Below are 72,089 nucleotides of genomic sequence, written 5' to 3'. Positions count from 1 at the left end.
GGCAAAAGTAGCTAACGTGCCGCAATGTATGTCATATATGCTTCCGAGCGTCCGCTGAGCAACAGTGTTTTTTTATATAATGACTGTTCACGTGTATAGTACACTGACGATAGTACACTGACGACATGCCGCTGCAGCATCTATTCCATGTTCTTTCATTTTGGGGCTGCACTCACCATGAAACCCGCGAGCGACAACATGAAACCAGGCAGAAGCCACCCGGCGCCGCTGAAGCAGATACGGAGCGAACAGTGAGCAGGTCGCGTGCCTTGCAGCGGTGGAGAGCGTAACTCGAGGAAAAACGTTCCCATTGCTCCCGCGGCTATTGAGGATGCCGGAAGAAAGAGCGCACTCTCTCCCTCGAGACCGGCCGTGGCTGTACATACCTACCTTGCTATCCACCATGCACACCATAACGACCATTTAGTACACCATAACGACCATGCGCACCATAACGACCATGCGCACCATAATGACCATGCACACTATAATGACCATGCACACCATAACAACCATGCCAACCATAACGACCATGCCCACCATAACAACCATGCCCACCATAACGACCATGCCCACCATAACGACCATATGCCCACTACCATAATCCACCATGATCATGGTTCCATCATAACCACCATGAGAAAAATTTCCGACAGGGTCAGGCTTCTCTTTTTCCTCCCTTCTTTTTCGTCCTCCATTATTATTCTCGTTTTCATTTTTCAGTGTTTCTGAGTTTTTCGTGTTAATTTTGCCGACCTCAGTTATTTATTACTCCAAGAGCATGTTAACTATTGTTTATTGAATATGATATTAACTATGCATTGTAGCTTTTTCTATAAAATTTTTATTGTTTTGTCCGTGTTCCGTTGCTGCTGGTTTTTCTGCACGTGGGGGTGCGCCCCTCTGTCAAGCAAATCATAGGCTTTTTGGGTGCACCCCTAACATCCGTGATGTTGAAATCAAAGTATTTGTATTTGTACATTAGAGAGGGCTTGAGGTATTAGAGTACTTGAAGTACTTGTTACGTGGGTAGGCTCTGTAATAAGTTACGTAAGGCAAATGATTCCAGAAGAAAACTGTAGCTGTTCTGTACGCCATGTGTTAGATATAGATTAAAATCGGCCATTATGACAATGAAAACATTTTGTTAGGATCATTTAAAACTTCTCAAGGAACTGCGTTATTGATGTATTTGGTGGCCGATACACAACACCAACCATCAAACCCTCCTGAAGTTTTATGAATAGGGTTTCAATCCAGTCAAAACTAATAGACGCCACTCCCATTAGCTGCTAGGAGACACAATCCTTGATAAACATCCCTACTCCACCTCCCTTTGCTCGTGTATCCCGTGGCTGAGATAAAAATTTATAACCCTGGAGAGAGACTGCTTTATCACGCTTGAGCCAAGTTTCACTCACGGCTATGAAATCAAAACCGGACTCATACCTTGCCATATGCACAATCCAGTTATTTAGGTTGCTTTGTATGCTGCTCACGTTACAATGCAAAAGTGAAAAGCTTTTATTACACATCAAATTGTCAACTTGTTGAAACTTAAAAACCGTGTAAAAAAAAAGCAAAAAAAAAACCGTCACGCTAACACCTAAATGATAGAAAAAAAAAGAACAGCCTCTCGACGTTGGTCAAGTCATCTTCACTTGTCATGTACAGAAAAGTGGAGCTGTCACCAGTGGAGTTACGCATCAAAATTTTCGCTTTTGACAACCAAACTTCCAGTAGTCGTCTAATTTGTTTGTTGTGCGCTGACAGTGCACAGCACAGAGACCCTGCCATTCTGTCTCCATCAAACTTTTACAGTTGTGACCGGGTTCGTAGCAAGCAGAGAATAATTTCAGGTGCGAGTGTGATTCAAACCAGCACTGGCACCAAAAGAGCCGCTTCGATTTCTCCTGTCGCGGGCAACATGACTGTAGCCGGAGCTTGTCAGATGGTGTGTTTTACTAATACCCTTTTCCACTGTAAGCTGTTGCTGTCCTCATATTTCATCTGTTCTGTGTTTTCAAAGCTTGGAACCAGATGTGTGTGCAGCTGGTGCTGTGCCTGTGCAAGGTTGTGAAATGTGGTATTGGCGACTTGACCAAAAGATAGAAGACCTCGGCTAAGTAGACAATATCAGCTTTGTTAAGGTACACATGAAAGTGAGAAAAAGTGTGAGGAAGAAAAACTTGTTGCTAACACAATGAAGAGCTAGTAACTGGTAATATGTGCCAAACAATAAAACTAATCACGAATTCTCAGCGCACTGATCCATAACTACAGCGCAAAAGAAAGGATAGATATGAAGGAGGGACACCACACACCGCTGTAAGGTGTCCCTCCATCATCTAGCTCTGTCCTGTCTTTTGCGATGTAGTTATGGATCATCGAAAACACAAACTCGCCGACCAACTGCTTTACGCACTGCCTGTCAATAGAAGCAAAACAGCATAACTTATTCGCACATAAATCCCAGGAAGCGGCGAATGAAGGCGACCTCATGATGTCTCGTTAACGCGATGCATTTCATGCTTCGATCTGCTCAGTGTGGAGACACTCTAGAATTTTTTTTTGCATTACCATTAACCTAAAGTTGTGTCTATGAACCGGTATTCTTTTTCTGTTAGGTGAGACATTACTGACGGGCACAATGCTGTTAAGCATTGTGTGCACCTTTTTGTTGCGATGGCACTTCAGAGTTAATTTGCTTTCTTCCTGTACGTGTATTTGAGCTCTTCGTATAATGCACAATTTTATTTAGCAGGGATACGGAAAATGCTTAGAATACTTTCACGAGTTTTTGATCATCTCGAAACGGCCAATAAAAAGCGGGAGAAGAACGGAACCGGCAGATGTTGGTGGGCCTCGGGGTTTTTCCTTTTTTCAGCTTACTTTTCCCCCTACGAAAATGAACCAACTAGCCCAGCAACAAGTTTTACTTCAGAGCCTAGTTTCATACTCTGTAAATAAACGCCCCGCTACGTACTTAGCACATAACAGATATGGTGGAGCTTGCTGGGCAGCCCAACATGGATCCCTCTAGCCTTAGACGGAGCTGCCGACTTGCTGGCTTATGACATTTTCCGATCAATACGGCTCAAGCCGGCAACAGCGAGCGAGCAACGCCAGCAGTAAGTAACAGGCAGCAGAATCGCGTGGCGCGGACTTTTGCAGGGAATCTATTGATGATATCGATGAGTGGCTCTCATGCTACCAGCGTATGTGCCGGCACAATCTATGAGACGCTGGTAAACATTGTATTATTGCTGGAAACAACTGCCTTCATTTCGCGCGACGACCACGAAGAATCACTCACCAGTTTGGACCATTCCAGGGAGCAGATGAAGGCATGCTTTTGGGATGGAGCTACGGGAAACAAATGCGCAGATCAAACTTTGTTTCAGCGGGTCAAGGAACCTGGCAACACATATATCGAAAATCGAAAAGCAGTGAGAGAGCTAGTGAACCAGAAAATAAAGTTGAACATCTGCTGAAAGAGATAGCTGAAGGTGTATACACATCCCTTGTCAGCAAATATCATTTAACTTTCACCGCGTACGTTATCAGGCACTGCCGCCCGTTCGAAGCCTTGAAGCAAGTTATATCACGCGCCTAAATTTGGGCGGCTATCAAACGTCACTTCCGTCACCGGTGTTGAGGTTGGTGCTACTGAGTCTTTAGATCACCTAATACGCTAGATTGAGCGAGAACTGCTCCGTAACCAGTACTCTACGTGGAGAGACGAAGACCGACTAAGAGTAACGAGCTGCAGGCAGAAGCCCCGACCCCATCAACTTCTGGAACTCCAACTCCCAATGCGCGAAGCTTTGACGACCCTAGACCATATGATTTACCCTCTTCTCAGCGGCAGATAAGGCAAACAGCCGCCGCCTATACTGGCCGGGTGGTCCACTAGCAAAACAAACCCGACGTTAATCCTCTTTCCCGGATACGATTGTGCCCATTTATATCACGACGGGGGGCGCCCACAAACTGTATGTTACAGATGTGGTCATATCAGTAATGTCGAAATTAGGGCTAGTTGGTAGCCATCCATCTAAAACAGCGCACACCGTCCTGCTCTTGTCGGTGTTTCTTGTGTTATGTGCGCTGTTTTAGATGGATTTGGTCATATCTGATGCTGTTGCGCCCAAAGGGCCTGCTGCCTTAAGTCCAACGCCCGTTAACAAACGCTTCACATCGGCTCAGCCCTGAAGTTCATCGACCGACACCTCCATCGACTCGGACGACGATTATCGCCCGGCAGAGTTGCGAAGTGCTGCGCCTGTTTCCGAGCGCAGCACGCAGCATGACGCCACCAGCCCAACGACAGCGGCGCTCACTGTGTCTTTGTCACCGTTCTGCCCCTCCGGGAAACTATGAGGCATGGCCGGTGGAGGTAAGGCCGCCGTAGAGACAGCGTGGTTGATACTTCTGCTTGTGTTTACTTTGATAAACCGATACGAAGTACTAATTGATGGTATTCGCACATAACATTAGTAGACACTGGAGCAACAGTCTCTTTTATGCATTTAGCTTTCGAGAATCCTTTGGGGCGCAAATAAATGTTCGGCTTGAGTGAAGCGATGGTTTTTCGTGGTTTTGGCGGTGAATCATTGGTGATATAGGTGTGCGCGGTGCGAAAGTTGTGATCGGTGGTCAAGCATTTCCAACAGAGTTTAGTATTGTCTCATTGTACACATGAGATATTTCTTGGTATAAACTTTTTTGCAACAGCGTGGTGCAACGTTAGACTGCAGAATTGGGGAGGGTTCTCTGAATCCTACGTTAACGTCAGCTCCTGCGGAATCCTTGTCCAATCATTTGGGGGCCTTTCTGTCTGCCTGCGACGTCTCCGGAATTTATCTAGGTTGTTCCTTCTAAACATTCCTGGTAAAATTTAGATGCTGTCCAGTGTAACCTATTACACTTACCGTCGCAAAGAATTGAATTGAATTTAAATAGACAGTGTCTAGTGGCCCGGCTGTATCGTCTCAGTGACCAGGGGCCACACCACTACGGAAATTCAACTACTCAAAAAAGCATGGTTCCTTTGGTCGCATCAAACACCGTCCTCGGCTCACAATAGAGAGTTTTAGCTCACCGTGATCCGCGATCCGCTACTGGGATCCGCCACCGCATGTTCCACTGCGCATGCCCAGACCACCCTTGACGCCGACAGATGGCGCCGCATACTGGATGTCGGCACACAGACCGGCCGCGTCGGGACCAATCAGCTTGACCACCCCGCCCACGCGCGGTAGAGAGCCACGGTGGCGGATCGCGGATCACGGTAAGCTAAATCTCTCTAATCTCGCTGCCAAATCAGCAGAGATCAACAAGAAATTGTCTCACATTTTTGTCATGGATGCAAAAGTGGAGAAACTGATGCATTTGCCGAAAACCGTATTTAGCACCCAAAAATCCAACAATTATCAGAATCACTTTATTCCATTTCTTTACAGAGGTCAGGAGCACAGATGTTCGTTGATGCATCAGACCCTCTTTTCTTGAACTCATAAAAATGGGGTTTCCAGATAAAGCACGACTCTCCGTTTACAAAGTATTCTGTTGAGTGGACTATGCTATTCCCTTAACGTGTTAAAGATCTATGTTGGCCAAACTGGCCGTTGCCTTAATGTCCGCTTACAAGAGCACAGCTTGTCGTTGGGAAAACCGCCTTCTTTGAATCTTGCCAAGCACTGTGTGGAATGCAAGGGCTGTAAGCCTTTACTCGATAAAACAACTGTTTTGTTTAGGCATCCTAATCAATTGACAAGGGAGGTATCAGAAGCCTATCATATCTACAAAAACCAGCAAACATGCGTTAGTGGCCTATCTGTTGTCCTGCATGGAAGGAAATTTTCATATCTGGACGTGCCTGCGTGATTGCACAAGCTTTTGTGTTTGTTTTTTCCTTTGAGCATATATTTTCTGCGTTTGAGAATAAACGCTTAATTGCGAGTCAGCGCTTTTGGTGTACTCTGCTTTATCCCTGTTTTCTGTGCGCTGCAAATTTTCCAACATGCTGCACCAACTCGCTCGAATGTCAGTTTTACCCCGGATGCTGCTGTTGGTTGCTTCTGGTTTCTTCTAGTTGCTTAATTAACACTTCTTGTTTACCCATTTTAGTCTTTGGTACTTTTGAATTACGCGGCAATCTCTTCCTGTTGCCTTTTTAGGGCTCTACCTCCTGTTGCGGGAAGTCATATTCTCTACGTCACATTAATTAACTCCTTGTTCACTCATTATGTCTTTGGTGCTTTCCAATTGCGCGCCAATCCCTTCCTATGCCCTTTTTCTTCCGGTTACGTGACGTCACATTCTTGATGTAACAATAATTCACTTGTTTACCCGAAAGTACCGAAGACTAGAAAGTCTTCGGTACTTTCAAATTGCTGCCTCGCCAGTGTGGTACATCCAGGTTCATTATAAATAAGCGCCTGAGTGACAATCTTCCAGTGTTGTCGCAGGTGAGACAAGGTTGTCCCCTTTCTCCACTTCTTTTCGCATGTACCTGGAGCTATTTAGTCTATGACTGCTCACAAGGCAAAATATTAGAGGTTACACTTTTTTTGATAAAGAAGTTCGTGTGCTGGCACATGCAGACGATATAGCAGTATTCTGTAGTGACCAGGAAAGCGTGCAAGAAGTGGTAAAAGAGGCCGTGAAGTTTTGTGATGCGAGCGGCTGTGCAATAAGCTGGCCAAAGTGTTTTGGAGTTAGGCATGGAAGCTGGCAAGCCACGCCGGAACTGTTTAGCAGAATGAAGTAGGTTGACACACCAGGAAAGTACCTTAGCGTGCCACTAGCCTACTACTGAGAGCAAAAAATATTGGTCCGACAAAGCAGAGCGCATTAAGGCTAAAACAAACAAGTGGGGAGGTCCCGACTTTTCCATGTATGCAAGAGCGACTGTTTGCAATATGTTTTAATAGCGAAGATATTTTATGTTGTTCAAGTGTTTTCTCTAACCTGGATTTCCGTGCAAAAGTTTCATAGAGTGTTCGCAACGTTTATTTGGGCGTCAACATGGGAGCGCTCCAGAATATGTAATCTGTTCCACACAGTGCTGAATGGGGGTCTAGGATTGTCACATTAATTTCTGAGACAGATAGTGACCAGATTCTTGTTGCGGCAACAAAATAATTTTCTACAAACTGTTGTTCAAGTGTGATCGTCGACATCACTGCCTGATTATGTAGTGTCGTCTTTGTCTGCCGGCCGGTGTAGGTGTGTTTTTTTGCAAGAAGTTTGTTCAGCTGTCCGCAACCTCAGGTCGAAATTTTCGGATGAGTATCTGGCGGTTGCCACGAAGAAAAAGTTGTACAAAGATCTGCTGGATGTGTTTTAGCCAGTTCGCGTTTATCGCAGTCGATATATTTTGGGTCCAGAACGCGACGTGCTGAAAAGAATCAAAAGAATGCCTGTGAAGCCCTCAGTGCGTTGGTTCGTTTTTCAATTGCATACTGGCACACTTCCGGTGAAGCCGGGGTTGCAGAGCAAAGATCATTCTGTACCGTGGTCGGTCGATTGTATATGTAAAAACCTGGAAACAATTGAAAATATATTTATAGACTGTCGCGATGCTGTTTTTCTTTGAGATGTCTTGAAACGCACCCTGAACAAAAGAGTTACCTTTGATGCCTTTTATAATATGTTTCCTACCATGCGCAGAACCAGGTGAAGTGCCGTGCAACCCGTGAATGCTGCTCTGCATGCACAGTGTTTGGCACACGCGAATGGATATAGGCCATGAACGTATTATTGTGCATCCTGCTTATCATTTTATTGAAAGCATCATCTACACACCAGGAAGTGTTCGGGCAGCAAGATCCTCAACCTGAGTTGCTGCCAGTCCTCGACAAACTAGAATCATTTAATCCATTCTATCATAGTGGCGCAGCCAGAATGTGATCGTTGCTTTTATTGCCATGTAAATATATTTTCTGTTTGTTTGTGCTGCCAAGACGGTAATAAGCCAGGGTGGTGTAGTTGTAAGACGCCCGGTTACTGTGTGCGGAGTACCCGGGTTCGATCCCGACCGCGGCAACTGCGTTTCGATGGAGGCGAAACGGAGAGGCATCCATGTGCTGTGCGATGTCAGCGCACCTTAAAGAGGCGGATAGGTTGACGCCTATACTGTATCTGTTGTAGATTAAAGTTTTACCACCACCCAAGTGGTCGAAATTATAACGTAGCCCTTCACTACTACTCCTCTTTCTATATTTCAACTTTAACTCCCACCAAGTGTCCAAAGAAACAAGTGTGACAGATACTGCGCCCTTCTCGTCCTGTGAAGCAAATATTTATTATTATTCCTATTTCAAATTGCGCGCCAATTCCTTTCTTACCCTTTCTTGGCTTGACTTCTGGTTGCGTGATGTCACATCCTTGATGCCACCTTAACTGACTGATTTATTTACTGTTTTAGTATTTCATACACTGAAATGTGATGCCAAGCCATTGGCTAATGAGACAATTTTCGCCTTTACCTTTAAAAGCTTTGTCTGTAAATATTTAGCTAATTAACTTAGTGCCGAATTATTTTTGGGCACAGCATTACGCCATCCTCTATCGAGTGACACCACTCAATAACCTCTACAACTTATCAATTACTCACAACTGCTGCGGACACGATTTTGTTGACGCGGTCTGCGGACACGACCTGCGGACGTGATCTGCAGACGCGGCCTTCAGACAGAAATCTGAACACAGCGACATGTCTTCAGTGTGCTCTGACGTTTCTGGCAAAGGAAGTCTAGATAAGGCATCGGAATGACAAATTTCCGTACCGGGCTTGTGCGCTATTTTATAGCTGTTGTTCGAAAGGAACACAAACCAACAGTGCAGCCTAGCAGTTGCCATAGCATTGCTTTTTTCTTTTCGGTTCGAAGAGTAGGGTTAGTGGTTGATGGTTCGTCAACACTTTGAATGTGCTACTATAGAGGTAGTTATGAAACCTTTTTACCTCAATAACAATGCTCAAAGCTTCTTTTTCAATTTAGCTATAATTGCATTCTGCAGGTGACAGTGACCGGGATGCAAATGCGATTGGTTTATCTTTTCCGTTCATGACGTGCGACAGTACAGTACTAACCATATTCGGATGCGTCACATGTTAGCTGTATTTTTTTTTTGACATCGTACAACTCCAGAACATGCTCATTAGTCAGCATCTCTTTAGAAGTCGTAAAGGCTGTATCACATTCACGCGAGCAGTGCCGTGCAGTCGAGAACTGTAGCCAGATTTGGCAAACATTTTCAGTAAAAATTAATCAAGCCCAAGCAGACCTTTAGCTGGGTCACGTTTCCAGGTTTTGGTGCATTCTTTATGGCTGCCACTTTATCATCTGTGCGATGTATTCCATCTATGGTAATTTCATGGCCCAGATATTGTTTTCGTTGCTGGAACAGCTTACATTTCGCAACCACGTCCTCTTAGACTTATGAGTGTCTGCTTCAGTCGGCCATGGCACTGCTTTTGATCTTTGCCCGTAATGACAATGTCATCTAAGTAGCAGGCTGTGCCGCTCAGCCCGTGTAAGATTTTGTCCATTACAGCTTGAAACACTCCTTCAAACGGTTGTCATACGGCTTATCAAGTAGGATACGCCGTATGACAAACGTCGGAACCGGTACAGGCAGACGTGTATATTGACAGTGAGCAGTTCTTGCACTCTTCTCGTCTAATTCCAGCTGCAAGGGCGCCTTAGACAAATCCAAGACTGAAAAAACGGTACCGCCTTGTAGAGTTGCAAAAATGTCCTGTGGTAGAGGGAGCGGGTACTGGTCAACCTCAATTGCAGGATTTACCCTGACTCGGTAATCGCCACACAGCTGAAGCTCCTCATCGTTTTTCATACCAGTCGGGTCAGCCAGGCAGTGTGGCACATCTTATATGCTGCCGTGGAACCTTCAAAACTGTATTATTTTTTAATAGCCGCCGGCATGCGGCCTTATCACTGTCATTCTGGCACGCGTATTAATTCTGTATTCTTTGTTTGTTAATGCTCGATGTCGCGAGACACAGCTTTATCAATTTCTTTGGTGCGCAAAATGCGCCCAGATCTGTCTCGTAGATTCCGACCAGTCGCATATGTTTCTACAATGTTCCAGGTTGTGCTAGTAACAGTTTGCGACGTTATCTAGTTGGTTCGATGTGGTTGATGTTGTGCGGTTCGATGTGCGATGTGGTTCGAGTTGGTTGATGTGTGCGACAGGCATTCTTAGTTCGACGATCGACGAGCACGTTTGTTGCTAGCGCGCCGCCGCCGAATTGTGTAGTTGTTTTGCGGGTGCAAGTCAGCCCAATAAAGAATTCCTTCCCTGCACTCCAAGACTCTACATTTGTGTCATCGACCTTGTCATCACCACGTGACATCTGGTGGAGGTGCTGAATCCCGACACCTTGACGGACCCCGAAGATGGCACTCGTCGAGCAGAAAGCACAGTTGGCTTTCGTCCAACCCCGTGAGCCCTTCTGCAAGGGCGACTGGACGAGAATGCAGAAGACTGGCTCGACCTGTTCGAACGCGTGGCAACGTATAAGGCCTGGAACGACGAAGAGAAGGTAAGTAAAGTCTATTTTGCTGTTGAAAGAGCTGGTCGTATTTGGTTCGTGGCAGCTTTGAAGGATTGCGAGATTTTCAAGAGTTTTTGACAGCCTTTGCAAGTGTCGTTCGGAAGGAAAGAGCCCAGGTCATCCTTCAATCATTTTACCTCCCGAGTGAGCCTGTCCTAGTTTACGTTGAGGAGATGAAGCGCCTATTTTGCCACGCCGACCCTAACATGAGCGAAGGTGAAAGAGTGAAATTTTTTATGCGCGGTGTTGAAGAGTCTCTTTTTGCAGGACTTGTCCAGCACCCGCAGAAAACTGTGGACGAATTTGAAAGTGGAGCATTGACCATCGAGAAGACGTTCCAGGTAGTACATGCGACCGGCCTGATATCGGAAATTGATTGGCGACGTCTCGTCCGCCAGTGTTCCGGCGTTGTCAACGCACTACTAATACAGCCATGCGATAACATTGCCCACTCTTGGACCAAAGATTTACATGTTGCCCCCATGATTGGCATTCATGGGCTATCAACGGGCAATATTCACCTTGCATATAGAATTGCTTGCCAGCATTGTATACACAATGATATCATCATCATCATCATCATCATCAGCCTGGCTATGCCCACTGCAGGGCGAAGGCCTCTCCCATATTTCTCCAATTAGCCCCGTTCTGTGCTAGCAGCATCCACTTCACCCCTGCGAACTTCTTAACCTCATCCGCCCATCTAACTTTCTGCCGCCCCCTGCTACGCTTTCCTTCCCTTGAAATCCAGTTTGTTGCCCTAAGCGACAATCGGTTATCCTCTCTTCGCACTACATGTTCTGCCCATGCCCATTTCTTCTTAATTTCCACTAGAATGTCGGTAACCTGAGTTATTTCTCTGACCCACTCTGCACGCTTCCTATCTCTTAATGTTACCCTTACCATTTTTCGTTCCATAGCCCTCTGGGTTGTCCTCAACTTAAGTAGAACTCTCTTGGTTAGCCTCCACGTTTCAGCCCCATAGGTGAGTACAGGTAAGATGCAACTGTTATATACTTTCCTTTTTAGCGATACCGGTAAGCTGCTAGTCATAATCTGTGAGTGCTTCCCAAATGCGCTCCATCCCAATCTTATTCTTCTTGTTATTTCCTTTTCATGGTCCGGATCTGCGGTTAATACCTGTCCTAAGTAGACATCATCATCATCATCAGCCTGATTATACCCACTGCAGGGCGAAGGCTTCTCCCATATTTCTCCACTTAACCCGGTTCTGTGCTAGCTGCATCCACTTGACCGCTGCGAACTTCTTAATCTCATCCTCCCACCTAACTTTCTGCCGCCCCCTGCTGCGCTTTCCTTCCCTTGGAATCCAGTTTGTTACGCTCAGCGACCATCGGTTATCCTCTCTTCGCACTACATGTCCTGCCCATGTCCATTTCTTCTTCTTAATTTCCACTAGAATGTCGGTAACTTGAGTTATTTCTCTGACCCACTCTGCACGCTTTCTATCTCTTAATGTTACCCCTACCATTTTTCGTTCCATAGCCCTCTGGGTTGTCCTCAACTTAAGTAGAACTCTCTTGGTTAGCCTCCACGTTTCAGCCCCATAGGTGAGTACAGGTAAGATGCAACTATTGTATATTTTCCTCTTGAGCGATACCGGTAGGCCGCTAGTCATAATCTGCGAGTGCTTGACAAATTCGCTCCATCCCAATCTTATTCTTCTTGTTATTTCCTTTTCATGTTCCGGATCTGCGGTTACTACCTGTCCTAAGTAGAAATATTCGCCTACTACTTCCAGTATTTCGCTACCTAATGTAAACTGCTGTTCCTTCCCGAGGCTGTTGAACATTACGTTAGTCTTCTGCATATTGATTTTCAAGCCTACATTTCTACTTTTTCTGTCTAGGTCATCAATCATTATTTGCAGTTCATCTCCCGAGTTGCTTAGCAAGGCAATGTCATCAGCAAATCGCAGATTACTGAGGTATTCTCCATCTACCCTTATCCCTAACTGCTCCCATTCCAAGTCTCTGAATACTTCCTCTAAACAAGCTGTGAATAATACTGGGGAGATTGTGTCTCCTTGCCTAACACCTTTCTTTATGGGAATTTTGTTACTTTCTTTATGCAGAACTATGGTTGCTGTGCAGCCACTATATATATCTTCCAGAACTTTCACGTACGGCTCGCCTACCCCCTGATTTCGCAATGCCTGCATCACCGCCGAGGTTTCAACTGAGTCAAATGCTTTTTCGTAATCAATGAATGCTATGTATAAGGGCTGGTTATATTCCGAGCATTTTTCTATCACCTGATTGATGGTATGGATATGATCGATAATAGAGTACCGTTTCCGAAACCCTGCTTGATCCTTTGCTTGATTGCAGTCTAAGGTTGTCCTGATTCTATTAGCGATTACCTTAGTAAATACCTTATACGTAACAGATAGTAAGCTTATTGGTCTGTAATTTTTAAGGTTCTTAGAGTCCCCTTTCTTGTGAATGAGGATAATGTTTGCATTCTTCCATGGTTCCGGTACCGTCGATGACACCAGGCCCTGCGTATACAGGGTGGCCAGTTTTCTAGCACGATATCCCCCCCGTCCTTCAGCAAATCTGTAGTTATCTGATCCTCTCCAGCTGATTTCCCCCTTTTCATAGTTTCTAGTGCTTTCTTGACCTCGTCCTTCGTCACTGGTGGAACGTCTGACTGTTTTTCCCTACCGTCAATCTCATTACGGTCCTGACTACTTTGGCTACTGTAGAGATCTGTATAGAACTCCTCGGCTACTTTGACTATCTTATCCATATTTGTGATGACGTTGCCCGCCTTGTCCCTTATCACATACATCTGGTTTTTGCCTATGCCCAATTTCTTTTTTACCGCTTTAAGGCTTCCCCCGTTCTTTACAGCATGCTCAATTTTCTCCATGTTATACTTCCTTATATCGGCCACCTTGCGCTTATTGATTAGCTTTGATATCTCGGCCAATTCGATCTGGTCTGTTTGATTGGAAGCTTTCATACTCTGGCGTTTCTTAATCAAATCTTTCGTCTCCTTAGACAGCTTACCGGTACCCTCTCTAACTAGCCTACCGCCTGTTTATACAGCGCACTCAGTAATGATATCTCTGAAATTATTGTTCATTGCTTCTAGGATAATGTCGCCATCCTCAGTTAGAGCTGAATATCTGTTCCGTAGCGAGATCCTGAACTCTTCTGCCTAATTCGCTGCTAATTCGTTGATGGGTTTCTTTCTTACTAATCTGTTGCGTTCCTTCTTCAGATTTAGGCTAGGTCGAGACCTCACCATCCTGTGGTCACTGCATCGCGCTTTTCCCGATTACCTCTACATCTTGTATAATGGCGGGGGTTGAACACAGTATGAAGTCAATTTCATTTTTAGTCTCGCCGTTAGGACTTTTTCATGTCCATTTTCGGTTCTTCCGTTTGCTGAAGAACGTATTCATGATTCTTAAGTTACTGCACTCTGCAAACTCAACTAGTAACTCTCTCCTGCTATTCCTAGAACCAATGCCATAGTCACCTACTACCTGGTCTCCTGCCTGCTTTTTTTCTACCTTGGCATTGAAGTCGCCCATTAGTACAGTATACTGCGTCATTGCTTTTCGCATTGCCGATTCTACATCTTCGTAGAAGCGTTCAACTGCCTGGTCATCATAACTACATGTGGGTGCATAGGCCTGTACAACCTTCATTTTATAGCGCTTATTAAGTCTAATTAAGATGCCTGCCACTCTCTCATTTATACTATGGAATTCATCTATATTGCCCGTTATATACTTATTGACAAGGAAACCTACTCCTAGTTCTCACCTCTCGGGTAAACCTCGATAGCACTGGTACATGCCCATCCTTCAGTACAGTATATGCCTCATTCGGCCTCCTAACCTCACTAAGCCCTATGACATCTCATTTCATGCCCTCTAGTTCCTCTAACAGCACTGCTAAACTAGCTGCACTAGCTAGGGTTCTTGCGGTAAACGTTGCCAGGGTCAGTTTCCAATGGCGGCCTGTCCAGCGGAGCCAGAGATTCTTAGCACCCCCAGCTGCGTTGCAGGTCTGATAGCCGCCGTGGTCAGTTGTTCCGCAGCAGCTTGTGACCAGGGGCCGGGGTTGCATGGAGGTTATCATGAAAGATTGCGGCCAATTACTGCACCAGGGTGGCCAACTCGTGTTCTGGTGAGGGGGTGAGTTGCCTGAGAGGTGTTCACCGCATCAGGTCGCACCCCAAACCTGTTTATGCAACTCCATCAACACGCGGACTTTTTTTATCCGGTGGAGATTTGCGTGGCACCGGGATTTGAACACCGGTCCTCTTGCATGCGAGGCGGATGTTGTACCGGTACGCCACCGCCACACAATGATATATGATAGCCAATATTATGAAGCCATCGGCAATGTCTTGCCCATAATTCGCGAATCATGGCATATATTGGTAAATATATTCCTCCCAGTATATATGGCTTGTCGACATTGAATATAGATTGGCATTCATTGGTCAATATCATCCCGCCAGTCTTATTGGCTTGCCAACATTGCATGCATCTTCAGCTCCAGTGGCCGATATTGCCCAACGAGTGGTGGCCACTGGCCTACATTAAACAAATCCTGGCATTCATTGGTAAATATTGCCCACCCAGTATTGGCGGCTAGTTAACATCGAATATATTGTTACGTGGTGGCATGACAAGCGATGGAACACGGCGACACTACAAAAACTGAATGACGTCATGACATGATGATGAAATATGGTTTAATGGCCAGCGGGCAGCGCTCCGCCCTACGCCACTGCCCGCTTTGTTATCTTCGTAGATTTACCCGGGGCCCCCAAGCGATCGTCCCGATCGATTGCTAGAAATCCAATGCATGAAGTGACGATGAAGAAAGACACATAATTGGGACATGAAACGCTGGACACTACAGTGAATGCGAAGATGAGAAGAAACCTTGCACCGGAGCATCAAGTCCAATCTTCACCGTTTGCCGAAGGCCAAGGCTCATGGACACGCCGAACGGCTGTGGCGGGGGTGCTGTCTTCGCTTGACTGGTCGTGAGGTCGCTTCGTCGTGGGGTCGGTAGGGTCGGTAGGGTCGGCCTTGCGGTCTTCCTGGTCGTCGTGTGTTGTGGTCAGGGCTGGGGACGAGGCTGGGGACAGCGGCTTGTCGGGTCTGGGCAAAAAGGGCTAGGGCAGAGCTGGGCGGCGATCTCCACGGGCTTTCAGCAGATAGACCCGGCGTACGATTGGCTTCGACGGTGCAAGGCGAGGATGGGGATGAACCGCACCTCTAACATTGGTCAATATCCCCCTCTCTCAATCGTGACGGCGTTCCAACATTGTGTATATCTGCAGATAAAATGGTCGATGATGGCATACAATGGTAAATATTGTCCTGCCAGTATAGCTGGCTTGTCGACATTTAATATATATTGGCATATATTGGTTAATGTTATCCCACCGGTCTTAGTGGCTTCCCAACAATGTATACTTGTTGGCTCTAGTGGGCAATATTGCCCAATGAGCTGGCCAGCATTGCACCTATCATGGCATACATTGGTGAATATTGCATGCTAGTATTGATCGCTTGTCAGCATCGAATGTATCTTGGCATACATTGGTCAATATCCTCCCGACAGTCCTCTTGGGTTCCCAGCATTGTATATGCAATTACAGTGGTCGATGTTGCCTGACGAAGTGTAATGGCTTGCCAAAATACCGTACATATTTACATAGGGTAATAAATATTCCCTTGCCATCATTGATGGCCTGTCAACTCCAAATATTTAGTGCCATACGATGGTCAATATGTTACTACTAGTTGAGATGATTTCCCAACATTGTATCCATCATGGGTTTAGCGGTCGATATTTTATGGGCAGCTGCGATGGCTTGCCAACATTGCACACATCATTATAGGCATTGATTGATATGATCCTGTTAGTATAGCTGGCTTATCTACATTGAATACATTTGGCATACAGTGGTCGATTTGGCCTCGCAAGTTTTGCAAACTTTACAACAATGAATATGACTAGGTTATAGTGGTCGATATTATCCACTGAGTTTTGATGGCTGGAAAAACATTACACATAACATAATATGTGTTGGCCGGAATTTGGCTTGCACCCGGTATCTCCTGATATATTATTAACGTACCTAACAATACTTCGTGTCCTTCGCGATGGCCTTCAAGTATGTTTTATACATCGTCAATGATGTAGTAACAGTATCAGAGAACCTTTATTCAAGAAAAATGGCTTAGGCGGTAAAGGCACGGTTGGTATAGGGTCCTCCCCCATTAATCCTGTGGCTTAACCCCTAGCTGCCGGCGTAAGGCTTCATTTTCTTGACAAACCCGAGCCATGAGATAAAGGCAGAAATTCTTTAGCCAAAATATTTAGAAAGCCGCGAAACGAATGATTCGGTGGCACTACGCATGCAAGCAGGGCATGCTTTATGCAATGTTGCCATCGAGTCAGACGCGTACCTTATGCCGTCTACGAAGCGCTTAGAAATGCCCGACTGTTTAGCGGTTCTCAACTGTGGAGAAGTTTAGTACAAAGGTGGAACGCGCAGCAGTTACAGGCCGTACCATTCCTTCTATACGTCTCCAGCGTGATGCCTGAAGCAACTCTTCACGTCAAAATTTTAAGAATACTTCGCCGCTGTCTTCGATAAAATCGCAACAAAACAGACGCATAATTTTTTAAAGCTAAAAACGGTAGCTGCCTATGTATAGAAACACAATACGGCGCTGTATACAAGCATATACACTTCTGCAATCTGCAGTAGACCAGTAGGACGTAGCCCCTTCAAAACCATATATACTCTAGGCTGTCAGCCCGGTAGTTAATTTGTTGCGATGAGGTTTTACATCTGCATCCTTAAAACTTTTTTCCATGACTGGAAATAGACACATAAATGCTTTATTTATGCACTATTTCATTTTCGTGGTGAAAGAAAAGGTCAAATGGTGGGAAACAGGTCAAAGAGATTGTGCTAGTGAAGGCAAATGCTGCACCTTTTCATGATGTACGCTAGCTGACCCTACTGAAAAAATTGTATGTGAGCTGTACAAGAAAGTGTGAGAGGGAATGAGAATGTATAAGAATATGTGAGTTCTTGGTAGATTAAACGTGGATTTATGAGAGCACGTAGAGCCACTGTGCAGGAACGCATGAGATTGTACAAGTTCTTGTGAGTTTGAATGAGCCCATGAGCGAGCTCACAGAAGCACGCACAGCCACTGTGCAAGATTGAATGAGAATGAGCTGGTCACATATTTGTGCGAGCTTGTAGAAGCACATGGAGCCAGTGCGTGAACAGATGCTCTAAGAGAGCATGCAAACTACGTGGCCATGTACATGCTTGCATGTTAAATATTAGTCGTTGAGACTGTGTAGGTCCTTCCAATATGAAAGAGGTCAAAGTTAGAGCTTTCATATAATGATTACTTCATGATTATTTGCTACACTTTTTCATATTTCACAATTTTGGTCTTGGCTTGCAGCACATTTTCAACATTAGTAGAAAAGTGCTTGCTTCCATTCATTATGCAGAAATCTTTATATGACAACATGCACGCTGAGCAACAACTACTCGACATATCAAGCTTACTGTAAAACAATGTCAAAAGCGAGATGCTTCAACTAGATCTAATAGCATCATTTGCTTCTCTTTCAACCATTCGTTTCTGAAAGTTGGACGCAGCCATAGATGCACGACAAAGGCTGTGTGCACAACATTGACGTGTTGCCTGCCAAGCAGATGACGGTCAAACTGGCGATCAAAATCTCCCTTACATTGTGTTTTGCATATGAATGGAGATAACTCACTATAACTGCACACTATTACCACCATTAGGCATCACAAGTTTGTATGAAGAACTGGCCTGTAGTTTCATCTGTAGAAGGAAAAGTAAATGTGATAGCAGAAATGTGAAAGCCAACTCTAGTACTAAACTTCACGAGCTCATATTCACTTGTAAAGACCACAGAAAGACAATTCACAAACGACTGAACAGCACTAACAGATGGGATGGGAGAGAAGATGACAACAATTCTGCTTCTTTATCTCCCTTACTATCTTAGAGCACTGTTCACTCAATCGACTCATTATAACCAACCAGCCTGACTCTCTTTTTCAGCACAAGGATAGGCTGAGCAAAACAGCTCTTACTGCCTTTTGAGTTTTGACTTGCACATCTACACCTATATACACCATTTTTAAGTTTCCTGAGACTATAGCAAAAATTTGCTGAACTGCACTACTCTGAATTGAAGCTTTCTGCTGCGTAATGACACTTGCAAATGTTGTCCGTCTCAATGTCAAATAAAAAGAAAAAAAAGAAAGGATTGAATCGGTGATCTTAGACTAATGAAGAGATACACAAATCCTAGTACTTTATGAGAGGCGATACCAACAGTATGTGTTGCATCTTGAAGCTATGCACACTATACACATATATGCTGAATCATCATATTGCAAGTAAATGTATTTTATTTGGCATATTTTTCAGTGTAACTGTAGGCTGCGTCACGCGAGAGGCATTGAGGAAAGCTGCACGTGCAACTCCACGAATATATGTTGTGCAGTTTCCACCAGCAGTGCATAATCATTATGCTGCATGGAAAGAGCAGCTTGATTGCTTTAGCTTCTTTACTGTATGCTGTAGGCCACAGAGATAAGTTGAAATATTTGTATGGTCAGTTTCTTAATTGAAGTAAAGAGCGTGCAAACACCCCACACTGCCTTCACTTGAAGCTTGACCGGTAAGCTATTTTTGCATATCGCATATCTTTCTTGATTGAGAGTTCAGGCTTTCACCCCACTGTCCTTGCTTTTGCTATAAGCTACAGGCATTCAAAAATTTCGTCACCATTTAAGAGTTAAACACTGAAGTAGTGAGGCACATATCACACAAGAAATTATCGCTCTCAGGTGACCAGTTCGAGATTGGGCTCGCCCACTGTTTTTTATGAGCGAGCACAATTAATTCAGCATCTTCTGTTTCCAAACAAATCACTTGATCTGTAAAACGCCGTATAGTCTTTCAATATTAACAAACAAACAATTGCCACTGTAACTGTTTATGAACAGGAGTTTTCGCAAGGAACTTGGCAATGAATTTGGGGCAAAGCTCCGATTCGCCGAACCACAGACCGCGGTCAACCTAACGTCCATGACAAGCAAAGCACGCAGTTTGTCCAGCATCGCGAGAAAAGAAGCGAAACTCACGGCGGTCTTTCGCTAGCACTGCTAATTTTTGAATGTACAAACTACAGGCGCGTATACACGACAAACATGCAGCGTTAGCGCGTAGACGCCCGACATCGTGCTTGCCACTGTTCGGCGAGCAGCAAAGTCGTTAGGTCAGCGACTTCCGAAACCGAAACAAGTCGAAACCAGACGAGGCAGCCGAAGCGGATCGAAGTGCTAGCCGTAGCCATTATGAGTTGGTGGCGTCGCGCCTTTTTCTCTTGTGTGTTGTTGGGGGCCTTGCTGCTGGCGGCTCTTTATTTCGAGATATACGAGGCACAGAGCGCAACAAAATAGCTCGTGCTATGTGCAGAAGCGTGGTAAGGTTGTGTGCATACCTGTGCAAAAAGTTTGCTCGCGTTCCCGACAGGTAGTGCGTTTCCTTTGTGCGCTCTCACTGCAAACACTACGCTGACGACGGGACTATTGGAGGGCGGCCACCACTCGGCATACATTTGACATCTCGGAGGTAAGTTAATTTCCATCTTCCCTGTACATTCTCCTAAAAACTTTGCGCAGAACTGATGATGCATGCCAACACAACGCTAGTTCGTAAACATCAAGACGCGCATGTCATTATAACATACGGTAGTTTGCTTTTGACGAGGGAAGGGTGAATGCGTTTGCAGTGTCTAGGAAAAGAGACAGTTAGTGCCAGGGGCTGCACGCTCAGAGTAGAATATGCCGTACAAATCATCCCTCGTAAGACCATTGCGGGGTGCACGATGCTGGCGCCTGCTGCAATTCAGCCTTCGGCAAGAATTTAGAATGGGCCAGTTCCAAGTGCCTCGACCCGGGCCTTATGTTGCGCTGCAGTTGAAGATCCGGCGCTTGTGCAGTTGCAACTACACGGATTGAATAAGTGGTAAAACCTACCTGCGTTACAACAGGGCTAGATCATTATTCTTATGTTCCATAAATATTGCGGATAACGAGATATGGAGCCGGCGAACATGCGACGGCAGTATGATTCAGCAGCAACCGTACTTAAACTCCATTGTCGAGCCTTGGGTAGCAGAAGGGGAAAAAAAAAAAAGTTTTGAGCTATTTTGAATTTTTTCGCCTGTATTGGGCTTGATATTTTCTTTTTCATACTTTGGTCGTGACTGAAGTAATCCCCAAAAACTACTAAGCGCATATAAATGACAGACACCAAACTCAGGCTTTCAGTCCAGAAATGTCAGTAAGGTGTAAAGGTAATTATGCATTCAACAGTACCAATAGTATTGATTTTCTTGTTTAATTATTTACAAATGAAGCGAAAAAAAATCTTAGTGCTGAGATGCCCCATTTTCATCTTCTCTAATATGAAATGTGAATCAAAATGTGAAGTTTTTCTGTGCTCAGTATACCACTGATTCATCACAGATGTGAGAATATGAAATTCATGCAAGTTTCAAAATGAAGAGTGCATGCAGAATTCCAAGCAAAGCAAGCCTTTGCTTAAACTATCATTCAGTTGTGGTGTTTTTGTTTAAATTTATGCATGTTTTGTAGAAGCAACGGTAGATGTTGATATGGAATTAGTGTTGTGTCTGGATCTAGATTATGAATGGCTACCACATTTATGAATTGCTTGGTTGCCGCATGCACTTCCAGACATTGTTTGAACAGTCACATCACATTCTGCATTTGGCTTCTTTTTACTTTTTTGCATGGAACTGTTTCCACTTTAGAGTGTGTAGCCTTTCACAATTCATAATTGATCGGGTGAGCATGTTTTGGCATGATAAAAGGTTTGGAAGTTCGAGAGCATTGGCCCTTCATGATGCGCAAGGGGCAGACTGCTTACTGCACTGGTACCACTATCTTCCTAGATTCCTAGATATCACTCATATTTCTATACAGAATACATGTTTTCAGAAATCCATATTTCTTGTCTGACTCTGCACATTCTTCAGTTGACATAATGGGAGCTAGGGACGAACTTTTGCCTTTCTTGGTGCACTGCTCCTATTTCATTTAAAGAGCCGCCACATTTTCTGTAACCCGATTTGGGGTGCAAACACTGCATGTTCATAGGGTGGTCAGGGAGCAAACTTGGTGGCCCTGTGAAGGCCATGAACAATACGCTGATGATAGGCAGCCTTTAGACTGACTGGCTTGCATTTCTCGGTGTGTTTTGTATGTGCGAGGGTTCCATAAGCTGCCACATATATTGCTTTGATTTGATGTTGAGGTGACTGGCATGATTAAAAAGTAAATGTGATGATCGAAGTCTTCAGAACATTCAGAACATGCTGGGATTGTACTCCTGGCTTAAGTTGCAGACATTGTTTGCTGGTTATACCTTTGAGAGGAAATCTAGTAGATAAAGCTATGGGCAGAGTGCTTGCTTGGTATTCCAACCTAACCACCCAAACGTCACTGTTTACTGGAAACAGATTGTTCAAGCTTCCAGCCTTCCACTTGTTTACTCGTACATTGCAGTGAAGTGCATTTACGCCTTGGCACATGGCAGGCTCAGGGGCTCGTTCATCGCCACTGTACTAGGTTAGACCTCCAGTTGACTCGAAATGCCTTTTGCCATTGCCATGAAACAGTGTTTAAAAGAAGGTTCGATGACAGAAATACTGTTTGCTCTCTTAGTAGGTAAAGAAGAGTTAGCATAACATTTCTTTCGAGTTACATTACCTGGCATCTCTAGATGCGCGTTGTGCCTGCTATGGGCACTGAATTCTTGATGTGAGATCAGAGGTTCCTGCAGAATCGCAGACTTTTATAATGCTACTTAAATTATGAGCAGATCGAGGTGATAGATGACAAGACTTTACTAATGGTCAATTCCAATCACAGGGTTTAGTGACTTACAGAACATTATTTTCTGCTCTTTTTGGAGTAACTGTATTCCAAATGCAGATTCGGAACACAGGTCCCATCTTCCCAATGCAGATGGGGAGCGATTGCTGAGCCAAGATCGGTCCCTGGAGCAGTGGATTGCTCTTCCGAAATCAACAGAACCGGCTAGAAGTTTGCTTGAGTATTTGTTCAGCTGCACCTTCTATTTCCTGTAGCATGCTCTGCTGTGCTGACTGTGCCCTCTGTGCTCCATAATAGATAATTATTACTTGCCACTGCTATGAATGCAAATTGCTGTCATGAACTAGTGCTTACTCTTGAGGACAGCAAGTCTAAGAGTAGCAGTATTATGCAATAATCTTTTTTAAAGACCTCAGCTTGGAGTGTGACTAGAAGATTTTGTGCGGAAATCATCTTTATATGCTATTCATAATCTTAAAGCCATTCCTGAACTCTGAAACAGTGAAAATGGTGAACTGCGACTTCCTTTTATTTGAGAATAGTGCCAAAGAAATTTTACCCTGCTTGCCCGCACTCGGCTATACGAAAGAATGGCATAAACTGTTGATGTCAATGCCATCCCAAGAAGCAGCGGGAGAAATGCAGACCTATTACAGGTTTAAAAACAGCTGGCACGTGTAGACGAAGCACGGGCTAGCACACAGAATAACAGGCAATTCTTCTGTCAGTTCATGGGCACCACCTACTTGCGCTGGCATGAGTTCCAAACGCATGGGGACACAATCTGTACTGGATGCAGGTGCTCTTTTGCGGAGCAGGCAGACCACTTCACTTCTGGGATTGTAATTCACTGTATGTGCAGAGGAAAAGCAGGTGAACGTGTCTCTGCTGGCATATGTCGCATTGCCTGCTGTCATCCTTTTTACTTTCAATATGTGCTAATGACAGGAATGCTCATAGCACAAGTAGAGTGAAGACACTGATCTGCGCCATTATCGAAATGCCGAGATGTTAGCATGGGCAAACATCTCTTTGCATCACCGCGAAGCTTGCTAATGCTCAGTTCAATGTACGAGCAAGCTAATACAATGCGGGCATATGTCAGAGAGCTCTTTAGCTATGGGCCTACGCAACTGCTGCCATACCTTTAATGAGAACTCTTGACTAAAAAGGCAACATTTTACAAAGAGCAAAGTAAATGATAATGACTTTTTTTTTTCATTTAACAAAGCTGGTGGTCACAGTGAAGAACTCATGCCACGATTGTTAATATGCCTCTACTGCCCCATTTGTAAAGCAAGCATATTGAAATTCTCGAATGAGCATGGTTACAGTCGTGAGCAGCTCTGTTAGATGTATGTCCATAAGGGTGGCATATTGTTTCATTGTTCAAAAGAATTCTAAACAATAGGTGGTTTGGAACTTAAAGGAGAAAGAACAGAGAAGCTGGCTGTAGAGGCAGAAATACTGCAAATGGTGGGTGGTGGACAGGTGCCAAGCTGTCGGGATCTGCACTTTGCAAGGAGCGTCATGCTACTCATTAGCCGCAGCTTGGCCATACCCAGCTTATATAAGCTTGGCTTGTACAAAACATGCCTACAAATGTAACCCTCTTCAAGGCTGCCTGCACCCTACTGTGGTGGTTTCAGTGTTTAGGGCATTTGACTAGTGAGCTGGGTGACGCGGGCTCGGTCTGAGCCGGGGTGGTTACATTTCGGTGGTAGCAAAATGCTAAGTCCCCATGTGCTGTACAGTGTCAGTGCACATTGAAGAAGTGCAGATAGTCAAAATTATCCAGAGCTACCTACTATTGCTGACCCTCATTGTCTAAGTTTCTTTGGCATGTTGAACCCTGTCATCAAATCAAGGTTGCCTACTGTTAGCGTTAGTAGATGACCTTCGTAATGCCACAAAGTCTGCCCCTCACCACTCTCCAAAATTTTGTTGTTTGCAACTCAACTCAGGTTACTTACAGTTTGATGACCCCTTTTTCTGAAAAACTAGCAGTTGACGAAATCACTCCCATGCAGTGAACTCTGAGAAAAGTGCTGATTTAGTCATAAACATTTTTTTTTCATGAGAATTTGGTCAGTCAAATGACCATTGAAAAGTCATCTGTTGATATGTTCCTGTACCAAGCTAGGTAGCTTTATAGATGGCTTGGATATGATATCAGAAGTGCTATGATGGTGAGCTATGCTTAGTGTCTGCAATACCTTCATGATGAATGTGGTGAATGCAGATGACATTTTGCTCCACTTTTATTTCACCAGTGGGTGCCTGGTGAGTTGTCAGTGCAAGCTATTGAGTTTCACTTTCTTCATGCAGTTTACAGAGCTGTGGAATCCTGATAATAGCAGAAGTATTATATTTATGGTTCACTAACTACTGTTTTTTTTTAATATAAAATAAGTAAATGCGCAGTCAGCAACCCTGGAGTGCAGCGTGCTATTCACCTGGACACCATAGATATTTTAATCATGCCATACCCCTTTGTTACTTTCAGTTTTCAGTTCTACAAGTCTTGATCACGGTAGCACATCACTATACTCGGGGATAACTGTGGCTATGCAGCTGAAGTTAGGCAGAAAGGAAGAGGCAACATACCTCTTTCCCCTTGCCATGTAGAGTGGGTTACTTCAGCCCTAGTGACCTTGCATTAGCTCTCCAACTTCCTCCCTTCACTTCAGCCCAGTACACTCCTAGCCCAAATAGTGAGCAAACCACTCTTCACGGCAAGGGGACAGAAACTTTTCTCCTTTTCTTTCGTACCTAGACTCGGCTGCATAGCCCCAAAACATTGCCTCCATGTACAGCAAGATTCAATGCCACATTTCTTCTCAGTGTCAGAGCACCCTCTGCTTGCTCTGTACCGCCCTTGCAGCAGCCCAGTGTTTTGTTTACCACAGAAAATCATGTCTGTGCAAGCTGTGTTGGCATGGAGAGCTGCATATCTGAGCCAACTTTCATGCTTTATGATGAGGCTCTCATTGATTGGCTTTAAGTTCCATGAAACGTGGTCATGTGTGTTGATTAGTGTCACATGAAGTAAAATTTCACTGACTAAAATACAATCATAAGGATGTAATTTGGGTGAGTTGGTAAGGTGTCATCTTGAAAGTAGCAGCACGAAAAAACAAGGACGTGAAAAGAAGCAAGCAGATGCTAACTCGCAACTAATGTTTATTGATGCAAATAAGAAATATATAATGCCAAGCAACACTGCAAACCGCTCAGTCACCAATAAGCAGACAGCAAAACATGAATCACTAAAACTTCCGAACGGTTCCATTTGAGTAGATATAGGTAGAGGTCAACTTGGCTGTGCATTGTAAGAATGCACTGGTTGCTTTCAGTTTCTTTCTGCTGTGCACATTCTGGCTGTCATCCATTGCAAATCAGCTGAGAAATCATTGAAGCTAGACATATTTTACAACTAGGTAATGAATGTGTTAGTGAGCCATCCATCATGTTACCATGCAGTGAGTTGGGTTATCTAGATAGGGAACTGTTCTTAAATTTTAGTGATTCATGTCTTGCTTTTTGCTTATCAGTGATTGAGTGGTTTGCGTTGTTGCTCGTCTTCTCTATATATCTCATGTGTGCTTCAATAAACATTAGTTGTAAGCTAGTGCCCGTATTGCCTCCTTTCATACCCTTGTTTTTTCTTGCTGCTTCTTTCAAGATAAAATACAATCTTTGCTACTTCGGTCATAAAATGAATTTTAATGAAGTTCCACATCTCTTAGAAAAGTAGTATTGTAGTTGCAGGCATGTATTAGGCCCTGCAGTACCAGTTAAGGTGCTCGCTCGATGTAAAGCATAAAGAAAGGGAGGGCTTGTCTGATCTCGAACCTAGTGGGAACTGGTGGATTATGGATAGGGTGTTAAAATTCACTTGCAGTTAAGGTCAAGTAAATGCTTTTTTATTTGTAACTAGGGGCACTGTGATGCCTGACTTGCTCTTTTGCCAGGCTGGCGACGAGATGGAGTGAAAGGAGTTATTTTATTTCACTGTTGGTATGTCTCGGGTGATGTCAACATTGTTTCTTCTCTGGCATTGTAGGCAATCGCCCTTCAACTAATTGAATCCCAAAGTGAAATTTTGAATTAAAAAAATAATAATTTAAGATTATTTAGCAGGCAGAGGCAAATTTCATGCAGTGACCTGCACCAGCATGTCGTGCATCATTTCAAGAAAAAAAAACAGTATTGTGGTGTTCCTACTCTGTGCCTTTATTTCTTGCTCACAAAGCCTCTGCATGTACGTGTTGCACCATATTACGTTTTCACTAATTTCTTGGGTCATGGTACTTTTTACCTTGCAGCAAGTTCCATGTGGCTTCGTAAGCAATGGCTCCTTCAAGCTCTATACCCTTTGCCGGAATTGTGCTGTGCTGTGGTGGGCAAGAAGCAGGACATTGATGTAAGTACTGAAGACATCTTTCAGTATGTGTAGTTTTTTATTTGCCTAACCCACTACTGCATTTGTGACCCCTCATGTTTATTTTGACATTTAGGTTTCTTCAGTGTTTTCTTTGCTTGCTGCCGTTGCTTATTGGCTATGACATTTGGCTGTTGAGTTTGAGAATGCGGAGTGGAATGGTGCCTGTGGCCTGTTGATATAGGCAAAATGCAAATTTGCCTGCCCACATTTGGTGCCACTGCATAGCTTGAAGAACTTTTGTGGAAGAGGGCTCTGGAAATTAACCCAGAGCCCTCCTTCTTGATGTCTCTCATAGCTCATGTTCAGCTTTAGAGTAATAAAAGGACATTGAGGACAAGCTGAAGCTGTCTTCTATTATAAATTACTGCATTCTATCCACTAAAGTGCTACTTACTGAAAATGCGAGCTTACTTTAAGATAGGAAAAGCCAGAAGTTTTGAAACAGATGTCATTACCAGCTGATTTCATAAGTTCTACATGATGCATCCATACTTTATTGGGCACAGGCCCCAGAGGCTCGGCTGGTAAGCCATTCCCTTCAATATGATGATCATGGAGTGTGGTTTACACAGGTCTTTGATATCATTGAGTACGCTTGGTTTTCAGGAACTATTTCAAGGAGCTTTGGAACTCCTGAAATTATTTGCTGCTTAAAATTCTCAAAAAAATTGCATGGTTTTTCTCTAAAAGCAAGCCTACATGAAAACTAAAAGTGCTTTTCAGAGGGAACAATCGAAGAGAGCATGAGCCTATATAATATAAACCCAAAGTGACAGCCTGGCATGCGTCCAGACCATGGTTACAGGTGGCTCTCTTTTTCGCAGTTGCCACCTCTCTTGTCCCTATTTAATTTTTCTTTTTTTCAGCATGTTTGTCTTTGTTTTCCTAAATTTCACACATTTATGCAAAACTACTGTGAATAAATTTTTCTCAAATTGGAACTCGTTGAAGACCTATCTGGAGGATTATATTTCTGGTCTTCCTGTCTTCAACTAGACCCGTTGATGGCTGCTTTCTTATAAATAAGCTCTGACAAATTTCCTCTCTAAAAGGCCCCCCTGCACTTTTTTGGTAGCTAAACTGAGTGCGAATATAATTTGTATGTAAAGTGAAAAGAGAAAACAGGGGAGTGTTATTGATAATGCTATGCCATATGTAATCATAGACCATGAATGAAGTATGGGGTTTTTCTGGCAGAATATTTCTGCAATGCTTCTCTGCTCAGCGCAAACCCCTTCACTGTGGCGGCCAAACCTGTTTTGGGGGCAGAATTAGGTGGCTGCCAGGAGACATTTCTTGTGACAATGACCACATCCATTACCTGCTCCACTCAGTAACAAAATTCATAACCCCCCCCCCCCCCCCACTTCCGCCCTTCTGGTTTTCAATAGTGAAGGCATGCTTCTCGTCAGATTCGTGCATAACATGAGGTTTGATACAGAAATATTCAGCATTGCACCCAACCTCTGCCCCAAAGGGAATTGGGAGGATATTTTTGCATGTCTTCAGGGCACAATCATGTGATACATCAGTGACATAGCCTATGTGTTACGTACACATATCTTGTGCAGTTTGTATTCATTTTTTCCTTGAGAGAGAAGTGCTGCTTAGTCAAAAAGCATGATGCAAGGGAATTTAGAGTGAGCGCCGATTCTGTGCATTTGCTATCTTTTGCTTAGCTTTCATTCTTTTTCTTCCGGTGGTTTAGTGGCGTTGGTGGTATTCGAGCAATGCAAGGACACGGAGTCAAGAGTGTTCTTCACAGTGCGCTGCAGGGATTGTGCATTTGTTTTCCTCATTGTAATGAAAACATGCATGGCTAGTGCATGAGTTACTTGCACACACGCACGCCACACACATGCTGTTTTGCAGTGACAGAAAAGAAATAACTGTCAAGACTGAGAGCATCTTCTAAGGGCACATAAACGTCGGTGTTTGAAGTTAAGTTGTAAATTCATAACAGATGTGGCTTAGCTTATGAACCAACAATTTTCCGGCACTATCGTTTCACACAACGGGTTTAACTTAAGGTACAAGGGTGGCCGATCGAGCCCTGTGCTCTAACGCGCTGCGCACAGAAGCAATCAAATCTTGAGCGCTCCCTATACTGCTGCTCAGGTCAAAGCAACCCAAACCTCATTGAAACAAAAGTGATGTGGCTATGTCACTCCTGCATGTCCTGCATGGGCTTTTTTTTTCATTCTACTGGGAGAGAGTGAGAAAAGGGTTGCCTGGTCTGTGCGGGAAGGACGCAAGGGTGCTGGGATGTTGGTCCTTTAAAATGAGTGGCTGGTGGTAAGGGGGAGTGGAGGTAATGGGAGGGGAGTCTAGCTGTCCTGTGAGCTAAACGCACAGCAGTATGCATGCTTTCTTTTTTTTATTTAGCAGTGCGGAAAAAATGAATGAATCGAGGGGGGCGGGGGGGGGGGGGGGGGGAGGGCAGGCTGGCCAACGCAGGCAGCACGGTTTCAAGTGAGTGATGGCTTGGAGCTGCCTCGGCAAAGCACAGAGCAGTGTGCATGCTTGCTTTTTTTTTTGTAGCACCGAAGGTTTGACTGCTTCTGTGTCCGCACATGGGCTGGTTTTGTACCTTGAGTTAAGCCCCCCATGTGATACAAGCCTGAGTCGCTTTGGGGCGTTAAACCCTATAAAGCAAACCTTATGTGAAACATCTTGTATAATTCCATTGCTTAATCCAAACGTCAAAGTTTACGTGCCCTTTAGAAGATGCTCTGTCTTGACAGAATTACTTTTTTTTTTGCGCCACTACAAAACTGCATGTGTATGGGCACGTATGGGCATGCATGCGTGTGTGCAAATAACTCTCACTCTGGTACTCAATATATATGCAGCCCCGCACACGGCAAGTACTCTTGCACATTTTTTTTAGACTGCAGAAAGCAAACGCTCCATCCCGGTGACATGCTGCGAAAAAACAGACTCACGACTCCAGAATCCCGCATCGCATTGCATACCAGCCGTTCCACCAAACTATCGGAAGAAACAGAACGAAAACAAAAAATTGCAAACGCACAGAATCAGTGCGCACTACACTCCCGCGCATCGCGTCTTTTGACTAAGCAGCATGCCTCTGTAAAAAAAAAAATCTAGGAGATATGTGTATGTGACATATAGGCTACATCACCCATGTATCATGTGACTGTGCACCCAAGATGTGCAAAAATATTCTCCCACAAGGATTTTGCTATATAATATAGGTGACGCATTGAGTTTTGCAAAGGGTCCAAGTAGGTCATTGTGCTCCTACTTTCTCCCTGGCCAATTCAAGGGGTGAGAGGCACCTAAGAGCACAATTACCTACTATAATCTATATGATCTCGAATGGGCCAGGTGCAGCAGACAGCTTGTGAGATTGATTATAGTGACAGGAAATACTGACTTCATAAGAATACATTGACTTCAACTCCACGTAGCCCTGAATGCCTGCTTTTCATTTATTGGCAGTTATGTGACCTTGAGGGCTCATAGACTGGCACTCAACTTGTAAACACTTGACATCTTATCATTTGTTCTCTCTGTGGGCTTTGTTCTGCGGGTTTACAAGTGAGTATGCACAGATCTGTTCTCTGAAGCATTGGCTGAGTGACAGCCCAGGTCAAACCTGGTTAACTTAGAACTTCTAGCACATTTTTTCTGGGTATGGCTTTGGTATTCCTCCTGACATCCCTGCTTCTGACACCAAGTAGGCATAATCATGGTCTATCACTAACTCCAGTGCTGTAGTTGATCATCACATACTTCTGTGGTGCTGCACATTTTAAGTTGTCGCTGTATATGAGCAGTGTTTCAGAACCTACTTAGTGCAGAGCTACGGTACAAATTTGAGGACTAATAGTAAGTTTGCTCTGCTTGGTGGCTTCCACAGACAAGGACACACTTGTGGGGAAGGCATGTTGCGTACATACCTGCAGCCAACCCTTCCGACTTTTTAGAAGACTTCAGATGTTTGACCAAACTTTGATTGCACGATCACTGCCCTAAATCTTCCGATAAGGGGCTTCTGCCTGCAAAGAATGGCTTTTGCGGAACCAGCACCGAGGAATCAGCAGCCGCATTATAATTTCGAGCATCTCCAGCAGAGGCCACACTAGCACCATCGGCATCATTGGCTAAGCAGGAAATCAATCAAAACAGACTTTAGCCGAGCAAGAGTAGGTGTCGCTGGCTACGAAAACAGTTGGTGTACTGCGCTTCTTGTAGGCAGTGATGCACAGCTAATGCAGCCACAGTAGATACAGATGCTGTGCTGGCTTTGCTTTCGATCTCAGCTAAGGGCAGCCACTCAGTGTACTTGAGGTTAAAGGCTTTGCCCAAATGTCATGTTATCTGATCCTTCTTATTGAGCTCAGCCGCATGCCTTATGTTACTAAGCTGCTCTATGCTCAGCAATGGCGCGATTGCTCTTTTTTCGGAACCAACGCAGCCAACGACGGTCACGGATGAAATTACGTGTAAATAGGCTAGTTATGGTTTTGCATTAAAAAATTTAAACAGCGCTCCGATGGTACTGAGAGAAAACTGGTGGTGGGCATGCAGATCAGTTTTGCGTTGGCTATAGAGACGTAGTGAGAACATTTGGTGGCGGCCTGCAGATATCTCGACGGACGCACACCTTTAGACATGCATTGCATGCTTGCTGCTGCATGTTTTTATGCTTAGGATGTTTAGGACGCATCAGACACTGCCTGAAAGTAGCAGCCGCCTCCCCCTTTTGTACACAAATGCTGCCTCCTCTCCCCCCCCCCCCATTTTTGCAGTCTTCCCATTTTTGGTCTTAGCAAGTACGTGTTGAAAATCAGTATGCAGAAGACTAAGGTAATGTTCAACAGCCTCGGGAAGGAACAGCAGTTCACATTAGGTAGCGAAATACTGGAAGTAGTAGGCGAATAGTAACCGCAGATCCGGACCACGAAAAGGAAATATCATCATCATCATCATCATCATCATCATCATCATCATCATCAGCCTGATTATACCCACTGCAGGGCGAAGGCCTCTCCCATATTTCTCCACTTAACCCGGTTCTGTGCTAGCTGCATCCACTTGACCCCTGCGAACTTCTTAATCTCATCCGCCCACCTAACTTTCTGCTGCCCCCTGCTACGCTTTCCTTCCCTTGGAATCCAGTTTGTTACCCTCAGCGACCATCGGTTATCCTCTCTTCGCACTACATGTCCTGCCCATGTCCATTTCTTCTTCTTAATTTCTACTAGAATGTCGGTAACTTGAGTTATTTCTCTGACCCACTCTGCACGCTTTCTATCTCTTAATGTTACCCCTACCATTTTTCGTTCCATAGCCCTCTGGGTTGTCCTCAACTTAAGTAGAACTCTCTTGGTTAGCCTCCACGTTTCAGCCCCATAGGTGAGCACAGGCAAGATGCAACTGTTGTATACTTTCCTCTTGAGCGATACCGGTAAGCTGCTAGTCATAATCTGCGAGTGCTTGCCAAATGCGCTCCATCCCAATCGTATTCTTCTTGTTATTTCCTTTTCGTGGTCCGGGTCTGCGGTTACTACCTGTCCTAAGTAGACATATTCTCCTACTACTTCCAGTATTTCGCTACCTAATGTAAACTGCTGTTCCTTCCCGAGGCTGTTGAACATTACCTTAGTCTTCTGCATACTGATTTTCAAGCCTACCTTTCTACTTTTCCTGTCTAGGTCATCAATCATTATTTGCAGTTCATCCCCCGAGTTGCTTAGCAAGGCAATGTCATCAGCAAATCGCAGATTACTGAGGTATTCTCCATCTACCCTTATCCCTAACTGCTCCCATTCCAAGTCTCTGAATACTTCCTCTAAACAAGCTGTGAATAGTACTGGGGAGATTGTGTCTCCTTGCCTAACACCTCTCTTTATGGGAATTTTGTTACTTTCTTTATGCAGAACTATGGTTGCTGTGCAGCCGCTATATATATCTTCCAGCACTTTCACGTATGGCTCGTCTACCCCCTGATTTCGCAATGCCTGCATCACCGCCGAGGTTTCAACTGAGTCAAATGCTTTTTCGTAATCAATGAATGCTATGTATAAGGGCTGGTTATATTCCGAGCATTTTTCTATCACCTGATTGATGGTATGGATATGATCGATAGTAGAGTACCATTTCCGAAACCCTGCTTGATCCTTTGCTTGATTGCAGTCTAAGGTTGTCCTGATTCTATTAGCGATTACCTTAGTAAATACCTTATACGTAACAGACAGTAAGCTGATTGGTCTGTAATTTTTAAGGTCCTTAGAGTCCCCTTTCTTGTGAATGAGGATAATGTTTGCATTCTTCCATGGTTCCGGTACCGTCGATGACACCAGGCACTGCGTATACAGGGTGGCCAGGTTTTCTAGCACGATATCCCCCCCGTCCTTCAGCAAATCTGTAGTTATCTGATCCTCTCCAGCTGATTTCCCCCTTTTCATACTTTCTAGTGCTTTCTTGACCTCGTCCTTCGTCACTGGTGGAACGTCTGACTGTTTTTCCCTACCGCCAATCTCATTACGGGAAAAGGAAATAACAAGAAGAATAAGATTGGGATGGAGCGCATTTGGCAAGCACTCGCAGATTATGACTAGCAGCTTACCGGTATCGCCCAAGAGGAAAGTATACAACAGTTGCATCTTGCGTGTACTCACCTATGGGGCTGAAATGTGGAGGCTAACCAAGAGAGTTCTACTTAAGTTGAGGACAACCAAGAGGGCTATGGAACGAAAAATGGTAGGGGTAACATTAAGAGATAGAAAGCGTGCAGAGTGGGTCAGAGAAATAACTCAAGTTACCGACATTCTAGTAGAAATTAAGAAGAAGAAATGGACATGGGCAGGACATGTAGTGCGAAGAGAGGATAACTGATGGTCGCTGAGGGTAACAAACTGGATTCCAAGGGAAGGAAAGCGTAGCAGGGGGCGGCAGAAAGTTAGGTGGGCGGATGAGATTAAGAAGTTCGCAGGGGTCAAGTGGATGCAGCTAGCACATAACCGGGTTAAGTGGAGAAATATGGGAGAGGCCTTCGCCCTGCAGTGGATATAATCAGGCTGATGATGATGATGAAGAAGTACGTGTAAAGGAAGCTGGGGCCACTAGTAGCGCGATTGAGCCTTGTGAACAATGTCAACATCTGTGCTACAGGCATCAATAATTTGCTTGTCACATCAGGGTACTATGTACTCTACGGACACACGGTGCCGTCAAAGCGGTTGGTTCACTTGTTCTGTGGAGACATATTCACGGTAGGCAGAAGGCATGGCTTTTCAAGTGCAGTGACCATTGTGGCTCCAAGCTTTGTTTGGAAACTGAAATCAGCGAGTTGAATTTGTTGGTTTGGGTGTATATGTAGCGAAGAAGCACGCATATTTTCTTCCCTCTCCCCTGAGCCCTGCAAGCTTAAAGATCAAGTGTAGCAGCAACTTCAAATCAAATCTTAATAAACAAATTTGGTCACTAAACTTCACAGCATTTCTTAATGCATATGTCATGTTCTACATGAACAATATCACAGCAGCAGCGACATTTTGCCTAACATTAAGCGTTTTTGAGCTGTTTTTCACAGCTGCCTTTTCATGCAGCCTGGGAAACGTTCTGTTAGCCTGTGAATATCGAGTTTGCTTCTGAATGTTCAGAGGACTTGACATTAGGACATGAGTGTTTTGCGTGTGGAATAGTTAATTCAAATTTTACCCTTGTGGCCAAATTCAAAAACATGTCTCCACTCGACGCTACCTCAGCTCCATAAAGTGCAGAAAACAGTCTTTTCTCTACTTAAGGTTCAGTTCAGATTCTTGAATGCTTTTCAGCATTTCTTCACATGTCTCCACTCGACGCTACCTCAGCTCCATAAAGTGCAGAAAACAGTCTTTTCTCTACTTAAGGTTCAGTTCAGATTCTTGAATGCTTTTCAGCATTTCTTCCGACTTACCCTCCAGAAATATTTCTCCACTCCAGACAGCACAAGTGGCATACGGGGCAAGACTAATGGCGAATTCGAGCGGGAGAGCAGGCGCCCTCGAGAGCACTTCGAAAGTGCTCTCAGACAAGTGGGTGCCCTCCAGTGGTAGAGCAGGAGTAGAATCACTGGCTTCCAATGGTAGAGGAGGAGGTCTTTTCCTTTGCTGAGAGCACCTGAATGCACTCCCGGCTGCTCCCTCATCTAAAGCGAGTGTAGAGGAAGTCACATGACATAAAGCGGTGTATCCGCACCATCTTTTTTCTTTTCTCAAGTCGGTGACGCTCTAAATGGTGGCTGCAAAGCATTGCTCAGGTTTGAGAGTCACTGCTGGCATCGAAAGGGCCAAAGGAGGCAGATCGCCGCGCTGTGACAACAAAGGCATGCAAAGCAGTTCTACATGGAGTGTTTGCTTCTCCTCGGGTTGCAACTGCTGCTACTGCGGGTAGGCGGAGAATGCTGGGGAGGGAAGTGCGGTCACAATGGTCGTGGCGTACTGCTCTCGACACGCAGAGAGCGTTCCCGTGGGAGGAAAATTACACCCTCGCTCGGCGTGCTCCTGTACTTCTCTGTACTGCTCGGCACCTCTGCTCTCGTCCCCCCAACCGAATGGGCCATAAGGCCAAAATTTGGCCCGGAAAGTGCATGCCACTACGTGTAACATGCTCATTTTCTAATGCCAAGTCCTTGTGAATAGCATCCACTAGCTGCCTCAAGAGTCACAGGCTAGTAGGCTGTGGCGGCCGCTTTTCGATGGAGACTAAAAGCAAGGCGCCCATGTGCGGTGCGACATCAGTGCACGTTAAAGAACTCCAGGTGGTTGAAATTTCTGCAGTCCTCCACTACAGCATTTCTCATAGCCTGAGTCGCTTTTGGACGTTAAAAAAAAAGTCACAGCCTAGTAAAATATGTTTTGCAGACTGCATGAACAAGGCAGCTGTGAAAAATGGCTGAAAGCAATTCACATCTATCAACATTCACTGCCAGTGACATAAGGCTGATGTAGAACAGGATTTAGGCATTGAGAACTGCTCGAACTGCTGTGAACTCTAGTGACCTAGTTGCATATTTGCCCTCTGAGTGCTCAGCGGCGAGCGTTGAGCACATGTGAGGTTCAAAGAAGCATGTTATAGCGCATGCACCCAAGCCAACAAATTTGTCTTTCCAGAAGCAAATGCCGCTTCTGTTTCCAAGCAAGCTAGGAGCTTTAATTTTAAGCGCACTTGAAAAGCCATGCCTTCCACCAACTGCAAATATCTCTCCACAGCTAAAAAGACAGAATTGACTCCCCCCCCACCCTTCAGCACTGCATCTAGACATACAAGTATATTTGAGGCAATCAGAAAGCCATTGATGTGTGCAGCACAGGTGTTCCATGGCACAACTGCACCTCCGGTACCTCGCTGTCTTCCTATTTACAATATGACATTCCCCACGATTGCACCACTGTCCACAGTGGTTCACAGAAACCACTGCACATGTTTCATTTGCTGTTAGCCATCAAATGCTTTCTGCAACTTGGCACTCGGCGTGCTCTGAAATGTTGCTGAGGTATCTGGTGATGACTTGAAATGTGCTTACACCACAGTAGCATAATGCGATGATCAACTACAGCATTGAAATCTGCAACTGACGATAGTTATCCATGCTCAACGTCAGCCGCAGAAACTTAGGAGGCTTTTCTTGGTCGTACTTGAAAAGATGTTTCAGTATTTTCGCGTCAGATTGAGGTTCTCGGAGCCAATGCTTCAGAGAGTGGGTCTGTGAATCCTTATTGTATCCACTTTCATGAAAGGCTTGGTATGCAGTAGAACGAAGTCTGCACAGTGTGTGAAAGCTGCGATGCCCCATGTTTGCAAGTGGAAGTCTAGGTGTCCCCGTAGTAGTGTCATTGCCATTTATAGATGCTCTGTTTTCTCATGCACTCGAGGAGCAATTCAAGTGGAGCTTCATTTCAAAAAAAAAAAAGGGCCTTGAGGACCGCTTGGAGTAAAGGTGTTAGTCAAGGCATGTTTGTGAATATCAGTTAACCTGATCCCTATGCACTGTTTCCACTGCCTCGGGTGGTTAGGGTATTTCTCGACCTTATTGGAAGGAAGGCTGAGGGGCCGTCATGAATCCTAACCAAGCTTTTAGTAAACTTGGGGAGAGTTGTGCCACTTCTACATGGCATTCTCGATCACCATTGAAAGATTCCATCATCTCACTAAGCTCTTGTACCCCGCTATTGCCACTGATAATTCGCTGCTGGGCTCAAGTAATACTCGTGTACTTTTGAAGATGTGTTATCAACTGTTTTTGTACAAGTTGCAATGATGATATACTTTCCGTACTGTTCTGTGTGCAATTTTGTTTTTCTTCTATGACCATATATGTAGAATTGCATAATCTTTCATTTCAGGTTTGGTTTTATTCCTAGCTCTGTGTGCTAAGCCATATCTAGAATGCACACTTCTATTTCTCAAAGTCCAGTCTCCAGTTCTGGACTGCTCTGTTCACTCTAGTTATTGTAGCTTTCCATGAAGCAGTGCTCAGATGTCTTTGATTGATAGGATATGGTTCAAAGACCCTTGAAATATCTGTTCGACTAAGGTATTAGATTTTGTGATGGACTGATGCTGAACGCCTGTATTCTTGTGTCAGTTCATCATATTTCTGTAGTTCAGAATTGAAACTTTTTGAATTGCTATCAATTAAAAATAGAGCACCTAATTACTCCTTTCTCAGAATGTTTTGTAAAGACAGCTGAATTTTAGGATTTTGGAATATAGTCCTGCTTTTTTTTTGCATTTTGCAGATGTCGCACAGCGAAAACCTGTATCCAAGCTCGAATCCAACAGGCCAAGAGCAGCTGAAGAAGGAAACCTGCATCCAAGCTCGAACCTGGTGGACCGAAAGCAGATGTTTTGTGACCACAGTGTATCAGCCAATAAAGCCAATCCAGGTGACCACATGTATCTTTTGGTAGCTTGCATTCTTTGCACTTGAGACTCATCTCATGGAGAGCATCATTTCTGCAAAACATTTTGTGTCATAACTGTAGCAGAAACTGATTGAGGCCTTGCACAAGGCCTAAAGCTGGCATATTAGTATTATGCACAACACAAACATGAGGTGTGATGTAGGAGCCTTGCAACCATGCAGAGTATCACCATAGGATGGTAGCATTCCCATGCTGAATGTCTCATTATCTGAGATCTGACTAATGTCTTGTACCTTCAGAGTGCACTCATTCCTTGCACTAAAGGCCCCAATATAGTCCGACGTTTTCGACGCGACTGGCTAAGTCTACGACGTTAGCCACGGCGCGTCGGCTACGACGGGCGCGTCAAAAAACTGCCGCTTCTACAGTCTGGCGCGGCTGGCGCACCCGATGCCGCGGCGCGCATGCGCACAAGACGCCCTCGAGGGCTGGTACGTTTTCGGGGTTCATTTTCGAGCAGACGACAATGCACCTACAGGGACCTGGCTGCAGCCTATCAAGGCACTAATTACTGTTGTGATCAAGGCAATGACGCGATGTGTTTACTGCGAATGTTCAAATGGCACAAGGCATTTACAGCCAGCCGTGGAGACGTCCAGCCCAGCAACGGCCTGAGCCCGCGCCGCCGACGGCTACAGACGGAACGATGATTGTATACGTGTGTGTTTTACTGAAAACTAATCAAAATTTAAGTATATGTACGATTACAGAGGAGTTAGAGATTAAACAGTAATGAGGATCACTTTCTCGGCTGGCCGCAGTTCCTGTAGAATTCCATAAATTTCGCGAATTCGCTGGTTGTTGAACCACTGACGTTCCGTGAGGCCAAATCGAGTACGGCCTTCGATTCCGGCGTGTACCGGTCACAACTCTATGCGAAGCCGCTTCCGCAGTTTTTGGTATTCTTCCTATGAATGTACTGCAGATAAGTGAAACGACACCATCGTTACACCACCTAGAGCAATGCATTAAAACGAGCATGGCACACGCACCGCAGCGAAGAACTCACAGCTGTGCCTAGCCGCACTACTGACAGTTTGCATCGCAGGCATTTTTCTTTCCTCTGAACGTCTCTGTATAGTCAATCCGCTTGGTATCAGATGCAGGGCCGCCCTCGAATTCGTTCTAGCAGCTTTTCCGCAACGGTGTCTGAAATGCGCACGTGGTTATAGCACGGTCTCTGTCTACATGCAAGCCGCCATCTTCACTGCGCGTGAGAAATGCTGGAATGTGTGGCCGACGCGGCTGATGCGGTCGGCGAGAAATAGGCGAGATTCTATTTGCGCGTCGGCGACGTTGGGCCGCGTCTGCTCACGCTCGCTACGTCCATCACGCCGTGCCGTTGGACTATAGACCTCGGTTTTTCGCTGACGTAACGTCGCGGAGGCCGACGTGCGCGCGCGCGTGTTACGTCGGACTATATTGGCGCCTTGAGTGCCCACATCCATGCACTCTGAATGTTGATAGCTATGCACAAATTTTGCCGCACACACACGGGTACAAAAGTCCTCACAGTGTGCACGCCTTCGCGCCGTGAGCACGTTGCACGTTCTCCCACCGTGCACACATTGCGCGTCCTCTCATCGCACATCCTCCCTCGTACATCCTTGTTCGTACATCCTCGTTCGTACGTTTTCGTTTGTACATCTCGTTCGCACATTCTCGCGCTGTGCGGGTCGATAACCACGCACAGATAACCACGCAGAGCCTCGTACAATATTTTCAGTAGGGGACTCCTCGACGAGGCGCCAGCACCGACTGTACTGCGCCGTAAGTGGTCTTGTAAGCACAGAAAAAGGGCTACCTGCCGCATATTTTGTGTTGTAATATACGTCAGCTACAAACTTCCTCTTGATTCCTATATGCCGACGTGCTCTGCTTTGGGTGCTTCAGCAAGGGACGAACGATGAACAACCCTTTAGACTGTTCATGCAGCATAGATCATAGTCAAAAGGTAGATCCCCCACATATAAAAAATAAAAGCATTATTTTCTATACGTTCTCTACCTTCGCCTGGCATAGAAAAAAATCTAGCTTTCTGAGATGTTCTGGAATGAAGTGTATTTAAATTCAATAGCATTGCACACTGCCCAACTTTTTACTACAAGTCGTGTACTTGCTGTGGCGGCTGTTAACTAGTTCGGAGTTAACATTTCCTGGTAAAGACTTAAAAGAGAAAATTTTGAAGACACTTGAAGCATAGCAACCCCACAATTGGAGACTGGAAATAAGTGTTGTAAGGCAGCACTTGCATGAACGTCTGTTCTTTTCTAGAACCAGCTGGCACACAGCGCGCGACGCTCCGAGCAGCAGTTAGCGATGATGATGATGATGGATCTATACAGATGAAAGCGGTGAAAGTTCACGCACTGCGCTCACCCAAATCCCCCCGACTAGAGAGCGACCACCCTGGTCGCTGATTACAGGGATAAGGGACGACGGGCATAAGGCTTCATGCGCGAGACGTGTGCGATGGTGTGCGAGGGCATAACGCGATAGTTCACCAGAGATATTTGTTGGAGTACTGTATAAGGGCCAACGTAACGATGGAGGAACTTCTCACACAGGCCAGGAATGCGGACTGGTGTCCAGAGGAGAACTTCATCACCGGGGTGAAAGGAGGGAGTTCGATGGCGCTGATCATACAGGGCTTTGCGTTCTTGTTGGGCATCTTCAGTGTTCAAACGGGCAAGTTGGCGACACTGGGTCATACGAGTGGCAAACTCTTCGCCCAGAGATGCAGGCGTAGAGGGAGCAGAGCAGAAAGTAGTGTCGAATACTGTCAATGGTTGACGGCCATAAACTAAAAAGAAAGGGTTATAACCAGTAGTCCGCTGAACAGCGGAATTGTAGGCGTTGGTGACGCAAGGCAAAACGTTGTCTTAGTTCCGGTGATCAGGAGCGATATACACGGATATCATGTCGGACAAAGTGCGATGAAACCGCTCGATGAGTCCATTGGTCTGAGGGTGGTAGCTAGAAGAAATCTTATGGACAGTGTTGGCGGCGCGCAGTACTTCCTCAAGGACTTGAGAAAGAAATGTCTTTTCACGGTCGCTAATGAGAAATGATTTTTTTGCTTTAAAGAAACAAAAAAAACATGATTGCGTACTCACCACCGAAATATTTGTCATAAAATTATTGTTGCCTGGTCATGCTGCTCTTCAAGGAAATTATTTTTGTCCGAAAGCTGCATAAGCGCGTGTATGACTCTCATGACCTGCGTTCGATTATTTTTGCTAAGTCGGCTTAGCAACACGCGTTTAAATGCTTTTTCCTATGCAGTATCCTGGGAAGATTCTCCATGCTTTTTGGGAATATTATCAAAAGACATTGCAAACCAACCGAGGGTATTTCAATCTAGAAATTACGTTCGTTCCCTCTAACAGCTTAGAAAAAACGTAACGTGTTTGCCAAAAGTAACCTGGCTGCTGGGTTCGCTTTTCAAACGTGTTTGGAGCCATTGATCTATTTCAAAAGGCAAAAAATGGTCTTTACAGATATGAGTGATGGGGTTTTTTTCCGCACAGGTGATGAATAATTTGGCATGTCCTGTAAAACGCTTAGCTACGGGGCTAAGGAGCAAATCAGGCAGCCTGGTTACTTTTGGCAAAGACGGTACGTTCTGTGTTAGACAGGCAGCAATTTGCGACGTAGCGGCACCAGCCTTCGCTGTGGCAGCGTACGCATTCTTCGTTCCCCACGCCTGAGCAGCGTCCAGTGAACCTGAGCGGAATTCCAACTTGCGGTGTCATATGAAACCACGCGGACTAGCGCCGGCGCGCTCTCTCTTCGCTCTTCCCTCTTCTTTCTAGCAGCGCAGGTGCGCGCCTCGCGGTTTGTCTGATGCAGCTCCGCTCGCACTCGGAGAATAAACAGTACAACAACGACATGCCTCGTCCTGTCTTGCGGAACGGTTTGCAAGTCAGTGTGAGTACCACTGACTTTATTTTTAAGATATATGTTCGTAACGGAGTGGGTTTTTGGGAGCATTTGTTGCTTTATTTGCCTCTCACGTTGCTACACTTCCCTGCAGGAGTAAAGACTCTGGATCACAAGGGCGGAATTTTGAGTGCCAATTTCTTCTTGGGCTGCTTCGGTTGGCGCTGCATGCAAGGGTTTGCTGGACGACAGGTGAGATATCCATTTTTATCCAGTGCGGCGTATTAACTGGAAATTAATCATTTTGTCAGTCATTGGCACCTGATAATTAAGATTAACAGAATGTGCTTATCTGCTGTTTATGTACGCCGAGAGTAAGAAAAGTTCATTCTTCTTGAATTACAATTTAAGCACATTGACTTGGACAAACTAATTTTGTAGCAGCGGTAAATTTTACTACTCATGAACAGAGTGCCCAAGCTGTGCTAAAAAAAAACAATTTTGCTCTTATTTTTGTTTTCGCTTGCAGATGTTGTACGAAAGGAACATGCTGACATGCAAGCTGCTCGAGCATACATCGGCAGGGGCTGCTGAAAGCTGCTGTCCTTATAACCGAGAGCAAAAGGCGCATGCTAGAGATGCTGGCTTGGCAGACACCTAAAGCTGGCTTTAATGCGGCGTCTTCCTACAACCTGGGATCTGCCGACACCTTGTCAATTGACCTAACCAGCGGTGAAGTCCTGGAAGTCTGAAAGTATTCTGCCTAGTTCTTTTTCATTATGTACCACATGTGCACCCAATAAATATCTATCAAACGAACAATTCTGGCTTTTTTTCTCTGAATGCATGTATTGTATTGTATTGTATTGGGTTTAGTGGCGCATAAGCGGCTCAGGCTATCATGCGCCAGGCACAAGGCTGAATCTTAAGTTTAGTGGAGTATATGTATTCATTCTACAGTTTCTTTAGAACATTTGCTTCCTTTAGAAAGCTAAAAACGCATGACAGATCCACAAGACCATTTTCACCTAAACTCAATGCTGGATGGAACGGTATGTGCTCATTGTGAAATCTAATAAAATACTTTTTCCTTTGTATTTCAAGTCCTGTGCACGAAAATAAAACATGGTTTATGGTGAGTTCCTCCGCATTCTTGACACAATGGTTTGTTTTCTTTTCTCAACAAAAAATTATGCATCAAGTGTGTATGGCCAATGCGGTGTCGCAATAAAATCACTTCTATGTAACATTCTTGATGATGACATGATTTCCATTCCGCCAAAATCGGCTTCACCAACTGCAGTTTGTTATTTATCTCGCTACTCCATGACGACGGCCATTTCTCCGTTAGTTTACAGCGCACTAGCGACATGCCGTCTCTGTATGAAATATTTATGTTCGTGATCTGTTTGTCATGGGCTTGAGCAGCGCAAACGTCTGCTCTCTCATTGCCTCCCATGCCGACATGACTCGGGACCCAACAAAAATTTAGTTATGCCCTTGAGCAGAGGCTGCTGATATATTATGTATGGTGTCTCCAAGTAGTGGAGCAACTGCGTTTTTGTGGTGAAGGGCTGTTGAAACACAGAGACTCTGTGTAAATATTACTGTTTTTGATGTGCCCATTGGCTATGTTCCTTACTGCAATAGCAAGTAAAAATGCTCGTACACAGCGGTAAAAATGCTTCTACACTGATGTAGTCTTACTATTTTTTCCCATTTTCTTTGCACTACTGCACTTCCAACATGCTTGGTTGTCTTGGAACCATCTGTATAAAACTGTGTGCAGTTTGAGTACTTTTCTTCAAGAGCTAAGAATTCTTGAAAAATATGTTCATGTGGTGTTTTCTGTTTACAAAACTGAGTCAATGCGAAATCACAAAAAAATGGGGGGGGGGGGGCTGTACCATGTGGTAGTGGATCGTGCCTCGATTCAATATCAGGGAGAGAATAGTATTCCCAGCTCTTGGCATTTATCCTCGAACCGGAGTAGCAAGGGTCTGATTAAGGGCGGTCTACTATTGAACAACAATCTGGAGCTGCACTTTGTAACAAGGGGGTAGCATACATGTATCCTGTTTTCGATATACTAAATAAAGATTATTATTACTATTATTATTATTTTGGTAATGAGCGTATTTTGAGGATGTATGAAAAAGTAAGCATGGTTCTTCTGTATTCGAGGGAGGGCTCATTTGTTTCAACACAGAGACTGTTTATGTGAGAGGTTCTATATTCACCAGATGCGAGACGCAAACCCAGGTTGTGCACAGGGTCCAGTCGTTTTAGGTATGAGGCTCTTGTAGAGCCGTACACTATACAACCGTAATGCAAACAAGATATTACAACAGTGATAAGTGCTCAAAAGGCATGTTCTATCGGACCCCCAGTGTTTTCTTGAAAGGACCTTGAGTATATTTAGGGATTTTGTAGCTTTCTTTTTAAGAGTATTGATATGCGACAAAAAAGTGAGTTGTCTGTCAAAAGTTATCCCAAGGAATTTGCGCTTAATTTGAACTGGTAATTCGGTCTTGTTGAGGTGCAGAGTGGGGTGAGTTTGCATTCAACGTCTGAGTGAAAACATAACTGGCTCTGTTTTCTGTTGAGAAAACTGAAATCCATTTTTGTCTGCCCATGTTATTAATAATTAGCTGCACTTGCCTCTTACATGTTGCTACGTTGCGGAGGTGCAAGATATTTGAAGATCGTCGACGCAGGCCGAGTACATAATAGATTTTGGTATTACTTTGGAAATGGAAGTCATTTTAACTATAAAGAGCATTGTGCTTAAAATACATCCCTGCGGAACACCATTTTTTTGGGGTGAAGATTTTTTACAGTGTAGTACCTAGAGGCACCTGGAATGTGCGTTTGGATAGAAAATCATTCAGAACTTTCAGCATTCGGCCATGGATCCCTAAGTCTACTAGGTCACGTAAGATCCCGAACCTCCAGGTTGTGTCGTACGCTTTGTCTAGGTCAAAGAAAACGGCGAGGCAGTGTTGTGTGTGTATAAATGCCTCTCTGTGTTTTCGAGGCGAACCAGATGTCTGTTGTTGAATATGTTTTTATAAAACCACATTGGTTGATGTCTAAAGGTTCATGGGATTCAGGAGTGAACTATAATCTGACGTTGAGAACGCTTTCAAAAGATTTGGCTAGGCAGCTGGTGAGGGCAATGGGCCTATAACTGCTTGGGATGTCGATGGTTTTCCTGGCTTTAGGAATGGTAGAATTATTGCCTTCTTCCAAGCCTCTGGGAGTGTTCCGCCAATCCATATTTTGTTAAAAAATTTAAAAAGGGCTTCTTTTGAACATTCGGATGGATTGGCGAGCATTTTATAATTTATTCGGTCAGGACCGGGTGCAGTTTGTTTACCTGAAGATAAAACACTTTTTAATTCCTGAATTGTGATAAGGCTATTGTACTCCTCGTCTTGGCCTCCACTTGTTGGAAGTCTTTGTTTTTCAGCTGTTCTGTGCTTTAAGAAAGATTTACTGTAGTGTGTGGAACTTGGAATTGTGAAAAAAATATTCCCCTAATATATTAGCTTGCTCCTCTATACTGTTTTGCACACCTGGGGCTGTCAACAGGGGAATAGTGAAGGGAGAGTAGGTGCCATTTAGTTTATTTCCCGGCTCCCATATTTTTTTGGATGTGACTGAACTATTTATTGAGGATATGTAATTTTGCCAGGATGTTTTTTTCAGCGCTACGACTGATATGCCGAGCTTTAGCTCTGGCCTTTTGAAAAATGATTAGATTTTCGTCTGTTGGGTATCTACGAAAGACTCCCCATGCCTTATTTTGTTCATTCTTTGTTGCCCTGCATTCGTGTGTACCAATATTTATTTTTTCTTACCCCTCCCGAACTCTGAGGAATGGCAAGATGCGCGGCAGCGAGAATACAGCATGTAAAAATATCATTTAGTTCATCCACACTGAGGCTATCTGAAAACATTTCCTCCAGACGGGCTTCTGATTTAAACGATGACCAGTCCGCTAGGTGCAATTTCCGATGGCGTGGTTTAGTAGAGATCGCTCCTGTAAAGGTTGTCTAAACATCCCATTTAAAATCGCTAAAAATGGAGGGTGAACAGAAAGATAGGTCTAAGCAGCTGATTTTCCCGTAGCTTGGCGAGCAGTACGTTTTCTTTCCCGTGTTTAGAAGGCAGATGTTGTTACATAAAATAAAATATTCTAAAACATGACCGCTAGTATCGGTTAGTTCATTTCACCAAAATGAGTTGTGGGCATTAAAATCGGCGACTATGAAATATGGTTCTGGAAGCCATTGCTGACGTTCTTCCAAGTCAGCAAGGGTTCTAGGTAAATGTGGTGGTAGAGACAAAGAGCATATTGTTAATGTTTTAAACAGCCACTTCTTCCAATTTGGTTTTTAGGCTGATTTCGCTAGTTGCAGCATCACTCCTAAGAGCAATTGCAACGCCTCCCGAGAGCCTTCCTGACTGTTCTCGGTCGCACCGAAAGACTTTATAGTTTTTCATAACACCTTTTTGTTGGGATCCTAATTTTGTCGCCAGTATACATAATAATAATAGTAATAATATTAACAATAATAATAATAATCATAATAAGCGACATAAACGCCTAAAAGGTCTTTTATGTCGCTGTAGTTTTTAAGAAATCCATGACAGTTCTACTGAATGAGGAACGCCATGTTTAACAGCTTATGGTGATTTCATTAGAAAACTGAAATTCGTGGTTTGTCTGGTCCAGTTATTACATTTTTCTCTTATTTTTTTCGTTCGAGAGAGCTATTCCGCCTCTGCAGCAGTGGCGGAGGAGGGGTTGCATCCATTGCCTGCTCAGAGGCAATGGAGGTCCGCGAATGAGACGCGGATGTGGGGGTTTCTGGCTTCTCCTGTGGGGGGAAGCCGTGTGGGCTGCCGCCTGAGAGGCTGGCGGGCTCTTGTTCCAGGCAGGAACGGCTCTTGATGTTCCTGCCTGGAGCGGGGAGGGTCCTGCCCGAGGCTGTGCCTGGGCAGAGGCTAGATCCTGTTGTGGTGCGCCGCCCCCACACTCCACAATATTGGAATAGTTTGGATTAGCAGTGAAAACGAATGTGCCCTGTGCAGCAAGGTAACGCTTACGTGCCTCTTTCAATGTTACATTTTCCTTTACTTTTATTGTTATTATGTCCTTTTCCTTCTTTCAAGAGGGGCATGACCGCGAGTACCTGGCATGTCTACCTGCACAGTTTGCACCGTGTAGTGTGGCATCACACTCCTCGGATTTGTGGTCATTTGAAGCACATTTGGCACATGTTTGTCGGCCATGGCAGCTATGGGAGCCATGACCAAACTTTTGGAGTTGAAGCAACGCCTAGAGTTGGGGTGTAGGGTCGGATGTCTACTTTGATACAGCCTACTTTTATGGTGTCGGGGAGATTGCTGGAATTGAAAGTTAGGACTATGTGCTTTGTCGGCACATCTTGGTTGTCTTTGCTGATTTTGATCCTGTGCACTCTGATTATATTTTGTTCGGAAAGGCCTTCTAGTAGTTCTTCAGTGAGAGACAGGAAATCCTTCTCTGAGATCACACCTTGAACAGTGTTCAGCGATCTGTGGGCAGTAACTGTTACTGGGCAAATATGGCAAGTTTAAGGAGATTTGTATACTGGTCTCTGCTTTGGAGTTCGAGCAGGAGATCCCCGCTGGCCAGTTTGCTTACTTTGTATCTGGGGCCTATGATGTTTGTTAGGGACTTTGACACTACAAAAGCTGAAATTATCCGGGCATGTTCACCAGTGTTTTCACTGTGGAATACAGGGTACTTGGGGAAGATTTCTTATTTTGGGGAAACGAATTCGGCTGTTATATCGGTCTGCCTTTTTTTAAGGCGATCAATTGGTTTTGCTGAGGATGCGATAAAACAATGCTGTTCAGCCACGATGCCAGCCGCCCACCACGGAGCCCAACAAGGGGACGGGACAGGAAATTGCGAACAAGTCCTGCCTCCGCCAGCTGTACACCATGACTATAACCTAATATGGGGCAACACAGGGTAGTTACTTAACACAAGGTTACCCCTTGCCGCCGGAAAGTAAGGAAAAACCAAGTAGAGAGTAGAGGACAGGAGAGTTGTAGGAAAGCAGATAGAAAAGTGAAAGATGGACGGGAGGACAGGAAAAGGCGACTGCCGAGTTCCCCCGGGTAAGTCAGGAGGGGGGTGCCGTCTATGGGAAGCGTGGGCCAAAGTAGTGTGTTGCCTCCGCCGAGGGGCCTTTCAAGGTCTAAAACCTCGGCATCGGCTCAACCACCAAAATCCCCTTTTCCCCAGACACGACGATGCCACGCACGGCTAAGCGTCGGTGCTCGGGGTCCGTGTTGTCGCATAGTACACGCAAACATCTGCTTTAATAGATGCCTCCTGGGGGGGTGTGAACGCATGTATACTTCCAGGATGCTGTATATATATATATATATTATCGTCATCATCATCATCATCAGCCTGATTATACCCACTGCAGGGCGAAGGCCCCTCCCATATTTCTCCACTTAACCCGGTTTAGCAGTATATATATATATATATATATATATATATATATTGCCGCAATGTTATCGTACTGGCGCCGCCATGTGGCGAGCTCGGGAGACTGGCACGCGCTCGTCTTCTTCGCTCTCAGTGCTCGCCCGCCAGTCGGTTCCGTGCCTGATCTTACCGCTGCTTTTACTTAGTCCTAGTAAACCTGCTGAACCAGTTTCACTGGCTTCTGTGACATTTTTGGTGGAGCTTCTGGGTAGATCCCATGTACGAAGAGCCTTTGGCTGCCCCCTACGCCCATCTACACACCGTGGACACGACACCTGTGCACAAGGCGAGCCATCGCTTGAGAGGCTTAGCACCCGAGTGTGGTCCTCTTGTTTCCCCACCGCGAACCACGATGACTACAGCGGCAATTCAGACCACTCAGCTTCCCGTGAGTGCCCAGCAGCTGATCTGCCATACTCCACGTATGCCCACGCCGTTTCATGGCGACAAGTTCGAAGACGTTGAGGACTGGCTGACCAGCTACGACCGGGTCGCTGTGTTTAATGCGTGGGACGAGGAGCGAAAATTGCACAATGTTTATTTCGCACTAGAAGACGCCGCCAAGATGTGGTTCGAAAACCATGAGGCTACCATTTCCACCTGGCAGGATTTCCGGCGGCAGCTGCTCGCAACATTCGGCAACGATACAAGAAAAGAGATGGCCGAACTCGTTCTACAGTCCCGAGCACAGCGGCCTAATGAAAGCGTCGCCGTGTTTGTGGAAGAAATGACTCGCCTTTTCAACCGGGCGGATCCGTCCATGTCGGAGGCAAAGAAGGTGCGCTACCTTATGCAAGGCGTCAAGGAGCAGCTGTTCGTTGGCCTTGTACGTGACCCTCCACGTACTGTTGCTGATTTTACAAAAGAAGCAACAAGCATCGAGCGTGCCTTGAATCAGCGATTTGTACATTTTGATCGCTCTGCGAACATCGCTGCCGTAGACTTCCGCTTGCCAATGGTCGGAAACGACAGGGAAGCCCTTCGCGAACTTATCCGAAGCATCGTGCGCGAAGAGCTGCAAAAGCTGCCCAATCTCGAACAACATCCACGTGTTGGGGGCATCTCGGATATTGTGCGCGAAGAGCTCCGCCAAGCAGTACCATCAGTACCGTCGCCCCAGCCTCCTGCGCCACAGATCATGACGTACAGCGACGTGTTGCGTACCCCTGCGTCTGAACCATTGGCACCCTGCAACCCTGCTCCTCCCGCTCGTCCTCCACCCCAATATCCAGGTTCGACTGGTGCGCCTGAAGCTCGACCACCCGTTCGCAAAGCACACGCGTGGCGCACGCCGAACAATCTGCCCCTTGTGCTTTCACTGCGGCGAAGCCGGTCACGTTCTGCGCCACTGCCCGTACCGTCGGATGGGCTTGCGCGGATTTTCCCCGGATGCCCCTCGGCCGCGCTATGGCGAACGACCTCGGGACATCGACCAATACCTCAGCGACCACGTCCCACCTGCGTCCCTCCAGCGACGCCAGTCCAGGTCACCACCGCCGAGACAGTTTTCCACCAGCCGACGTTCTTTCCTCAGGCAGTCCCCAAGTCCGCACCGGGAAAACTGAAGACGGCGACCCTCGGGGGTAGGGCCGCCGTCGATGGACACTACGACCAACATCCTCCGCTCACCGATTCGATCACACAGACCGACCTCCGACCCTTCGCTCCGACGAACAATCCGACCACTTTTCGACGATCGCCGAAGCTTTCCTCCGACGCCCCCAATCGACGCACCGCACGACCAACGAGTCCGACGACCCCCCGACGATCACAGAAGCTTACCTTCGACGCCGTAATTCGACGCAACGAACGACCCGTCAGCCCGACGATCCCTGACACGCCGCACTTTGTCGATGGTGAGCTGCATTCCGCCGAGATACCGATCGTCGTTGATAACCACAACACGACTGCCCTTGTAGATACCGGCGCTGATTTTTGCGTTATGAGTCATGGCCTTGCTACCATTCTGCGAAAAGTCCTGACTCCTTGGCACGGAGCCCCGATAAGGACAGCCGGAGGGCATGTGGTAACGCCGCTCGGAGTGTGCACCGCTCGCGTCGAGATTCACCACGTAACTTTCTCGTGTTGCTTTGTTGTGCTAGCAGAGTGCTCCAAGGACCTGATTCTCGGCCTTGATTTTCTTAGAGAAAACGACGCAGTCATCGACCTCCGTGACTTCATGGTGACTTTCTCCACTCACCGCGCAATTTCCGACGAGTACAGACAGCACAGCGACGACTACACAGACAGGCCAATTTTCCGAGTGTGCGACGACCATGTCACTCTACCTCCACGCACCAGCTTGTTTGTTACAGTGCAGTGCGACAACCCCCCCGCCTTGCAAGGCCTCGCGGAAACGAACGTGAATTTATTGTTGAGCCTACAAGTCTGCGTCGCTCGGGGGATCTTTGCCTTGAGAAATAAACGAACTGAACTACTTTTAACGAACTTTAGTGCCGAATACCGCCATTTACCACAAGGTACAGCTATCGCTTATTTTGACGAAGTCAGTGCGCCATCCGCCCATTGTGCCCTTTCGCTGGCCAACGAGAACCCTCCCGAGAGCACTGGACATACTGTTCAAACTGACGTGAACCCAGCTTTGTCTCTTACCCAGAAACGCCGCCTTCAAGCAATTCTGGACACTTACCGTGACTGCTTTGCCGTCACTTCCAAAGTGAAACAGACGTCAGTAACCAAACATCGAATTACAGTTGATCCCACCGAGCGCCCTATCCGCCAACACCCCTACCGAGTATCGCCGAAAGAACGAGAGGCTATTCGGGCGCAAGTTGATGAAATGCTCCGTGATGATGTGATCCAGCCGTCCACAAGTCCATGGGCCTCACCAGTTGTGCTGGTCGCTAAGAAGGACGGAGCACTCAGATTCTGCGTCGACTATAGGAGGCTTAACAAAATTACGAAAAAGGACGTCTATCCATTGCCTCGAATCGATGACTCGTTCGACCGACTTCGCCACCCCCGATACTTTTCATCGCTCGATCTACGCAGTGGGTACTGGCAGATCGAAGTCGATGAACGTGATCGAGAGAAAACCGCATTCATTACTCCTGACGGACTGTACGAATTTAAGGTGCTTCCCTTCGGTTTGTGTTCCGCTTCCGCAACCTTTCAAAGAATGATGGACACTGTCCTAGCCGGCCTGAAATGGCAGACGTGCCTCGTCTACCTTGACGACGTTGTCATTTTCTCTGCGACCTACGAAGAGCACCTCAAACGATTGACGGCCGTGCTAAATGCCATCCGCGGGGCCGGACTCTCACTAAAACCAGAAAAATGCCACTTTGCATTCCAACAGCTCAAGTTCCTGGGTCACGTCGTGAGTGCTGAGGGAATTAGCCCTGATCCAGAGAAGACGGCTGCCGTAGCTGCTTTCCCGACCCCCACTGATAAAAGTTCCGTGCGTCGGTTTTTGGGCCTCTGTGCATATTACAGGAGATTTGTGCACGACTTCTCCCGAATAGCGGAACCATTGACTCGTCTAACAAAGGACCTTTCATCTGGGCCGACGAGCAGCAAAGGGCCTTCGAGGAGCTTCGCAAGCGCCTTCAAACAGCGCCCGTACTTGGCCACTTCGACGAGGAGGCCGACACAGAATTGCATACCGACGCCAGTAATGTTGGCCTCGGTGCAGTTCTCGTTCAGTGGCAAGAAGGCGTTGAGCGGGTGATTGCTTACGCCAGCCGCACCCTGTCTCGTTCCGAAGCGAATTATTCTACGACCGAAAAGGAGTGCCTTGCAGTTGTGTGGGCGGTAACAAAATTTCGGCCGTATTTGTATGGTCGGCCGTTTAGAGTGGTCAGCGACCACCACTCACTCTGTTGGTTAGCGAACCTTAAAGATCCTTCAGGCAGGTTAGCCCGCTGGAGTCTCCGCTTACAGGAGTTCGACGTCACTATTGTGTACAAGTCCGGCAAGAAACACAGTGACGCTGACTGCCTATCCCGAGACCCTATCCCGTGTTCTTCACGTGAAACAGATGACTCCGTCTTTCTCGGCGCTCTCTCGACGCCAGATCTCGCTCAACAGCAGCGAGACGACACCGAACTGCGGCCCCTCATCGATTACCTCGAAGGAACCGCCTCATCGCCGCCTCGCCTTTTCACGCGTGGCCTGTCGTCGTTCTGCTTGCGTGACGGCGTCCTCTACAAGAAAAACTACGCTTCCACAGACATTCAGTATCTGCTGGTTGTCCCAACGCCGCTCCGTCCCGACGTTTTGCAGGCATGCCACGACGAGCTTTCTGCCGGACATCTCGGTTTTTCGCGCACCTTGGCACGAGTACGACAAAAGTACTACTGGCCCAAGCTTGCCGCTATGGTTCAGCGCTATGTTAGGACGTGCCGTGATTGCCAACGTCGGAAGATACCACCTGTCAAGCCGGCCGGCCTGCTGCAGCCTATTGTTCCTCCGCGAGTACCTTTTCACCAAGTCGGTATGGACTTGCTCGGGCCATTTCCTACGTCATCATTGGGCAACAGGTACATCATAGTTGCCACAGATTATCTGACCCGCTATTGTGAGACGAAAGCTCTTCCTAGCGGCACGTCTACTGATATTGCAAACTTTTTCATCTTTAATCTGGTCCTTCGTCACGGTGCCCCTGCGATCGTTTTAACTGACAGAGGCACGGCATTTACTTCAGCTCTAACCCAGGAAGTGATGCGGCTCAGTGGCACTTGTCATCGCAGAACAACAGCTTACCACCCTCAGACGAATGGCCTTACTGAGCGACTCAATAAGACGATCGCCGATATGCTTTCTATGTACGTCGACGAAGATCATAAGAACTGGGACCAGATACTACCGTATGCAACATTTGCGTATAACACTGCAGTCCAGGAAACGACCCGCTTTACACCGTTTCGTTTGGTGTACGGTCGCGAAGCTGTCACCATGCTGGATGCAATGCTACTGCCAGATGTTGCCCACCCATCGATTGCCGGTGCCGACCAATTCGTCCAGCATGCCGAGGCCGCTCGCCAGCTGGCTAGACTGAGAGTCCGCACACAGCAAGTTAAAGATGCTCGACGGTATAACCTTCGTCACAAGGAGGTGATTTACAACCCTGGCGATCAGGTTTGGGTGTGGACACCTGTTCGCCAGCGGGGTCGCTCCGAGAAGCTTCTGCGCCGCTACTTCGGCCCGTACGAAGTACAACGGAAACTCAGCGACGTCACCTACGAAGTGACCCCGCAAGGAACTGTTTGCTCATCCCGACGGCAAGCACAATCGGAAGTCGTACATGTCGCCAGGATGAAGCCCTTCTACTCCCGCTAGGTCAAGCTACATGTTTTTTTTCTCTTTGCTTCCTTTAACTACTTGATGTGAACGCGCATCCTCGCCGACTACGGTTATCCTCGACCTCGCCACTCGGCATCGGGACGATGCCTTTTCTACCGGGAGGGGCAATGCCGCAATGTTATCGTACTGGCGCCGCCATGTGGCGAGCTCGGGAGACTGGCACGCGCTCGTCTTCTTCGCTCTCGGTTCCGTGCCTGATCTTACCGCTGCTTTTACTTAGTCCTAGTAAACCTGCTGAACCAGTTTCACTGGCTTCTGTGACAATATATATATATATATATATATATATATATATATATATATATATATATATATATATATATATATATATATATATATATATATATATATATATATATATATATATTGTGAAAGAAGGCCAGGTCCAGACGGCAAGGTCGGGAAGGCAAGGCAAGGTATGCCGTGTCAGCGTTTAATCTGATGGAGAAAAACCCAAGCGCGCGCCGGAGCCGGCGCCGCGGGACGATGATGATGGTATGTACAAGAGGAAGACGAAGATCCTGGTATGTACAAATGAAAGAAGATCCGTGGAGGGCTCACACAATCTGCCCAGGGGGTCGGAAGCGGTCAGCCTGGCCCCTCCTAACCAGCCGATGTACCGCGGCGCACAAACGGCTTCAAACGAGATTTCCACGGTGGCGTCGGTCAGCTGGGGGATCAACAGGTGTGACTTGGTAGTTTACTGGGGAAGTTTGGTTGATTACCTTGTAGGGACCAAGATAGCGGTGCTGAAATTTATCACTAAGGCCAGGGGTGCGCAGTGGCACGGCCGCTCTATGGAAGCACACTGGGTGCGGCCTGCTGCGTCGCGCCGCCGTCAATGGGCAAGCGCGTCCTTGAGGAGTTTACAGTTGCGCCCGCTATTTCTGCTGAGGGCGCCACTGTTCGGGGACACGTCGCCGCCAGGGTCGCCGGCTCTGAGCGCGCGGTTTGCTTCCTTTCTGGACGCGTTCGCTTCGTGTCTGCGTGGTAAACACAAACTTTTTTCTGTGCGCGTGTGCAAGCACGTTAACGTTGAGACGGGATGCGTTTGTTTTTTAATGCGAAAGCCGTTCTAGGCTCATGGAGCGAAAATCTGTGCGCAAAAGCTGTGCCTGTAATCTGTGCGTCGCATCTGTGCACTGGTGTGTCAGTCGCAAAAGCAGACGTGCAAAGAGGGAGATTAAGAATTAAAATGATTGATGGTGGTAGGTAATAAATAAAAGTTATAAATAGACATTGATAGAGGTAATGACTAATGCCAATGACTAATAATGGTTAATAATGACTAAAATGATTTGTAATGACCAGTTCATCAAACTGCGACATGCAATGACCGCAATTGATTAAAAATGAGTAAAAGTGCTTAGTGATGTGTGGTAATGACTATAATAGCTAGGCATGACTCATCATTACTGCTCATAGCTGCGAAATGACCAATATGTAAATCGAGGACATGTAATGACCACTGCCGATTCTAAAGGAGTAACCTGCTTAGATATCAGTGGTAAGGGCTACAATAACTACGCAGGCAGACTCATCATGACTGGAAAACGACCAATATATCAAACGACGACTTGAAATGACGAACTGTGGCAAACGATGAGAGGCAAATGATAGGAGAAGGGTAGGCTTTCGCCGTCCTCCGCCTAAGTGACATCTAAGAGACCCTCTAATTTTATCTGCTGAACTCGCTTCAGGTAAAGGCAGCAGCGAGGAGTGGAAATGCACTCGCTTCCTCTAAAATGAAAGTGGTGCTGAGGTTAAAAAGTCCAGATGCTGAAGCACAATGCCCTATCAGCTACCGTTGAATTTCCTACAAGGGGCAGCACATTGGACTTGTTGGTGATTAATTATAGGTTAACAGTGCAAACAACGTGACAGGAACACAGGAGAAGAGGACGGCACAACCGCGCTAGTTGTGTCGTCCTCTTTTCCTGTGTTCGCATCACCTTGTTTCACCTATTCAGTTACCATGGAGCTGGCCAGTGAACTAGGATTTTTAACGATGTGTTGTGAAGCAGATAAACACGATGAGGTAGCACCAGAAGCTTTTCTCGCCGGTTATGTTGCGAGGACACATCAGAAACAGGTACGAAGTTTTTTTTTTATATAAGCATACAATTTGTTCTAAATTTTGCCGGGCTAGTCTGAGTGGCCTTGCAAGCGAAGGAGCCTGTGCATACAACATTTGTTTATACTCTTGAGACTATTTGGGCCGACGCGATAAAGTGAAAAGCTCCGTTCCAATGAAAATCCGGCGCCCGCTCTGTCGGCGGAAAGTCGGAAAAATACCTGTCTGGTAAGAGACACTTTAGTTGGTGATATGGTCAGAAACCTTTGGCGCAGTGAGAACACGTGACATGTTCAATGTGGCAGGAGCTGCCAAACGAGAGAGAGTCAATAAGATGTAAGGGTGAAATGGGAATTATTGAAAGTGGGACCCTTAGATCCCAAGTCAGGCACACTATATTCCTATTGGGCACGTTCATACGGCTTCGGTAAAGAGGGGCTTTATATAGATATGTGTAGGGTGCTATTTCATATAATGCGGCGGCTTAAGGATGCATTCTAATGATATGCGACAGAGGCAGCAATTACGGGATACGGTGAATAAGCAGGTAGCAAAGTGCGGCTACTCCAGCGAGGCTCTGCAAGGAGGTTTAAGAACCCCAAGTTTTGTTTACCACTATCAGGTTGTTGCTTAATTTATGCGATATTTGGTAATGGTTTTGAGGTGACATGTCAGTCGTGCAAGAGCCTGTTGCAGAAAAGATGAGTCAACTGGACCAGTTACAGGTTAATGAAAATTAAGGACAATGGAGGCTTGATGTACCCCGCAAAGGAAGTAATCAAGCATTGTCAGCTTACGAGCACCATCATTAACAGGATGATGAAGTCTGAAAAGGTCCGGCGAAGTAGCAAGCTGCGTAAACTTTTGATTTCATCATTTTTTCTCACTGTACACAATACCTGCAGCTCATCTATGAAAACAATGATCGTACCCATGCTGAGGCGCTATGCAAGATATCGTTGTGTTGCTGCACCCACTGATAGCGAGCTGGGCTGGAAATGTGAACTCAACAGTAGAGCGACGTTTAAGGATATGGCATAAACCTCTCTCAAGAAAGGTTTTCTATCTGCGATTGGTAATTTTCTTCCTTTTTTGTGTGGCCATTTAATAAGCGTATTCAGCTGCACGCTGAATCTTGGCTGCAGTTGCGCTCTGAAGCGTGAACATTCTTGTGATCGCAGCTGAGTTTCACAACAGGAACACTCAATGCGCGTTCTTCCATTGAAAATTAAAAACCAGCGAAATTGTATGGGTTTACGAGCAGCTAATAAAAATAGTAACAAAAACTTTCGGCGCATATACGTAGCACCTTGAGGCAGACCGGCTCTATGAAGCGCGCTTAGTTCGGTCATGCAAAATGCGGGAAGCCATGACGGATAGTGTTCTGGCGTACAAAGTTTAAGGTCCCCAACTGAGTCGAAGGTCCCAGGTTATCATCTAATTTAACCTAATAAACATCTTCATATTTCCACCGTAACATTTGTCAGAATGAGATAGAAAGGTTTGTTACATGTCGCATTTTCACAGAGGTTGCTCATAGTAGGACATTTTTTTTATTGGATAGCGCTGTCAGCTTAGAACAGGTTGACATCAATTTGTGTATAAAAGCTGTATGCAGGAATGAGTAAATGGTATAAAAATGACACACGGAATTCGTGACATAGTTAATGAAGTGGTTATGCATTAGGCTACCATGGCAGCTGAACAGCTTCGAATTGTTCACAGCCGGGTCACATTTTAATGTGACGAACAACTGGATCCGAATGCAACATCACGTTAATGCGAGCTCTCCAATCCAGTGGCCTTGAACCACCGTCACATTAAGTTTTTCGGGGTACACTCCAGTATACATCCTTGCCGAGAGCGCTAAGTGCTGACATGTTCACACTAGACATGACAGTATATACTAATTCGTGTTGCCAAAGTGTGCGAAGCGGAGCTCTTATATCTTTAAAATAAAAGGCTTCTACCACACCGACACCTCCTGAAAGCGCAGCCAGGCGCAGCTCTCCGCGCGCGGCTGTCCCCGAACGGTGGCGCCGCGGCGGGGGCGACGCGAAGTAGGCGCCTCCCGCCGGTTTTGGGCGACGTAGCAGGCCGCACCTAGTGCGCTTCCATCGAGCGGCCGTGGCAGTGGTGTATACAGCAGTACTTCGTCACCAGGACGAAAAGAGACCACGCGATGTTTCGAATCGTAGCGACTCTTGCGGTCCTGCTGGCATGCTTCTGTGTTGAGGCGGGCAAGATGACGGCATCTGGCTACACGGGATACGAACTGGGCTGGTAATGATGAATAGTAGTCAGGCGTAGAGAAGAAGGAAGTGTCGAGGATTGAAGTGGGAGGACGGCCGAAAACGAGGAAAAATGGGGAGTAACCGGTAGTCCGTTGTACTACAGTATTATAGGCGAATGTGACGAATTGTAGAACAGTATCCCAATTTTGATGATCCGGTGTGATGTACATGGATAGCATATCCGATAGGGTGCGGTGAAATCGCTCAGTCAGACCATTAGTCTGGGGATGGTAGCTTGAGGTTGTCTTATGGAGGGTGGATGACGCACGAAGAACTTCGGATACGACTGTCGATAAGAAGGCCGTCCCGTGGTCACTTAGAAGCACCCGAGGAGCGCCATGACGCAATACAATTGACCGCAAAAAGAAATTAGCTACCTCTTCAGCGGAACCAGACGGTACAGGGGCGGTCTCAGCATGCGTGTAAGGTGGTCGACAGCTGTTATAATCCAATGGTTACCCCCATTGGAGAGAGGTAGGGGACCATATAAGTCGATGCAGCCTACGTCGAATGGTGTGGCGGGACAGGGAAGGGGTTGTAGGAGACCAGCGGGGCAAGAGGTCGGCCGCTTGCGACGTTGGCACAGGTGGCAGGAAGCAACGTATTTAGCTACGGTGGTAGACAGGCCAGGCCAGAAGAATCGTCTTTTCACGCGGTCGTATGTTTTGTTAAAACCAAGGTGACCTGCGGTAGGGTCATCGTGGAAAGCTGCTAGTATACGTGGGCGAAGCACACGCGGTACGACGGGGAGCCAGCGAGTTCCATCAGGATAATACACGTAGCGGCGTGGTATGCCATCTTCAAGCTTGAAACTGCGAAGCTGTCGGCGAAGCCTAGCGTTGGGTGGGCTCGAAGCGCCGATAAGGCGGTCGATGATGGGCCGACAGTAGGCATCAGCTAATTGCTGTGAACAGAGAGCGTGCTTGTTCTCAGAGTCGTCAAAAGAAACTGCAGTGATATGCGTCGGTGGAAGCGGTGATCGGCTGTGGTCAAAGGTAGAAATGCATTGTGAAGAAAAACAGCAGGCTGATTCCGAAACCGGGCAGCGAGAAAGAGCGTCGGCGTCTTGGTGTTGGCGGCCCGATTTATAAACGATGTCGAAATGGTATTCTTGCAGGCGTAGAATCCAACGGCCAAGTCTGCCTGTCAAATTTTTCAGTGAAGATAACCAGCAAAGAGCATGATGATCGGTCACAACTGTGAAATGCCGACCATACAGGTAAGGGCGAAACTTTTGAACAGCCCAGACGACGGCGAGACATTCCTGCTCGGTAATGGTGTAGTTTTTCTCAGCTGGAGTCATGGTCCGACTGGCGAAGGCAATCACTTTCTCACGTGAAGTTGCATCGCGCTGCAGAAGTACAGCGCCAATACCGTGACCACTGGCATCAGTGTGCAGGATGGTAGGAGCGCTGTCGCTGAAGTGGCCAAGAACTGGCTCTGATGTGAGGGCGTGCTTTAGGTCGTAAAACCAGTGTTGCACTGTTCAGTCCACACGAAAGGGCTGCGCGCTTTAAGTAGTTCATGAAGTGGCGCAGCAATAGTTGCAAAATGTCTTATAAATCACCGGAAATAGGACGCCAGGCCGAGAAAACTCCGCAAATCTGTAGTCCGTTGCGGACGAGGAAAATTCAAGACCGCGGTTATTTTTTCAGGGTCTGGGCGAATGCCGTCATGGCTGACCAGATGTCCTAATATTTTAATTTCCTTCTCTGCAAAGTGGCACTTCTTTGTGTTGAGCTGAAGGCCCGCTGAAGCAAGACACGTGAGGACTTCATTCAGGCGCGTGAGATGATCGGTAAAAGTTGTCGAAAAGATAACAATGTCATCCAAGTAACATAAACAGGTTCTCCATTTGAGGCCACGGAGTACAGTATCGATCATTCTTTCAAATGTTGCGGGTGCGTTACAAAGGCCGAAGGGCATAACATTAAACTCGTAAAGTCCGTCAGGAGTTGCGAAAGCGGTTTTTTATTTGTCGTCCTCATGCATAGGTATTTGCCAATAACCTGAGCGGAGGTCCAAGGTCGAGAAATATTCGGCACCTTGGAGAGAGTCAAGGGCGTCATCAATACGCGGCATCGGGTAGACGTCTTTGCGGGTAATTTTGTTGAGTGCGCGATAATCAACACAAAATCGCACCGATCCGTCCTTTTTTTAACTAATACTACTGGGGAGGACCATGGGCTTGTTGATGGACGAATAATATTGCGACGGAGCATGTCATTGACATTTTCTTCAATTACTTTTCGTTCCGAGAGAGAAACCCGATAAGGTCGTCGGCGTACAACTGAGTTACCTTCGGTAAGGATGCGGTGATGTGCAACACTAGTCCGTCCCAGTGGTGGGGAAGTGGCATCAAAAATGGCTTGGTGGGCTTGAAGCAATTGCAGCAATTCTTGATGTTGGTTTGGCTTGAGGTTCGGATTGATTGTCTTCGACAGCATGGAAAGAGAGACTTGCGATGAATCGCGTTGCGGAGGTAGCGGGGCAGTGAGCACCATCATGGATATAGGGTGAGCATCCACTATGCATGGCAGGGAAGTTCCTTTAGTCAGCACGAGGGATTCACGGGAAGTGTTCGTGGCAGCTACTATTGCAGAGCTGCTGCGGAATCGTACAAGGCTTGATGGGAAGGCGATTCCGCGGGAAAGATGACGATGATATGGTGCGATGAGTACATCCCCGTCACTGATGTGTTCGGAAGAAACGGTAATAAGTGTTTCGCACTGTGGAGGTAATACAGTATCAGCTGCGGCAATGAGGAAATGATGCCGTGCAGAAATGTCAGATGAACAATCACTGTCTGTCATATGGATGACACGGTCGCCACAAGAAATTAACGCTGAAGTTGTTGACAAAAAATCCCATCCAAAAATCATCAAATGCGCACACGGTGAAAGCACAGCAAAGTGCACATGGTGGCGGACGCCGTCTATAACAACTCGAACTGTGCACTTTGCTGAAGGGTGCAGAGGGACGCCATTTGCTCCACGAAGTTCAGGTCCATCATATGGTGTCGTTACTTTCCGCAAACGGTGGCACAAATCAGCATGAATAACAGAAAGTGCAGCTCCTGTGTCAATCAAAGCTTCGACCGGTAATCCTTCAGCTAAAACGGAAATCATATTATACGGGCGACGAGGAGGACTTTTTGTAAGTTCGCAAAGTGCAGTTTCTCCTCCGGAAACTGCATCGCTTAGTTTTCCGAATTACGGACAGGAACAGTAGTTGCTGGTCGAAGTGGCGAAATAGTGCGGCGGTATGGGAAAGGGGACCGGCGTCGGGATACATGAGCCCCACTTGGTTCAGAGGAGGATACCGGCGGTGGAGAGAATCGACGAGGTTGACTAGGAATTGGTCGTCGCTGATAATATGCAGGTGTGTCACTTTCGAAGGCGTCATAACCACGTCGCTCATTCTGAATGCGTCGGTGACAAAAGCGAGATATATGTCCTCGAATTCCACAATAATAGCACACTGGGCGAGAGGGGCGCCAAGGTGCGTAATAGGGTGGTGTCGGTTGAGCCGCCGTCATGGCATTGATGTGGTTGTAGGGTGGTGCTTGGGGTGGGGGAACAAAAGGAGGAGGGGATGCAGTGACGTGAGCGTAAGTCGGTGCTGGGCGAGGTGCAGGAGGATCAGGCGTGACAGGATGGTTGATAGTGGCCAACTCTTCTTTAATGATGTGGCGGAGGCCGGCGTCATTAGGAGGAGGCGAATGATCGCACCTGTGCCGGCAGAAAGGGCTGAGAGCTTGGAGCTCCTCGCGGATTAGTGCTCGAATCATGGCTCGTAGATCGAGGTCAGTAGAGGTCGGGGCAGTAGTGAAGCTGGGCTGCAATCGGGAAGACTGTAGCTGGTCGAGGCGTTGGCAGGTCGTTATAATGGAATCAACACTTGATGGATTTTGGGCAACTAGGGTGTTATATGCCATTGAATTGATTCCCTTCAAGACATGGTGTACACGTTCAGATTCCAGCATAGTGGGACTGATACGCCGACAGAGTGACAGCACGGCCTCTATGTATGACGCATAGGACTCATCGGGACCTTGACGGCGGGTAGCGAGCTTGTTCCTTGCGATCTCCGTCCGAACAGCCGGGTCAGCGAAGTACTGTCGGAACTGCTGCTTGAAAGTGGGCCAGTTTGTGGTGTGGGGCTCGCGGTTAATAAACCAATTTCTGGCGACCTCAATAAGGTAGAAAGATACGTTCAGAAATTTCAAAGCATCATCCCACCGGTTGTAGGCACTGCAGCGTTCATAAGTGTCAAGCCAGTCATCGACGTCTTCGTCGCAACGACCAGCGAACAGCGGCGGGTCGCATTGTCGTGTGGGCACCATCGGAGGCGGCGGTGTAGCCGAGGTAGAGGGTCCGGCCGGGTCGGGACTGCTCTCGGTTGACATGATGATGGTAGTGATTAAACGGCGACCGGAACGTAGCTCCAGCGAGAGGCAGGGCACAAGGCAGCAAGGGGATCTAATTTCACCTCCACCACTTGTGAAAGAAGGCCAGGTCCAGACGGCAAGGTCGTGAAGGCAAGGCAAGGTATGCCGTGTTTGCGTTTAATCTGATGGAGAAAAACCCAAGCGCGCGCCGGAGCCGGCGCCGCGGGACGATGATGATGGTATGTACAAGAGGAAGACGAAGATCATGGTATGTACAAATGAAAGAAGATCCGTGGAGGGCTCACAATATATATTAGCTGCATGTAAAATACCTGCACAAAAACAAACTCAACCCGGTGTTTGGCGCATGATGGTTTTAGCTGCCTCTGCACCCATCAAATAAAAAAATAGTCACAATTAACAAACAAAAATAAACAATAATTGGATTTTCTGGATGCCAATGGACAAGGTATGATGGGCGATGTTGGGCACCCGATGAGCCTAGCTGGATCGCAGTTATTGAAAACCAGGGAGTAAGCTTGGTTTTAGGCATTGGATAGCCAGTGAGAGTGGCTGGATGTACGTTATATAGGAACCAATGGGTATGCTTGGGTGGAAGATATTGAGTGGCTGTTGAGTGCGGGGGAAGGAACAGCAGTTTACATTAGGTAGCGAAATACTGGAAGTAGTAGGCGAATATGTCTACTTAGGACAGGTAGTAACCGCAGATCCGGACCATGAAAAGGAAATAACAAGAAGAATAAGATTGGGATGGTGCGCATTTGGCAAGCACTCGCAGATTATGACTAGCAGCTTACCGGTATCGCTCAAGAGGAAAGTATACAACAGTTGCATCTTGCCTGTACTCACCTATGGGGCTGAAACGTGGAGGCTAACCAAGAGAGTTCTACTTAAGTTGAGGACAACCCAGAGGGCTATGGAACGAAAAATGGTAGGGGTAACATTAAGAGATAGAAAGCGTGCAGAGTGGGTCAGAGAAATAACTCAAGTTACCGACATTCTAGTGGAAATTAAGAAGAAGAAATGGACATGGGCAGGACATGTAGGGCGAAGAGAGGATAACCGATGGTCGCTGAGGGTAACAAACTGGATTCCAAGGGAAGGAAAGCGTAGCAGGGGGCGGCAGAAAGTTAGGTGGGCGGATGAGATTAAGAAGTTCGCAGGGGTCAAGTGGATGCAGCTAGCACAGAACCGGGTTAAGTGGAGAAATATGGGAGAGGCCTTCGCCCTGCAGTGGGTATAATCAGGCTGATGATGATGATGATGATGATGATGATGAGTGCGGCTGCATGCCAATAAATAACCTTGTCTGCCATTGGTGGTCATTTAGGAAAGCCAGTCTAGTAGAGTGGATAAAATTTTGGCACGGGTAGCACCCCAATGAAACACCATTATTGACCCTAATATTGGGCTGATGGCAGTCCATTGATGGCGTGCTACTTGGGGTTGCACACCCGGAGCGACCACTATGAGCGACCACTTCAACCGGACTACTTCAAGCCACTACCCCAGCGCATTTGGAAGCGGACAGAACCTTCGGGACCTCATCCGGGAGATCGTGCTAGTAGGAGCTCCGCCGATTGCTGCCATTATCGCAACAACCTCAGCTGGCGACTCTCCAGAAAGTCGTCGATGAAGAAGTGAAGCAGGCATTTGGTGTTCCTCAAGTGACCGCTCACACCACTGCAGTGCAAGAAGCAGCAGCCATGAACTATGCTGCTGCATTGAGTCATCCTGCGCCCCGACGTGACTTTCCAAGCCGTCGCCGCTGCCATCCTGTTCCTGAAAGCCGCCCCTTGGCCCCCGCCCGCCAAACCTGCCAGTGACCCCTCAAGCACCAGGAAGTGCGACGTTTGGAGTAATGCGAACAGCCGACCATTATGCTTCCACTGTAGTGGGGCCTGTCACATTCTACGCTACTACCAGTACCGACGAATCGGCTTCCACAGATATGTAGTCGACGACCCACGACCCCACCCAGGCAAGCGGCCACAAGAAATCGGCCACTACCTCCGAAGGGGAGAGCAGGCATCGTCAAGTCGTCTGTCACGCCCACCGTCGCCGTTCAGGGCCCGTTTTGCGTGGCCAGGCTAGAGCTACGTACTAGGAAGGTCCCCTAGCCCACGCAGGGGAAACTAATAGAGCAACCTTTGGTGGTGAGGTTACTCAACGGCGAAAAGACGAACTGTAGAAGAACGGCTGATTGGGCGAGTTGGTGAACCATGACGGACAGTAATATAAGTGTGCAACAAAGACGTGACAAAAAGTAGAAGTGGACAAAGACGGCGCAGAACTGACAACTGATTTATTGGAAGAATGGAAGAGCATATATATACACACACCTGGTGTGCCCACATGCGCATACTCAAAATTTATAAAAATATAACAGCACATGTAAAAAGCCCCCATCACACGCACGCAAGACGAAGATCCTCCGCCACCGACGACCAATATCGAAGACGCAGCTTTTCCTCGCCGTTCCACACGACGACATAGACGGCAACACGACCAGAGCCGACCCCGCCGCCCAGCGAAAGTAACAATGGTATGCCCCGGCCGTGACCTCATGAAACGACGAAGCCGAGCTCGGACACAAAGGCCCATGTGAAATGAGAGGACACGAACAATCGACCTTGAAGTTGCTGTCGACGGTCGCAGAGTAACTGCCCGAGTAGATACCAGAGCTGACTATTCAGTCATCAGTGCACCGTTAGCCTCGCAGCTCAGGAAAGTTACGACCGCTTGGGCCTGCTGGGATGGCCTGCTGATTAGCATCGCAGGTGGTAGCCTCATTACTCCATCGGGACGATGCGGTGCAAGAATAACAGTAAATGGGCGTATTTACCCCACCAGCGGTGATGCAGGCATTGCGAAATCAGGGTTAGACGAGCCGTAAGTGAAAGTGCTGGAAGATAAATATAGTGGCTACACAGCAACCATAGTTCTGCATAAAGAAAGTAGCAAAATTCCCATAAAGAAAGGGGTTAGGCAAGGAGACACAATCTCCCCAGTACTATTCACAGCTTGCTTAAAGCAAGTATTCAGAGATTTGGAATGGGAGCAGTTCGGGATAACTGTAGACAGAGAATACCTCAGTAATCTGCGATTTGCTGATGACATAGCCTTGCTAAGCAACTCGGGGGATGAACTGCAAATAAAGAATAATCACCTAGACAGGAAAAGTAGAAAGGTAAGCTTGAAAATAAATAGGCAGAAGACTAAGATAATGTTCAACAGCCTCGGAAAGGAACAGCAGTTTACATTAGGTAGCGAAGTACTGGAAGTAGTAGGCGAATATGTCTACTTAGGACAGGTAGTAACCGCAGATCCGGACATTGAAAAGGAAATAACAAGAAGAATAAGATTGGGATGGAGCGCATTTGGCAAGCACTCGCAGATATGAATAGCAGCTTACCGGTATCGCTCAAGAGGAAAGACCTATGGTGCTGAAACGTGGAGGCTAACCAAGAGAGTTCTACTTAAGTTGAGGACAACCCAGAGGGCTATGGAATGTAAAATGGTAGCATAACATTAAAAAAAGTAGGGAGCGTGCAGAGTGGATCAGAGAAATAACTCAAGTTACTCATTCTAGTGAAAATTAAGAAGAAGAAATGGGCATGGGGAGGACATGTAGTGCGAAGAAAGGATAACCGATGGTCGCTTAGGGTAACAAACTGGATTCCAAGGGAAGGAAAGCGTAGCAGGGGGCGGCAGAAAGTTAGGTGGCGGATGAGGTTAAGAAGTTCGCAGGGGTCAAGTGGAAGATGCTAGCACAAAACCGGGTTAAGTGGAGAAATATGGGAGAGGCCTTCGCCTTGCAGTGGGTATAGTCAGGCTGATGATGATGATGACCCTACCAGCTTTGTGGTCCAGCAGCAGCGTTCCCGTGATGTGTTTTTTTGCATGGGCAGGTCTATCATCGACCTGAGATCTAAGCTCGTCAAGCTATCTGCACCTTCGACGCAACACCAAAACAACAGAACACCTTCGACGCAACACGTCGCTCTAAACATCCTCGACGCAGAATTGACCGTGCCGCCCCGATCATGCGTCGTAGCCTGCGTGGGTAGCGCAGGCATCGAAACCGCTGAAATCATTGTCGAAACAAATACCCAATTGCTCTTGGAACGAGGTATCGGCGTCGCAAGAGGCATCGCAAAATTCCAGAGAGGACATGCTCAGGGGCTGGTAACAAACTTCACTGAAGAATACCGGCATCTCAACAATGGCACGACGATCACTTTTCTCGACAAATTAACGGACCTGCAAGATGTATCCGCCCTCCACAGCCAACACCTGGAAGACACACCTGACGAATTTCGTCAGTCCACATTTGACATCAACCATTAACCGACAGCAGCAAAGACCAGATTCACTGTCTTCTTCGAAGCTACAGTAAGTCATCATCGAAGGTACGCGAACGCCACTGGCCGAGCACCGCAATATAACGAACGAACACGCCCGGCCTCTGCTCCAAAGCCTATACCGTGTATCGCCGCGAGAATGCCAAGCCATCCGCGAGCAAGTCGATGAAGTGCTCCGTGACATTATCCGGCCATCAAAAAATGCCCCTTGGTGGCAGCAGTCGATCTGGTGTAGAAGACTGGACACTTCGCGTCTGCGTCGATTACCGCCGCCTAAACAGCATAACGAAGAAAGCTGTTTACCCTCTTCGCATAGATGACACTCTCGACAGGTTCTGCAATGGAAGGTACTTCTCATCGATGGACCTGAAGAGCGGATATTGGCAAATTGAGGTCGACCTGCTCCGCACCAGCGACGTTTCAACGAGTAATGGACACGGTGCTGGCGGGCTTGAAGTGGCACATTTGTCTGGTATACTTGGATGATATCCTTGTTTCTCCTCTAGCTTTGAATACCACCTAAGAAGGCTTCGGACAGTGCTTGAAGCTATCAAGTCTGCGGGGCTAACTTTGAAAGCAGAAAAATGTCATTTCGCCTACGAGGAACTGCGGTTCCTGGGTCATATCGTTAGCAAGGGTGGTGTTCGCGCTGACCCTGAGAAAACGGCTGCGATCACGCACTTTCCACCGCCCGCCGACAAGAAAGCCGTGCGCAGATTTCTTGGGCTGTGCGCTTATTATCGACGATTTGTCAGGAACCTGGGCAGTAGGCTTGGCAGCAGCACGTCGAGCACACTGCTCAGGAACCCGTGTTGCTTCATTGCGCAGGTTTTTGCCGTCTTGCTGCTCGCACAGCCGGTTTTGGTTCTTCAATACCGCCCTCCTATCAAGCAGGTGACGTTTTCTTCGAGACTCCAGCACGTGCCGATCTTTGCTTAACGACACCAGCGAGCCAATCATCACCGTTTCTGCGACTGCGCCATCACTATGAACTTCACATCACGGGGACATCACCACCTATATAAGAAGGTCCTCAGCGCCGTCTGCATCCAGTGGGCTTGGCAGCAGCACATCGAGCACAATGCTCAGGAACCCGTTTTGCTCCATTGCGCGGGTTTTGGCCGTCTTGCTGCTCGCACAGCCATCGTCCCTCGGTTTTGGTTCTTCCACACCGCCCTCATATCAAGCAGGTGACGTTTTCTTCGAGACTCCAGCACGTGCCGATCTTTGCTTAACGACACCAGCGAGCCAATCATCACCGTTTCTGCGACTGCGCCATCACTATGAACTTCACATCACGGGGACATCACCACCTATATAAGAAGGTCCTCAGCGCCGTCTGCATCCAGTGGACTTGGCAACAGAACATCGAGCACAATGCTCAGGTACCCGTTTTGCTTCATTGCGCAGATTTCGGCCGTCTTGGTGCTCGCACATCCATCGTCCCTAGGTTTTGGTTCTACCACACCGCCCTCATATCAAGCAGGTGGCGTTTGCTTCGAGACTCCAGCACGTGCCGATCTTTGCTTGGTTAACGACACCAGCGAGCCAATCATCACCGTTTCTGCGACTGCGCCATCACTAGGAACTTCACATCACGGGGACATCACCACCTATATAAGAAGGTCCTCAGCGCGCTCTGCATCCAGTGGGCTTGGCAGCAGCACATCGAGCACAATGCTCAGGTACCCGTTTTGCTCCATTGCGCGGGTTTCGGCCGTCTTGCTGCTCGCACAGCCATCTTCCCTCGGTTTTGGTTCTTCCACACCGCCCTCATATCAAGCAGGTGGCGTTTGCTTCGAGACTCCAGCACGTGCCGATCTTTGCTTGATTAAGGACACCAGCGAGCCAATCATCACCGTTTCTGCGACTGCGCCATCACTAGGAACATCACATCACGGGGACATCGCCACCTATATAAGAAGGTCCTCAGCGCCGTCTGCATCCAGTGGGCTTGGCAGCAGCACATCGAGCACAATGCTCAGGAACCCGTTTTGCTCAATTGCGCGGGTTTCGGCCGTCTTGCTGCTCGCACAGCCATCTTCCCTCGGTTTTGGTTCTTCCACACCGCCCTCATATCAAGCAGGTGGCGTTTGCTTCGAGACTCCAGCACGTGCCGATCTTTGCTTGATTAACGACACCAGCGAGCCAATCATCACCGTTTCTGCGACTGCGCCATCACTACGAACTTCACATCACGGGGACATCACCACCTATATAAGAAGGTCCTCAGCGCGCTCTGCATCCAGTGGGCTTGAAAGCATCACATCGAGCACAATGCTCAGGTACCCGTTTTTCTTCATTGCGCAGGTTTCGGCCGTCTTGCTGCTCGCACAGCCATCGTCCCTCGGTTTTGCTTCTTCCACACCGCCCTCATATCAAGCAGGTGGCGTTTGCTTCGAGACTCCGGCACGTGCCGATCTTTGCTTGATGAACGACACCAGCGAGCCAATCATCACCGTTTCTGCGACTGCGCCATCACTAGGAACTTCACATCTCGGGGACATCACCACCTATATAACTAGGTCCTCAGCGCAGTCTGCATCCAGTGGGCTTCGCAGCAGCACATCGAGCACAACGCTCAGGAACCCGTTTTGCTCTATTGCGCGGGTTTCGGCCGTCTTGCTGCTCGCACAGCCATCGTCCCTCGGTTTTGCTTCCTCCACACCGCCCTCATATCAAGCAGGTGGCGTTTGCTTCGAGACTCCAGCACGTGCCGATCTTTGCTTGATTAACGACACCAGCGAGCCAATCATCACCGTTTCTGCGACTGCGCCATCACTAGGAACTTCACATCACGGGGACATCACCACCTATATAAGAAGGTCCTCAGCGCGCTCTGCATCCAGTGGGCTTGGCAGCAGCACATCGAGCACAATGCTCAGGAACCCGTTTTGCTCCATTGCGCGGGTTTCGGCCGTCTTGCTGCTCGCACAGCCATCGTCCCTCGGTTTTGCTTCTTCCACACCGCCCTCATATCAAGCAGGTGGCGTTTGCTTCGAGACTCCAGCACGTGCCGATCTTTGCTTGATTAACGACGCCAGCGAGCCAATCATCACCGTTTCTACGACTGCGCCATCACTAAGAACTTCACATCACGGGGACATCACCACCTATATAAGAAGGTCCTCAGTGCGCTCTGCATCCAGTGGGCTTGGCAGCATCACATCGAGCACAATGCTCAGGTACCCGTTTTGCTTCATTGCGCAGGTTTCGGCCGTCTTGCTGCTCGTACAGCCATCGTCCCTCGGTTTTGCTTCTTCCACACCGCCCTCATATCAAGCAGGTGGCGTTTGCTTCGAGACTCCAGCACGTGCCGATCTTTGCTTGATTAAAGGCACCAGCGAGCATATCATCACCGTTTCTGCGACTGCGCCATCACTAGGAACTTCACATCACGGAGACATCACCACCTATATAAGAAGTTCCTCAGCGCCGTCTGCATCCAGTGGGCTTGGCAGCAGCACATCGAGCACAATGCTCAGGAACCCGTTTTGCTCCATTGCGCGGGTTTCGGCCGTCTTGCTGCTCGCACAGCCATCTTCCCTCGGTTTTGGTTCTTCCACACCGCCCTCATATCAAGCAGGTGGCGTTTGCTTCGAGACTCCAGCACGTGCCGATCTTTGCTTGATTAAGGACACCAGCGAGCCAATCATCACCGTTTCTGCGACTGCGCCATCACTAGGAACATCACATCACGGGGACATCGCCACCTATATAAGAAGGTCCTCAGCGCCGTCTGCATCCAGTGGGCTTGGCAGCACATCGAGCACAATGCTCAGGAACCCGTTTTGCTTCATTGCGCTGGTTTCAGCCGTCTTGCTGCTCGCACAGCCATCGTCCCTCGGTTTTGGTTCTTCCACACCGCCCTCATATCAAGCAGGTGGCGTTTGCTTCGAGACTCCAGCACGTGCCGATCTTTGCTTGATTAACGACACCAGCGAGCCAATCATCACCGTTTCTGCGACTGCGCCATCACTAGGAACTTCACATCACGGGGACATCACCACCTATATAAGAAAGTCCTCAGCGCGCTCTGCATCCAGTGGGCTTGGCAGCATCACATCGAGCACAATGCTCAGGTACCCGTTTTTTTTCATTGCGCAGGTTTCGGCCGTCTTGCTGCTCGCACAGCCATCGTCCCTCGGTTTTGCTTCTTCCACACCGCCCTCATATCAAGCAGGTGGCGTTTTCTTCGAGACTCCAGCACGTGCCGATCTTTGCTTAACGACACCAGCGAGCCAATCATCACCGGTTCTGCGACTGCGCCATCACTAGAAACTTCACATTACGGGGACATCACCACCTATATAAGAAGGTCCTCAGCGCCGTCTGCATCCAGTGGGCTTGGCAGCAGCACATCGAGCACAATGCTCAGGAACCCGTTTTGCTCCATTGCGCGGGTTTCGGCCGTCTTGCTGCTCGCACAGCCATCGACCCTCGGTTTTGGTTCTTCCACACCGCCCTCATATCAAGCAGGTGGCGTTTGCTTCGAGACTCCAGCACGTGCCGATCTTTGCTTGATTAAGGACACCAGCGAGCCAATCATCACCGTTTCTGCGACTGCGCCATCACTAGGAACTTCACATCACGGGGACATCACCACCTATATAAGAAGGTCCTCAGCGCGCTCTGCATCCAGTGGGCTTGGCAGCATCACATCGAGCACAATGCTCAGGTACCCGTTCTTTTTTTTCATTGCGCAGGTTTCGGCCGTCTTGCTGCTCGCACAGCCATCGTCCCTCGGTTTTGCTTCTTCCACACCGCCCTCATATCAAGCAGGTGGCGTTTGCTTCGAGACTCCAGCACGTGCCGATCTTTGCTTGATGAACGACACCAGCGAGCTAATCATCACCGTTTCTGCGACTGCGTCATCACTAGGAACTTCACATCTCGGGGACATCACCACCTATATAAGAAGGTCCTCAGCGCGCTCTGCATCCAGTGGGCTTGGCAGCAGCACATCGAGCACAATGCTCAGGAACCCGTTTTGCTCCATTGCGCGGGTTTCGGCCGTCTTGCTGCTCGCACAGCCATCGACCCTCGGTTTTGGTTCTTCCACACCGCCCTCATATCAAGCAGGTGGCGTTTGCTTCGAGACTCCAGCACGTGCCGATCTTTGCTTGATTAACGACACCAGCGAGCCAATCATCACCGTTTCTGCGACTGCGCCATCACTAGGAACTTCACATCACGGGGACATCACCA

The 72,089-nt window shown here is 47.0% G+C and overlaps 1 long non-coding RNA gene across 2 annotated transcripts; it reads left to right on the top strand.

The window, feature by feature from the left end:
* The first annotated feature begins 19,802 nt into the window (after positions 1-19,802).
* Positions 19,803-42,670, top strand: LOC146210043 (uncharacterized). 2 transcript variants are annotated; one of them, XR_014708046.1, is made up of 5 exons: positions 19,803-20,297; positions 22,721-22,808; positions 26,917-27,014; positions 37,790-42,109; positions 42,387-42,670. It is a non-coding gene; the product is annotated as an uncharacterized LOC146210043 (long non-coding RNA). The 2 variants fall into 2 exon arrangements; XR_014708045.1 differs by lacking the exons at positions 19,803-20,297; positions 22,721-22,808 and having other exon boundaries at positions 22,822-27,014.
* Positions 42,671-72,089: the final 29,419 nt, after the last annotated feature.

The sequence above is a fragment of the Amblyomma maculatum genome, chromosome 1 (assembly GCF_055883805.1).
Source record: "Amblyomma maculatum isolate TAMU_Amacu chromosome 1, ASM5588380v1, whole genome shotgun sequence".
Lineage (NCBI taxonomy): Eukaryota > Metazoa > Arthropoda > Arachnida > Ixodida > Ixodidae > Amblyomma > Amblyomma maculatum.
Note: the sequence above shows the minus strand (reverse complement) of the source record. Positions and strands in the feature narration are given on the sequence as shown.